This window comes from Dasypus novemcinctus, chromosome 3 (assembly GCF_030445035.2).
Source record: "Dasypus novemcinctus isolate mDasNov1 chromosome 3, mDasNov1.1.hap2, whole genome shotgun sequence".
Taxonomy (NCBI): domain Eukaryota; kingdom Metazoa; phylum Chordata; class Mammalia; order Cingulata; family Dasypodidae; genus Dasypus; species Dasypus novemcinctus.
Window position 1 is genome coordinate 95,792,628 of NC_080675.1, and position 69,173 is coordinate 95,861,800.

General features: G+C 47.5%; 3 protein-coding genes and 1 pseudogene across 18 annotated transcripts; 2 read left to right on the forward strand and 2 right to left on the reverse strand.

Annotated features, from left to right (window-relative positions):
* Window positions 1-8,311: 8,311 nt before the first annotated feature.
* Window positions 8,312-12,222, forward strand: LOC101426018 (high mobility group protein B1 pseudogene; annotated as a pseudogene).
* An 8,891-nt stretch (window positions 12,223-21,113) lies between these two features.
* On the reverse strand, window positions 21,114-23,364 carry TMEM253 (transmembrane protein 253). Of its 3 annotated transcripts, none has more exons than XM_004482314.4 (7): window positions 23,286-23,364; window positions 23,019-23,156; window positions 22,534-22,644; window positions 22,394-22,450; window positions 21,998-22,108; window positions 21,738-21,884; window positions 21,114-21,321 (listed from the first exon to the last, which is right to left on the reverse strand). In XM_004482314.4, exons 2-7 carry the CDS (start codon window positions 23,121-23,123, stop codon window positions 21,241-21,243), a joined length of 612 nt encoding a protein of 203 aa, XP_004482371.2. In that variant the 5' UTR covers window positions 23,124-23,156; window positions 23,286-23,364; the 3' UTR covers window positions 21,114-21,240. The 3 variants fall into 3 exon arrangements, with proteins under 3 accessions (XP_004482371.2, XP_058149798.1, XP_071070177.1); XM_058293815.2 differs by having other exon boundaries at window positions 23,282-23,364; XM_071214076.1 differs by lacking the exon at window positions 23,286-23,364 and having other exon boundaries at window positions 23,019-23,191.
* Window positions 23,365-25,308: 1,944 nt separating this feature from the next.
* ZNF219 (zinc finger protein 219) lies at window positions 25,309-34,331 on the forward strand. Of its 5 annotated transcripts, none has more exons than XM_012521099.4 (5): window positions 25,309-25,410; window positions 30,801-30,892; window positions 31,200-32,619; window positions 32,928-33,059; window positions 33,276-34,331. In XM_012521099.4, the coding sequence occupies exons 2-5, from the start codon at window positions 30,887-30,889 to the stop codon at window positions 33,878-33,880; spliced, it is 2,163 nt and encodes a 720-aa protein (XP_012376553.1). In that variant the 5' UTR covers window positions 25,309-25,410; window positions 30,801-30,886; the 3' UTR covers window positions 33,881-34,331. The 5 variants fall into 5 exon arrangements, with proteins under 5 accessions (XP_012376553.1, XP_058149797.1, XP_012376555.1 ...); XM_058293814.2 differs by lacking the exon at window positions 25,309-25,410 and adding an exon at window positions 25,809-25,905; XM_012521101.4 differs by lacking the exon at window positions 25,309-25,410 and adding an exon at window positions 25,839-25,905 and having other exon boundaries at window positions 33,315-33,916.
* Window positions 34,332-34,845: 514 nt separating this feature from the next.
* Window positions 34,846-53,889, reverse strand: ARHGEF40 (Rho guanine nucleotide exchange factor 40). 10 transcript variants are annotated; one of them, XM_071214068.1, is made up of 24 exons: window positions 53,824-53,889; window positions 50,386-50,583; window positions 48,255-49,500; window positions 47,950-48,117; window positions 47,688-47,808; window positions 47,007-47,103; window positions 46,823-46,903; window positions 46,573-46,689; window positions 45,492-45,587; window positions 45,297-45,412; window positions 44,777-44,903; window positions 43,155-43,277; window positions 42,911-43,054; window positions 41,389-41,999; window positions 41,028-41,262; window positions 40,581-40,667; window positions 39,789-40,004; window positions 38,885-39,055; window positions 37,746-37,923; window positions 36,844-36,948; window positions 36,477-36,620; window positions 35,843-35,973; window positions 35,542-35,588; window positions 34,846-35,381 (listed from the first exon to the last, which is right to left on the reverse strand). In XM_071214068.1, the coding sequence occupies exons 1-23, from the start codon at window positions 53,845-53,847 to the stop codon at window positions 35,547-35,549; spliced, it is 4,578 nt and encodes a 1,525-aa protein (XP_071070169.1). In that variant the 5' UTR covers window positions 53,848-53,889; the 3' UTR covers window positions 34,846-35,381; window positions 35,542-35,546. The 10 variants fall into 10 exon arrangements, with proteins under 10 accessions (XP_071070169.1, XP_058149793.1, XP_004482370.2 ...); XM_058293810.2 differs by lacking the exon at window positions 53,824-53,889 and adding an exon at window positions 53,141-53,286; XM_004482313.5 differs by lacking the exon at window positions 53,824-53,889 and adding an exon at window positions 53,141-53,280 and having other exon boundaries at window positions 50,450-50,583.
* Between the last annotated feature and the right edge of the window lie 15,284 nt (window positions 53,890-69,173).

Genomic DNA, 69,173 nt, shown 5'->3' on the forward strand with positions numbered 1-69,173 from the left:
ATTAAGAAACAAGAAAAGAAAAACAATACACAGTCTGAGACAGATTGTGGGTGTGCTACAGGGTGTTGTGCTGTTATTTTTAATTTATTTTTTACTATTCCTCCTGCCCCTTTCTTCCCTCTCCTTCTGAGACTCCCATAATGTATATATTGGTGCACTTGATAGTGTTCCAGAGTTGTCTTAGGCTATTTTCACTTTTAATTATTCTTTTTTCTTTCTGCTCCTCAGTCTGACTAATATCACAAGTGTTTTGTCTTTGAGTTCACTGATTCTTCCTTCTGTCAGATCCAATCTGCTTTTGTAACTTTCCTGGGAATTTTTCATTTCATTTATTGAGGCCTTAAACTCCAATAGTCCTGTTTGGTTCCTTTTTAAAATCTCTATCTCTTTACTAAGATTTGTATATTGCTTATTTATTGTTCTCCTGATATCCTTTACTGCCTTCTCTGTTTTTTCTTTCATCTCCTTGAACATTTTTAAGATCATTTTTTTTAAAGGCTTTATTTGGTATGTCCACATTCTGATCTCCTTCACTGCTGTTTTCTGGATTTTTATCATTCTTCGGATGGGCCATAATTTCCTATGTCTTTGTTTGCTCTGTACTCTTTTGTTGCACACTGTATATGTAAAAAAAAAAAAAAAAAAGTTTTTAAAATGTTAACTCTGGGATTTATTCCCTGAGCTGTCTGTTTCCTGATTTTGTAACCAGCTGGTGATACGGCTGAGATTTTCTTAAGCTTCAGTCCTCCTATCAGGAAGATCTGCCCAGGGCGAATGCCATGTTCAGAGTTTTCCCTGTCTTTTTAGGCCTGTATCTTGTCCTGGGCCTTTGCTTGTTAGTCGTTTTGGGGTTCCCCTGTGTACAAAGTTTGACTGTCCCCTTTTGTTTTCCAGGACACAGTCCTCCATCTCCCAGGTGTTTGAAGCTGACAGAACTTTGTCCCAGATTGTCTGGTTCTATGGTTTCTTACACTTCTTTCATTGTCTCAAGCTGCTTTTACCTTGAGGGCAAATTCTGGGAGGAGGAGCATGCTGGAGAGGACTTTCCCAAGTCAGTCTTTCTCAGTCAAAATAGGGCCAGGAACCCATGAAGGGCATGCAGGCAGACTCAAAGTGCCCTGGGGTGGGGATCAGGAAGGGTGCCATGAACGTCTCTGACAGCTCCCCAAAGCTGAGGTTTCTTGGCCTGCCTAGAAAATACAGTCCTTTAACTAACTGTCCCCTGCAGCCCTGAGAAAGTGCTGTATCCTTAAGTTTCTACCATCCCTACCCCTGTCCAGGGTGGTTTAAACAATGGCTGCTGCTTTCTTTGTCTGGGCAGGTTGAAGCAACAAGCTGCCTTCAAAGCAAGGCCCCAAGCAATCTGAATTTGCTAATTAAAGGCCATGATTGATCATTGGCTGTGCCACTCCTGGTCTTCAGTTGATGATTTTTATGACCCTTTCTGTCACCAGCAATCAAATCAGGGTCTGGGCCCCATGGCAGTGGCCTGTCACAAAAGTGGGGGATGGGTGCCAATATCCAATGTGCTGAAAGCAATTTACTGTTCTTTACTGTAATTTATCAGCTTCCTTCTCATACTCTTCCCTGGATGCTTTACAGTGTTTTCTTGGCCTCTGGAGTTTCAAAATAGTCGTTTCAGATAGTTCCTGCCTTTTTAAGAATTGTTTTGGTTGACTGAAGTACTGAGCCCTGGAATTCTGTACTCTGCCATCTTCCTACAATCCTCTCATAGTCTTCTATTCTTATTCCTGTCTTTGTTTTGGTCTCAGGTCTACAACTAAGTATGTCTAATGCTTATCATTAGTCATTTTGATGATTTCCATAATCAGGCCTGGATTGGGAAAAAGCTCGTCTGGTTTGGATAAAGCTCATCAGGAAGGGTTCATGAGTAAAATATTCCCCGAAGTTTTTGTTTTTTAGGAGCTGCTGAGGATTGAACCCGAGAACTCGTACATGCAAATCAGGCACTCAACCACTGAGCTACATCTGCTCCTGTCTAAAGTTTTTTTTGAGGAAAAAACAGGAAAACTCTTTTAATACATAGATAACCTTATTCTCTTTAACAGCTTTATTAAGATACAAATCACATACCATACAATTCGCCCATTTAAAGTGTACAATTCAGTGTATTCAGATGTGTCACCACCACCACAGTCACTTTTAGACCATTTCTTCACATTAAAAACAAACCGTGTATCCTTGAACATCATGTCCCTGTCCTCCCATTCCCTCTTGGCCCTGAGCAAACACTAGTCCTTCTGGTGTATAGATTTGGATATTCTGGACTTTTCATATAAATGGAATCGTATAGCACATGGTATTTTATGACTGGCTTCTTTTACTTAGTATAATCATCTTAAGGCTCATTTGTGCTGTGACATGTATCCGCACATCACTCATTTTAATGGCTGAATATTCCATTCTAAGACTATACTACATTTTGCTTATCCATTCCTCATTTGATGGATATTTGGCCTATTTGCACCTTTTAGTGGAATAATGCTGTTATAAACATTTGTGTGAATGTTTGTGTAGATACAGGTTTTCATTTCTCTTGGGTATATACTAGTAGAATTGTTGGGACACATGGTAACTCAGCGTGTAATTATTTGAGGAACTGCTGGATTGTTTTCCAAATTTGGTGCACCATTTTCATACTACCAGCATTATAAGGGTTCTAGTTTCTCCACATCCTTGCCAACACGTGGGGAGTTTTTTATTTGAACTATCCTAACGGGTATATAATGGTGTCTCTTTGTAGTTTTGATTTGCATTTCCCTACTGACTAGTGGTATTGAGCATCTTTTCATGTGATCATTGGCCAGTTCTATATTTTCCATAGAGAACTGTCTATCTAGATCCTTTTTAAAATCAGTATAATTTTATAATGACTTTGAGTTTTTTATATATTTTAGATACAAATTTAAGTGTTGGTAGAATTCAGAGGTTCAACCAATCTGGGCCTAGGCTTTTCTTTATGGGTAGTTTAAAAATTACTAATTCACCAGGAACTGATCCTGGGAACTTCCATGTGCAAAGGAGAGGACTAATTGCTTGAGCCACCTCCACTCCTTGCTTTGTTGGGTCTCTCGTTATTTTATTCCTCCTTGTGTCTCTTATTGCATCATCTTGTTGTATCAGCTTGCCATGCTTGCCCATTGCATCAGCTCGCTGTCTTGCTCATCTTCTTTAGGAGGCACCAGGAATCAAACTGGGACCTCCTGTGTGGTGGGTGGGAGCTCAATCACTTGAGCCACATCTGCTTCCCAATAAAGAACTTTTTAACAGCTAGGAAAAAAACCATTGATTATACACTTTTTTTAATTTTTTTAAAGACTTATTTTATTTATTTCTCTCCCTTTTCCCTGTTATCTGCTCTCTGTGTCCATTCACTGTGTGTTCTTCTGTGTCTGCTTTCACTCTTGTCAGGCGGCACCAGGAATCTGTGTCTCTGTGTCTCTTTTTGTTGCATCATCTTGCTGCATCAGCTCTCTCTCTGTGTGGCGCCACTCCTGAGCAAGCTGTGCTTTTTTTGCACGGGGTGGCTCTCCTTGTGGGGCACATTCCTTGTGCGTGGGGCACCCCTACACAGGGGACACCCCTGTGTGGCACAGCACTCCTTGCATGCGGCAGCACTGAGTGTGGGCCAGCTTGCCACATGGGCCAGGAGGCCCTGGGTATCAAACCCTGGACTTTCTATATGTTAGGCGGACACTCTATCAGTTGAGCCACATCCGCTTCCCTGATTATACACTTTGGATAGATCATATGGCTATGTGGACATATCTCAATAAAACTGCTTAATGAACAAATAAATAATTGTGCAAGAATAGCCAGAAATAGCAGCTATGTACAGCAGGGGAAACAGAGAGATTGAAGGGTGAGGAATTTTCTTGTATGTTTGAATGTCTGTGTTTATTATTATTATTGAAATAATGAAAATGCTTTAATAATGATTGAAGTGATGAATGCATAACTATGTGATTATACCAAATACCACTGATTATACACTTTGGATAAATTGTATACTTTATTAATATGTATGAATAAAATTGAATTGTTTAAAAAACAAAATAGCAAAGAGGAAAAAAATACAAAAAACAACACAATGAGATGTAGCTATATATCCACCAAAATGACTAAATTTAAAAAGGCTATGAATAACAAGGATCTGAAACAACTGGAATTTTCAGATCCTTGTAAAAGTATTTTGAAACAGTTGAGCATTGTCTACTTAAGTTGAAGATAGGTTTATTTTATGATCTAATAACTCTACTTGTGGTATATATCCAACAGCTATGTGTGACCATGAACATCGGTGACATGTAGAAGAATGTTCAGATAAGCCTTATTCATAATAGCCAACACTGGAAAGAGACCAAATGTCTATCTACAATAGAAAGGATAACTATATCATTATATCAATTACAATGGAATATCATGCAATGAAAATGGACAAACTATAGCTACCCACAAAAATAAAGATGAATCTTACCAACTTGTTGTGCCAAAAAAATATCCAAACATAAAAGAATATATATGATTCCAATTATACAAAGTTCAAAAATAGACAAAATTAAATTACTGTGTGTAGGGGGAACAGACTTAGGTGGTAAAGGATGGGAAAAGCAAGGAGAAGATACCATAAAAGTCAGAAGAATGATTACTTTTGGGGTAGAGCAGGAGGCTCTGATTGGTAAAGGAACCAAAGAGAGTTACTGGGATGCTGGAAATGTTCTCTTTTCTTGACTTGGGTGGCTGTTCTGTGCATGGTTGTTCACTAAGGTAAACAATATGTTTTATGCATTTTTTTTCTGTGTTTTACAATGAAAAGAGATTTAAAACACAAGTAAGATATTTCTTCCAAACTAGAGTTTATGGATTGACATTCATACCCAAGAGAAGGAATGTGAAACACTTTATCCGATACAGCACAACTTCTAGGTCTATGTTTGTGCCTAATATCCAGAACTGTTTGAGAGAGTCACCATATACAAAACCATGTTCAAGAACCTATACTAGGGAAACAGACTTTGGCCCAGTGGTTAGGGCGTCCGTCTACCATATGGGAGGTCCGCGGTTCAAACCCCGGGCCTCCTTGACCCGTGTGGAGCTGGCCATGCGCAGCGCTGATGCGCGCAAGGAGTGCCGTGCCACGCAAGGGTGTCCCCCGCGTAGGGGAGCCCCACGCGCAAGGAGTGCGCCCGTGAGGAAAGCTGCCCAGCGTGAAAAGAAAGAGCAGCCTGCCCAGGAATGGCGCCGCCCACACTTCCCGTGCCGCTGACGACGACAGAAGCGGACAAAGAAACAAGACGCAGCAAATAGACACCAAGAACAGACAACCAGGGGAGGGGGGGAAATTAAATAAATAAATAAATCTTTTTTTTTTTTAAAAAAAGAACCTATACTAGAGTAAGAAATGGCTGTGGCTCTCTATATGTCATTGACCTGGAGAAAGACACCTTATTGATAGGTAACATTAATATCAGCCCTACCTAGAATATGAGACAATTATTTTAGTTTTTATTTTTAAAGCATTATGGTTTGTCTTTATTATTAAATTTTTGGATACATCTAACTTTTTCTTTAAAATTTTCCTAAAGTTGGTAACACTGACTTACAGGATAAACCCAAATTCCCTAGTGCTGCCTACTCATCCATCTCATTTTCCAGTACCTTTCTCACAGTTTATGTTCCAGAAATACTGGTCTATTTCTATTTCCCAGTATACAATGTGCTTCCTCAAGCCCTTTTTCTTTGCCTCATACTGTACTTTCTTCCTATAACATTTTCTTTCTATTTGACATCTTTAAAAATTCCTCAAGTTCTCTGCTCAAATGCAGAGAACCTTTCTAAGTTGTCTTTTTGCCAAGGATACTATTCTCCTAATCTGTGTGCATACCTCCATTAAAGCAATTACCTCAATTTACAATATTATAATTATAAGATCATTTCTCCCTCTTTCCACTAGAGGGCAGAGATAGTTTTTTTCATTTTTATTTCTAGCATCTAATAACACGCCTGGCTTATAATAACCACAAACGTATTTGTTGGGTTAAGTAAGATGAATTTCTAAAAATAAAATTTTATTGAAGTGTATCATTCACATATGAACACATATAAACAATAAATGTATAGTAAAAGTTGTGAGCAAACATGCATATCATCATAAAGCGCTCCCATACATCATCCCACCACCACCCTGCATTTTTGTGAAACATTTATTATTACAAACTATGAAAGGGCATTGTCAAAATATCACTACTAACTATAGCCTATATTTTACATTTGGTGTATTCCCCCAACCCACCCAATTATTGACACCCTATATTAATATTATATATTTGTTATCATTCAAGAGAAAATATTCTCGTACTTGCTCTTTTAACCACAGTCCATAATCCACCACTGCATTCCCTGTTATACAGGCCCATGCTTTGTATAATCCACTCAAAGTATATACTCAGTGGCTCTCATTTTTTTTAAAATTAATTTATTTATTTTATTGACTTTGTAATAATATTACATTAAAAATATATATGTGAGGTCCCATTCAACCCCACCCCCCCCACCCCACCTCTCCCCCCCCCCAGCAACACTCATTCCCATCATCATGACACATCCATTGGATTTGGTAAGTACATCTTTGGGCACCTCTGCACCTCATAGTCAATGGTCCTCAGTGGCTCTCATTTTCATCACAGAGTTGTGCTATCATTACCTCGGTCAATTTTAGAATGTTTTCATACTCCAAAAGGAAAAAACCCCATACCCGTTCTACCCCCCTGCTGTTGTTCCTTAGTACTGAAAAAATATCTTCTTACCATTGCTGCAAAATATTACAGTATTACTGTTAAATAGTCTATAAGTTATACTAGTTATAATTTTCCTATGTATCACCATATAATTAAGATGAATCTAATCAACAAAGCATTCTAGATCCCTTCCCAGGGTTGTAATTACAGCACCGATAGGAGTAAATTTGCCTTTTATAAATTGTGCAATTTGTGGGTTAAAAACATTTCTAGGCCATCCCCTCCCTGCAATAACAATGCAGGCTCCAATAACTACAGGAACTTGTGAAGAACTAGAAAACACCAGCGACTGCTAAGATGGCAAATTAGTACAGGTGGCTGGCTACTTCCTCACTGGAGTATGCAATGCTGGAGGAAATATAGAGTAAAAGGGAAGCATGGATTCCAGGAATTAACCACCATCATCACTCCCTCTGTAAAAAACTCCTAGGGAAACTAGAGTCGGCCGTGAACTAGAATTATGAGGAGGGGTAGGAGAAGGTGAGGGGGCATTGGGCAAGCGTTACATTCTGAGTAGAGCCAGAGGGTAAGAATGAGAAAGTAGGTAGAGAAAAGCATCCATTCTGCTTATCTTTTTGGGGGGTTGCTTTGGGACACACAGTCATGGACTGCTCTACAGTACAACTGGTGGCAGCATTCTAGACCACTGGAGATGGTATCCATGAAGTTATGTCAAGCAGTTCCAAAACATGGTTTCTAACAACTGCACAGTACTCCATGGTTTAATCCACTACATTTCACTATCCACTCTACCAACATTGTATACCCAGTTTGCCTCTAATACCATGACAATGTTTCTTCAAATTACTGCTTTTTCTGCTTAAATCAGCTGGTTAGTTTCTGTTGTTTGTAACTATTAACCCTGACCATCAAAGGGGAAAAAACTGGAAGAAAGGAAAGGGTTAGGAGGTAATTGTAATAAATCAGATAAGAGACAACGGTGGCATAATGGTGGCATAAAAGGTTGTTGGAGTCTATCTTGGACATAAAGGGACAGGTCTCATTAAACAATTGCATGAGGAAAGGGAGGAAAATAAAATAATGAAGAATGACTCCTAGGGTTTTGGCCAGTGCAACTTTGTGAATGGTGTGCCATTAATTGAGATGGGAAAGACAGAGTGAAAAGTTTTATTTAGGGTAGGAATTAAATGTTTTGTTTTGATCTTGTTACATTTGAAATCCCTATTACACATTCAAGTGAAGATGATATATGAGCCTGGTGTGGAGCACAGGTCAGATCTAGAGATACAAATTTAGGGATCCTACAAAGATTATTTAAAGTCACAGGTCTGAATGAGATCATTAGTGAAAAAGTGTATCTAAAGAAGAGGGCCTGGAAATGAAGCCTGAGGCAACTAATATTTAGAGATTGGAAGAGAAGGACAATTCTGCAAAGGAGACTAAGAAAACACAGCCAATGAAGTACAAAGAAAACCAGGAGAACATAGACTCTCAAACAGCAGGTAAAAGAACTGTTTCAAAATATATGCGGGATGTCACACATTACTGGGAATTCAAGTAAGGTGAGAATAGAAAGTTTAACAAGATTTGGAGAAATGGAGGTAATTGCTGAACTTGACAAAAGCAGTTTCAGTACAGAGGTGTAGAGAAAAGCCTGGGCAACACTTCCTTTGCTTGGGTGAGGGAAGGTGAAGTTGTTTTTATTTTTTCTTTCTTTTTTTTTTTCATTTTGAAGTTGTTTTTAAATGTATTCTATTTACTCAGTGAAATATAAAGTGTCATAAAATAGCTTCAATTATAGTAATCTGTGAAACAGGGATAAGAGTCTGCTTCCAAGGGTTATTGTACCTGCGTGTAGGCCTCTAATGGTATGCAAGCCATCACTAGGCCTGCCGAACTGAAATTTCTAGGCCTAATGGGACATTAAGAGATGAAATTTGGGAGTAGCTAAATTATATGAGTTGCTTATATGTGTTTCATAACTAGATTATATTTCTATGGCCCAGCAAGAATAGATGAACCTAGAACCCAGGTTTTAAATTGTGATAAGGTCTGATAGAAATCCTTACCCAAGATCCAGAAGGAATAAAAGGTAGTAAGTCTCCTGTTCTCAGTTCTTCCTTCTGAGGCCACTGAACTCTGGGTACAGCTCCATGAGGAACTAGGGAAGGTTTGTGGAGCTGCTTCAGTTTTTCCCTCATTCTCACTCTTCATCGAATTTTGGCCAGTCCTTGTGGTCTGACCTAGCCCAAATGGTTACTTTGGAATTTCTGTTCTCATCTGAGTTGACATCTTTTTTTGGAGAAAATTAATGTTTAAATCAGTGCACTATATCAGTTATGCATTTTATCAGTCCTCACTCTTGGTTCTTGGGATAATTTCCCCAAGCTTAGAAGTCATGTAGAAAAACATCATGTGGGAGTCCTTAGGACGATGCTCCTCATAAGACTCTCCAGCAGACTCAACACTTGCAATTGATCTAGAGCTCAATGCCTTAACTGAATGGTCATTCCTAACAGTCGGTGGAAACCTGCCTGCAGGTAAGCTTCCACCTACTGGTATCTATTCTGCTCTCTGACGTCACACAGATCTTCATATATGGGAATCACTTTCATTTCCCCAAGTTTTCTCTTCAGGGTCAGCCATCACTATACCAATGGCTTTCAAAATGTAGTTAGTGGATCTTTTGCTACAGAATCAACTGAACAGCTTGTAAAAAATGATTCATTCCCTAAAAAAAAGAATCAGCATTTCTTGGGGTAGAGTCTCAGAATTTGCCATTTTAATTAGCTTATCAAGGGACTCCTATGCACCCTGATGTTTTAGAATCAATGTACTAAATTCCATGAGTCTAGGGACAATTTTAGTCTTGTCCACCACTGTGATCCCCCTACCTAGAACATTATCTGGAATGCAGTGATCAGTTAATATACACTGAATGATTATGGAATAAATTCTAGCAATCTATCTTGATTATCTCTTTAGAAATTATGGTCTCTCTACTTTAGGGCAATGGTTCTCAAATGTTTTAGTTTTAGGACTCCAAACAGCTTGCTTACCTTAGAAAGCCATTTATATATCACCTTCTTGTCACCTTTGGAAAATGCCTCTATCTACTCATAAGAGAATGCATGTGAAAAAAAGGAAAAAAAGAAAAAAAATTTTAAAAAAGAAAAAAAAAAATCTTAGTATTGTAATGAAATTGGTTTTGAACTCCTGGCTTCCTGAAAGGACCACATTTTGGGAATTGCAGCCTTAGGGGATGTTTTGACCTAGAAGCAGTATAACATAGTGGCTAAGCCCTTGAATTCTAGAGTAAGGATGTCTGGATATGAATTGGCTCTTTCACTTGCTAGCTGTGTGACATTAGAATGTGCAGCATTATTTAACCTTTCTGTGCCTCATTTTTCTTGCCTGTAAAATGGGGATGATAGCACCTAATTCTTTTTTTTTTAAGATTTACTTACTTATTTCTCTCCATCTCATTTGTGCAGTCTGTCTGCTCTCTGTCTGATCCTGTGTGCTCTCTGTGTCTGCTCTTTAGGAGGCACCAGAACGGAACCCAGGGAGGTAGGTGCCCAACCACTTGAGCTACTTCTGCGCCTGCTTTTTGTGTCTCTCATTGTGTTTCCTTGTTGTGTCTCTTTGTTGCGTCAGCTTGCTGTCTTGCTTGTCTTCTTCAGAAGACACCAGGAACCGAACCCAGGACCTTCCATATTGTAGGCAGGTGTATAGTAAGGACTAAATACGTTTTTAAGGGTATAATGAGAAGTAAATACATTAAGGCAATAAAATGCTTAGAACAGTGCCAAGCACACTGTAAGCATGACAAAGGTGCATGTAAACATTATTACAGATTAAGTTATTTTTATGATGATGATGATAGATGATACTTAATTGCTCAAAACTTCTATTTTCTCAGGTCTCTTCTGAAGGCCTTCTCATGAACACAAGTCACATTTGCAGCCAGCTGTAGTCGTAGATCATAGGTTTTGGAGAACAGTTTTCTAATTCCTTTGCTGAGTTCCATTTCACTCCCTGGCACTGTGTGTTATAATTTATTGCAAAAAGTCCTTCAAGGTCTTTCTTTAGTCTATGCAACTTTAGTCTATACCTCTTTATATAATTTTGTGGTGTCCTTTCATTCACTTTTCTTTGTCTGCCTTTCTCTTTTTGAAAAGTACTTCTCCCCTACAATAATAACCTCTTTGACTCTGTTGGCTAGCTATTCAGAGATCTTTTTCCTTTCTAAACACCTGCTTATGGGTATCTCTGAACATTCTCCTCTACCTCCTCAGCCCCTCTTTGATTTTAATAGTTTGCAGATTCTTTGGTGTTATTTACCTTTAAAACTACACCTTTCAATTTCCCCCCAATTAAAGCTTTCATCTGACCAAAAAAGAAGAATTTTTGGCTCAATATAAGTAAAAATTTTTTTAAAAATTTAAAACTCAAATTATGGAGGTAATATATATCCACGGGAGGAATTTCGAAAATATATATATTTTAAAAGTAAATAAAATTCACCTTTAATTACACTACCCAAACATAACCACTAATAACATTTTGGGACATTTATTTACAGTAATTATTTTTTTCTATGCCTTTCATATATTTGTACAATAAAATTGGGATAGGTCAAATAAACTGTTTTGGTGAAACACTATATGAATATATGATGAACACTTCCCTATTTCATGAAATATTCTACAGCTTGTTTTTGTAAAGGACTCAAGTAATCCAGGATTACTGTAAAAAATTAGAACAGTCCTAAATGACCACCTATGGATAATTGGAATAACTAGATGTTTATCCTACACTTTTTTTCTATGCATATATTTCTATCAAATTCTTGCAGTGCACTGAGCTCCATAAAGACAGTGCCTGAGCAAGTACGAGGCTACTCTGTGCCCCACAGATGAAAAATAACTAGCTGTGGGAAAAAGGAGACCCTATGAAGCTGAGAGGCAAAATATCTTCATATGCATACTTCATGTGGACTTGCAGGGAGGAGCACAAGAAGGAGCACAGGAATGTTTCAGTCAACTTCTCAGAGATTTCCAAGAAGTGCTCAGAGAGGTGAAAGACCATGTCTGCTAAAGAGAAAGGAAGATTTGAAGACATGGCCAAGGTGGATAAAGCCTGTTATGAAATAGAAATCAAAACCTATATCCCTCCTAAAAAGGAAACATGAAAGAAATTCAAGGATCTCAATGCACCCAAGAGGCCTCCTTCAGTCTTCTTCTTGTTTTGTTCTGAGTATCACTCAAAAATCAAAGGCAAACATCCTGGCCTCTCCACTGGCGATGTTGCAAAGATGCTGGGAAAGATGTGGAATAACACTGCGGCAGGTGACAAGCAGCCTTAGGAAAAGGTTACTAAGCTGAAGCAGAGATATGAAAAGGATATTGAGGCATACTATTTAGACTGTCTACACTTTTAAACTTTTAAAATAAATGCTGTGATGAACATTTCAGTAGGTAATTCCTTGCACATGTACAAGATTATTTCTGAAAAAAAAAAATGCCTAGAAGCAGAATAGCTAGGCCAATGGTAGGTAATTCTTAACCTGTAGACATAAGTTCTTAAATTGCCTTCCCTTAAAGTTGTACCAATTTACACTCCTAATAGAAGTATAAGAAAATGACCATTTCCTTGAATATTCAATGATGGGTTTTATACATTTAAAACATGTTAATCTGAATAGCAAAACCTGGCATCTTAATTTTTTAAATTGTTTTTATTTAATTATTATGAAGATAAATTATCTTTCATGGAGTTTTGGTTATTTAAATTTATTCCTTTTTCATAAATTATCTGTTTTATCTTTATTAATACTAACAATCTGTCATCCTTCCTTCCTCAACTTTTCACTTGAAATTTACCTTTATGATTTTTTTGCATAAGAGGTTAAAATTGTTTTTTTAAAGATTTATTTATTTCTCTTCCCTTCCCCACCCCCACCCGTTGTCTGTTCTCTGTGTCTATTTGCTGCGTCTTCTTTGTCTGCTTTTGCTGTCAGCGGCACAAGAATCTGTGTTTCTTTTTGTTGCATTACCTTGCTGCGTCAGTTCTCTGTGTGGGCGGATCGATTCCTGGGCAGGCTGCACTTTGTTTCACACTGGGCGGCTCTCGTAAGGGGCGCACTCCTTGCGCGTGGGGATCCCCTATGCGGGGGATACCCCTGCGTGGCAGGGTGCTCCTTGCACGTATCAGCACTGCACTTGAGGCCAGTTCCACACAGGTCAAGGAGGCCCGGGGTTTGAACCACGGAAGAGGTTAAATTTTTAATGTAAAATCTTTTCCTTTTGAGTCTGTGATACTAGTTTTATGCTTAGAAAGGTCTCATGTGCCTTGAGATTATATAAATAGGTTATCTATACTTTCTTTCATATTTTAATGGTTTTGATTTTTCCATTTAAGTCTTTAATCATCTAGAATTTATTTTGGTATATGACATGACAGGAGTGGAACTTACTTTATTTGTAAACAGTTATCCAGTTGTTCATTGAAAACCAGTCTGCCACTAAATGACCAACATGAAATAGTGCCATCAAAATATATAAAAATCATTGCATATACTTAGGCTCTTTTCTGAACTCTGTTCTGTTTTTATATTCATCCATCTATCTATTCTGGGACCAATAATACACTTTTAATTCTTTTACCTTTAAAATATACACTAATAGTTGACAGAACAAGTTTTGCCTTAGTACTCTCCTTGTTAGAATTTTTTTAAGTTGTTCTTACTGGTTTAGTCTTCCAGATGCACTTTAACTATTAAGACCAAGGTAAAAAGCTTGAAGCAGCAGCTGTTTTGAGAGCTGCCAATAGTAGTATTATGGCATAGACTTTATTTTCTTATAAATTGTAAATCTGTCAGCTTTATCCTCTTTTTTTTTTTTAAAGATTTATTTATTTCTCTCCCCTTCCCCCAGTTGTCTGCTCTCTGTGTCCATTTGCTGTGTGTTCTTCTGTGACCACTTCTATCCTTATCAGCAGCACCAGGAACCTGTGTTTCTTTTTGTTGTGTCACCTTGTTGTGTCAGCTCTCCGTGTGTGCGGCACCATTCTTGGGCAGGCTGCACTTTCCTTTGCACTGGGCGGTTCTCCTTATGGGGTGCATGGGGTTCCCCTACGCAGAGGACACCCCTGTGTGGCAGGGCACTCCTTGCGAGCATCAGCACTGCGCATGGGACAGTTCCACACAGGTCAGGGAGGCCCTAAGGTTTAAATCGCAGACCTCCCATGTGGTAGGCCAATGCCCTATCCATTGGGCCAAGTCCACTTCCCTGGCACAGACTTTAGAACCTAATTCAAGTTCAAGATCATGAATTTGTAGGGGCACCAGTTGCCATACTTTCTCCAGTGGCACCACTATTGTCAACATTTAAGCGGAGACTGGATGACTGTAGGAGGTTATATTGAGCAGAATGTCTTCTAAGGCACCTTCTGACTTACTCCATTCATTTGATAAACATTTCTTGAATGCCTTCTATATGTCATTCACTTGGCTACGTTCTGGGTTTACAAAGATGAAGAAAACAGTTTCTGCTTCAAGGTTGACATACAATGATAATTACAATTAAACGTTCTAAATATAATAACAGAACTACAGATAGAACACTAAGGAAGCATGGAGGACAACAGTCATAGTAGTTGTGGGAGAGGACAGGGAAGTGTCTCAAAGGAAGTGAAGACTGAGCTATAAATCTCATAGGATAAGTAGCAGTTAGCAAGATGAAGGGCTGGCATGGAGCTGGAAATGGGTATGACAGTTTGAGTGAGAAACGTAGATGCCAAAGGCAATATTTTGACTTAGTCATTTTGATAGGACATAAAAATGATGTAAAAACTCTTTTGTGACTACTACTAATGCGCACAACAAACAGCCCTGACCCCTGTCCAGCCCATCACTGAGTCAGTACTGTTTCATTATCATCCTCAGGCTAATCAAAAAGCAAGGAGAGGGAGAGGGTGGAGCTCAAGGATAGGGTAGAGGTATTTATCTTAGATATTAATGAATAATTTAAAAATGGTTTTTATAGAAGGCTGCATCTCAATGTCACCTTCCCTAGATCGCTGTCACCAAAGAGTGAATGTAAAGGACGGGATGTGGGAGATGAAGCTGACAGGGCAGGCAGGGGCCAGATCACAGGGCTCAATATGGTATTTTAAAAGCTTTGGACTGGATCTTGTAGGTGATGCAGAGGATTGACAGGCTTTTTAGCAGGGAAATGACATGGTCACATTCACGTGGCTATATGGAAGGCAGCCCTGAGGACAAGCCTGGAGGCATAGAAACTAGTTAGGAGGCTTGCTATGATCTAGGTGAGAGGCTGTGAGGCCTCAACTAGGGCAGGAATGGTGTTGATGGGGTTAAAGGGACTGATTTTAAAGCAGAAGGAAATCAACAGAATGTGGTGAGGATTTAGCTATAGGAAATGAGGGACAGGCGAGTCTAGCGTCCAATATGTGTGACACTAATTAAGACAGACCATTCAGGCAAATACTCTGGGAGGAATTCAGATTTTGGATGTGCAATGTGGTTCTTGTAGGCCTCTTCAGGCCTCTTTTGAAATACAAACGTTTTGGAGAGATAAGACATTAAATAAACCCGTTCTTATGATACCCCTTTAGAGCACTGGTTCTCAAGGGAGGGGGCACTATTACCCCTCAGGACATTTGGCAATGTGTGGAGACATTTTTGGGTGTCACAACTGGTATGTGGGCAGGTGTTACTGGCATCTAGAAAGTAGAGGCTAAGAGTGCTGCTAAACATTCTACAATGGACAGAACAGCCCTCCACAACAAAGAGTTGTCTGGCCCAAATGTCAATAGTGTGGAAGGTGATAAATTCTGCTCTAGGGACTACCGGAATATTAGTAAACTTTCTTTACAGTTTTGCCTAGGGTACTCATTCAGATGAGAGAGTATGGATGGATCAATAAAAATCACGACCACTCTCGAGAAACCAACAGAGTGTTGGAGGGGAAAATAAATGTAATCTAATCCAGCCTCTCAGTTGATAGCTGAATGCTTGCTCCAACAACCTATCAGTATGCAAGAAAGTGCACTGTACAAAACATCTCTAATATATTCAGAGGTTGAACTTCAAAGCAGTCCAGAAAAGAGTCTAAGTCTTTGCAATTTCAAAGCAGCTCATCTTTGGAAAGGTGTTTAATTTCTTATCTCTTTTGGTCTAAAATGGGCCTCTCTATAACAAGTAAACATTGGACCCACTTCACTTCTTAAATTCATTTTTTTAAAAATCTCTTCATCATAATTATCTTTGAGATTTATAAATCCTGTTTTCCTATCCCATGACTTTGAGTCCTTTTGCCTTACCTAAAGTATAAGGGTAAGTGCATAGCATTTTCTTTATACATGAAGGAAGGAAATAATTACAGAGAGATCAAACAAATTTAATTTATCTTTGAGCTTTGCCTTCGGAAAAAACATTTTAAACGAGAAAACTTTGTGATGGTAAGGGAAAATGGTAAGAATCAACGAAGACAACTCATGAACTCTGGACAGAGAATAGGAAAAATTTCTGATAAGAAAAATAAACCAAAGATTCATGAGAGTGGAAACAAGAATAACACACAACTTAAAATATAAATTAAATACGGTGGGGAAAAAATGTAGGCAATGAAGGTAAAACATAAAACAGAACAGAAACGACTCTCATTAGGTAAACGACATCTGAATTTTGAAGAGAAACAACACACGTACCTCCAAGCATGGCTCTCCCTGGCAACTCCCCAGGCCCCAGGAAATTATACAACGAGGCCCATCCAGGAAATTATACAATGAGGCCCTTCCTCTTGCATTATTGTACAGGGGAAAGCACGTTAAAACAAACACACAAGGCAGCGGCTGCTGCTGCTTTTATTTGTTTTGTTTTGCTATTTTTTGATGAGCGGGTGTAAGGGGTGGGGGGGTGGTTAGAAGTATGAGGAATGGAGTCAGGGGTCTCTCCACCAAAAGAGTGAAAATATGGAAAGTGTACAGGAAGCACTAATAATGAGGTACAGTTCTACGAATTTGCTTTAGAAATTGGAAGTTTTTAACTGCCTGTATAGATATGATAATTATTACAATGGGAAAAAAAATAGCACTAACTAAAATGTTTTCAGCCTTCCCTGCTGCACTGAGTCACTGCCCAGTCACCAGCAGCCCAACTGGGGGCAGATTCCCACATTCCCTGTCCTCTGGAGATGGACCACTGATCACTCTAGTGCACAGACCCAGCGATATTTATAAGCGCAGTGCCCCTCGATCAGCATATCAAATGTCGAACTTGAGGCAGCTCGGTCTGAGCCCTCCATCAAGCGCGTGGACTCAAAACAACACGGAACAGTCCTAGAGAAGAAAACAAAATCCGGAAACTCGATAGAGGGGTCTTCACTTCTCACTGCTCTTAAGAACATCCTAGCCCAAGGCGGTGATCGGTGAACATTCGTCAGGCCAGGCAGGCTAGGTCAGCTCCAAATACCCCCGGGCAGTTCATTTCACAGATTCGTTCATTTCACAGATTTCGGTGGCTCCTGGTTAGGACTGCATAACAAAGAGTTGGGGTGGGGGTGGAGCAGGCGGAGGGATGGGGGGTGCAGAAGAAAGGGAGGGCGGTGGGCCTCGGGCCTCCCCGCCTCACCCAGCTTCCCGTCCCAGGCCTGTTTGCTGCCCTAGGCCCACTCACTACTGGGGAGAGACTGGAAGTGCGCCCTCCGCGAGGAGAGGGGATTCTTTCCCCAGCTAAGCCATGGCCAAATGCCATTGCCTTGGGGGAGGACTTTGTGAGCCCTTGACCCGGGCACACGAGAAGCCACGAGATGGCAGCAGAGAACACAGCCTGTGAGACAAAACTGAACCATTTTAGGTAGACGAGCAAAAAAAAATCCAAACGGAGAATTCTCTTGGGAAGTAACGTTCGTTATCCATAATCATGTACTCAAAGCCAGAATAAACGATTGGATTTCAAAGAAATGAGGGTAAAATAAATCAGTATGCAGAATTTCCAACTACCACAGATTTCTGCTGCATATGGAGCCAGATATCATTAATCGGATATTTCTCTAATGCTTAATACAAGGGACAGGGGTTGAGGCCTTTAGAAACTGACGTCATCAAGAACTTTGTCACAGTCCCTTATTTCTGTAAGGTTCCAATGGGCAGCAATTCAAGTAAAATATGAGTGACCTTCAGAGATGCTGCCAAACTGATAAAAAAAAAAAAGGTCAGATACAGAGGTTGTTGGGTAACAATACAGCAAAGCGGCGTGCTTTCGTGGAGTAGCAAGGGTCTCTGGCAATAATGTGCAGGGAGAAATAATGAGGAACACATTACAAGCCTAAGACAGTCTTCGGCAGAGGATAATACACAGGAAAGGGGCATTAGTTGCACTGGGACTAAATCCCAGATCTTCTGACTTCTCATTCAATGCTCCTTCTATCACATATCCCCACCCACCCCCAACTGTGACAACCAAAAATGTCTCCAGATATTCCCAAATATTTTGTCCCTGTGGGGGCAAAATCACCCTCTTTTGAGAACTCTAATGTCTGCAAAGGCCTACAGGACAATACTGCATATCCAAAACACAAATTCCTCCCCTGTGTTTGTATATTGCAGAAACTGCCAGAGCTGAATTAGCCCTTGGATTTTTAAAAAATTAGTTATCAGAAGATTTCACATTTAAAAAATCAGAATTTCTTTGTATAGAAAAATTGGAGCTGTGACAATGAGGCTTACAGTTCCACAAGGCAATTGGGTGTTGAGAAGGCTATAGCCTCTAAATAAAATATGTGCTCTCTAGTTTTTTAGTCTCCATCACTCCCTATTGCCTCATACTCAATATGCTTCACTCATTTACACCATTCCTTGCTCCTATAGGCAATTTATTTTCATCCCCTCAAGTGCTTTATAGTTTTAAAATACTTTTCCATATGTGCTTTTATTTTAGCCTTGATACTCCAGGAAGATAGGAAGGATAAGTAAGATTATAATCTTCATATGAGCAAAATGTAGTTCAGAGAGATTTGACTTGCCGGAACTTACACAACAAAATCAGAATCTAGATTTCCAGGCTTGCAGTCCTATTCTTTTTTTTTTTTTTTTTGGAAAAGTTTCTATTAAGACCTTTATTTATTAGTCCATGGAAACAAACCAAAGTAGATATGGACCTAACTGCCAGAACAAATGAGTTCTAACTTCTAAACTATTCAAGAATCATTGCAAATAATTAACCTTTTTTCTGTTAATGAATTATTTTTGCTATCCACCTTCTTCTAGTCACATGGAAAGACTGCCTTTTCTACCTTCTTGAAGTTTGGTATGGCTATGTGACTTGCTTTGGCCAATGAACTGTGAGTGGAAGTGACATGAGCCCATGAACAATTCTTCATGCTTACTCCACATTCTGAGGGGGGAACCTTAAGCCTCGTGGTGACATGGTGGGACCTCAGGCAGTGGAACTCTACTGGCGTGGGTACTTGAATAACTAATGAGAAGAGCCCCTGCCAACCTGAACTGGACATGTAGTGTGAGAAATACACCTTTCATGGTTTTAAGCCACTGAGATTTGGCATTGTTAACTATGGCATAACCTCGCCTGACCTGACTATTACAAGGTTCATTTTCATGGTCATTGAGCTTCTCCAAGCACTAGAACATAATTTCGATATACTTCTGATCACATTTTTAAAAGCTGTTGCTCTCATCTGGAAGGCAGTGAAAATGAATTATTTATTTTTCCAGTGTCTTCTGACTTTGAAGAATACTATTTTCTTGGAGGCCTTCACACATCCATTATTCTGGCAATTAAAGGCAGGGGTGGAAGGTGGGGAGGGGATAGATCTTGTTTTCTCCATTCCAGAGCCTGATCCCAGAATTGCTCCCACTCGCTAGAATTCATACCTAACTTGCAAGAGGATAACTATAACCGCTTTCAAGATGTCACAAACAGAAACAAAGTGTATTTGGTGCGGCTGCAATAGCAGGGCAAGGCAGCCAGGCTGCGCTCTGCCTCGCTAGTGCCTGGGCTTGGATAAGCCCCGAGAACCAGCATTCTGTAGGGAAGAAGCCTTCTGAAATGGGTAAAAAATGAGTGAGGAGTACATCCATCCTAGACATTATGTGAATTTGGGGTGAGTTCTCTCAGTACTCCAGCTCTGGTCAATTTCTAATTTCTCTAGCGGCTAGTAAACTGCCTGGTGGTGCTGCCGTTACTTCCAGTTTTCTTGGGTTTTCGCAAGCCCACCCGAAACTGTCATTTTTGCACACTTGCAAAGATTACAAACGGTGCGGAACGAACGCAAGCGAAGTTTCAGCAACTCTACTGTGCCCGGGATCAAAGGTCGGCGGGGCTGCCCAGAGGTCGAGCCTGCGCACTCGCACTCCCGCGCCCACTTCCGCCTGAGAGTAAGGGTGGCGGCGACGCGGGCTCGTTTTTGTGTTGTGCTTAGAGAGGCGGGAAATTCTTATCCGGTCGCCGCGTCCCTCCCTCTGCCTGCCCGGTCCACCTCTTCCCCGCCCAGCGGGCCAGCCTTCCATGGGCGCCCAGGCATCGGGGGAGGGGGACGAAAAAGGCCCTGCGCTTCTGACTCATCATCTCTAGCCTCTTTCTCGCGCGCACTCTAAGTCTCAGGACTTTGGTCCTGGCCATTTCTGCGAGGGGGCGCAGCGACAGCACCGGGGAAACCCCAATAACGCTAAGGGCCAGCCCCTAACACCTGTCCGTCTCGGAAGCTGCCAGCGAGAATGCCACAAAAACAGAGTCAGCTCTCGGCTGCCGCGGCAGAGGTGGCGGCGCCCCCGCGCGGGGTGACCCGCCCGGCCCCTCCTCGTATACCGGGCCAGTGGTCGCGTCCGGGGAAACGCTCGGCTAGGCTCTGACTTCCAGCGGCTCGCCTCACTCAGCAGATGCACAGCGCCCCCAGCGCGGAGGGAAGGCTCTTTATTTCCCAGCAGGTCATGGGGTATGGGGGCATCCTGGGACTTGTAGTCTCCTATAGATTAGGAAGGAACCAGATCGCAAGGACGAATTTAAGTCCAGGAGTAGAATTCAGAGAGTTGGCGTGTACAGAAGCCGGGGGTCGGAGTGGATGGGTTCGTGAGAAGTGCACGGAAGATAGTGAGATGGGGCAGATGTGAAGCTGTGCAGGGAGGTGGTAGGGAAGGAGGGTGAGGATGGAAGAAAAGAAGAGAGAAGAGCTGAGGATGTTTTAAGGAGGGCGGGCAGCTTTACACGGTGGTGAGGTGGGGTAGGACTCTGGCCGAGATTTAACTACCCCTAGCAGGGAAGGAAAGAGAAAAAACGTGCTGTGAGCGAAAATTGAAGGTATTCTGCCCGGCTTCATGTAGGTCTCCCGGTAGTCCATCTAGCTTCTCAGCTCGGCGGGGATGGGGTGATGGAGAACGCACCAAGAAGAGTAGCAACTGTCTACCTTTCCTTGCCAGCTCACTCATTTGGTCCACTTGCTGTGCCAGCCACCATGGGACCATTTTCCAAACCAGGAACCTCCTCCAACTCCGAGAGGCCCTGAAAACCAAACAGAGGTGTGCGGGGAGCACAAACTGTGGGGGTGAGAAGGGAGAAACCTGGGGCAGAAGCAACTTTTCCCCCATGCCCCCTTTTTTCTCACATTCCCATTGTACTTCTGATATTTCGGGAGCTTCCTAAGGTTCTCCCACTCTTCTAACCCAAAACAAGTATATACCAATTCCCTCTTACCCACCATTTGGGGAAATATGTTAAGAGCCAGAAAGCCAGTCAGTTTCTGTCTAGGAACCTTTGATGTCCCTCCTGCTACACTGTTTTCCGTTAAATACTACTAACCAGGATAGCAGGTGAAAATATGAGCTAGTATCCACTCCAGTGTTTGCTTCCCTGTTCATCTGACCCCCACCCCCACCCCCATTCTCCCAACTCCCCACGCTCCCACCCCACATACATACCTCCTGCAGCTCCTGGTAGAGCAGACTCTGGCTCTTGCAACATCCTGGCTTCCTCTGGCTCAACAGGAGTAGGGCACATGCTGAGAGGAGCACTCCCCCTAGGGTGAAGGCCTCAGCACTGAGTTCCAGCACCAGCAAGCCAACCAGCTGCAGGTAGACAGGGCTGAGAATGCTGCACAGCACTCAGCATCTGTTTGCCCCTCTTCCCTCTCCATATCCTTTTGCCACCTTATCCTCCCACCTCCTTCATTCATCCGTACCTGGGAGGGGGCAGTGGGTGCAGACCCCAAGGCTGTCTTTATCACCTCGACCACCACCACGATGAGGCCCAAGATGAGGTTGAAGATGTTGAAGATCATCATTGCCCGTACCTGCCAGTGAGCCAGCTCAGCCCTGTGCAGCTGGAGGACTTACTCCAACCCCAAGCCCTATCTGCAGCCTAGCCAAAACCAAAACTCAGCCCCTGCAGCTCCATCTCCAAACAGGCCATCAGTCCTCTAATTTTCTTGCTCTCTGTCCTCAATGCTTTAAGCCAGCCAGGGGTAGGATAGCTGACAAGATCCGTCAACCTTACAGTGTCACTTCCTGAGTTGAGGGGTGTGTGTGAGGTGTATTTGGGAAGAGGAGGGGAACAGTACTGCATTCTCTCCTCTCACCTTCCAGAGGCGGGGTGCTCTGCGCAGCTCAAGGGTGACAATTCCTGTGAGGAGACCCTGAATGGTAAAAAGGGCAAGTGTTGAGCTCTGATCTTATTAGGGAGGGTTCCCCCCTGGACTTCCCCTGTGGTAGGTCTTACCGAGCCTCCAGGCCCAAGGGGCAATGCTGTTGCCATGTGACAAGCAGAGTTCAGACAGGCAACGGAGACAGCAAAGGGCACCACAGCTATTGCTAGCCATAGCTGGCTCACCTGGGGACCAGTAGGGCAGTTAAGGGGAAATGGTCAGGGATTCCCCTCCCTCCTTACAGCCCCTGCCTCTTCCAGAGATTCCACAACTGGGATGAATGCACAGTGGGGAGGGTAGCCACCAAGGAGTGAAAAAAGGAGCTATCATTTAAATTTTCTGTCTCGTGTCATAGCTTAGTTATTCACCTATATATTTCCCCCCAAATTATGAAGCTGCTTGAAGATTAAGGGTCTTGCATTGTTTATTTCTGTATTTCCTCCTCCCTTCTCCCAGTCAGAGCCTAGCACAGTTTCTGGCACCATGGTAGGTGCTCACTAAGCATGAGTAGGATTGAATTGGGGTACAGGTTGGCATGGGTGGGGCAGCTTGATCTTACCGCCAGCACTAAGAGGTGCCCATTCTGCCTGTGCCTTGCCCAGTGCTGTAGCTTTTCCAGACGAAGGCTGGGTCTCTCCTGCTCTCGCTGACCAGCTCTCTCCATGGCTACCTTGACTGGAGCTGAGTGTTTCCCAGGCTGGGAAAAATACATTAGGGGGCCTGTCTACCAGGAGGCAGAACATGCAGCAACATCTCTTTCAACTCCCACCCCCACCCCTTTTCCAACATACATCGAGTAGAGACTCAGGGCCTTATACCTACCTACCTACTCTGACGCAGCTGCTCTGTAGGGATGGGAACCAGCTGGGTCCTGGGACTCCCAGTGGGGCCTGGTAACTTAGAGCAGACAACACACTTGCCCTGGGAGAGGCAGGCTGTCAGGACTAGGGTGTGGAGGGGCAAAGGTCCCTATCAGGGTCTAAGGATCTAGGGAGTGGCCCTGGGTAGGCACTGGCCTCATGTCATTCCACAAGTCTCCGGCTCTGCCTCCCTCTATTCCCATTTCCTCTCGTCCCCATCTCTTCCCACCCTCGGGTCCCTCTGGCCACTTACGGCCTACCCATGGATGCCATCCCTCTGGTCCTTGATTTCCCCCCATTTCCATCCTTTTCTTTCTTCTTTCTTTGACTTGCTCCTCAGATTACTTGCTGTTCCTTAGGGAGTTCTCACATTACTGTCTGGATTGGCCCCTATCATTACCATTCGCAGCTTTGTCCCCAGACCAGGTAAGGTTTAATTCCCTTGCCTTCCTGCTTCTAACTTTTTGTACAATGTCTCCTCTCTCCTTCCTTTTAGGAAGGATTTACTCTGAATCTGACACTGATTAAGTGGAGGCTGAGCTCTGCTGTATTATAGGGGAAATTTTTAACTTAGTGGTAACCTACAGCTAGAGATGCATAATGTTCCCCAAATGGTCAGTCTTGGGAAGGACCCTATTCAATAATGAATATTTTTGAGAGATAGAAGGTGCCTTGCAGCCAGACAGACCCAGATTCTTAGCACTACTTTTATCCCAGTTGTGTGACTTTGGATAATTATTTTACCTATTTCAACCTCAGTTTGTTCACTGATAAAAAGGGGCCAATAATATGACACACATGAAGGGTTGTTGACTCTGGGTGGGTGCTTAATAACCATTAGTGGTGCTGATGAGGTCATACTGATGTGCCTGATGCCCATATACACAAAGGGCTTATTCAGAAGCTAAGCTGGAAGCATTTATTTCTACAGCATGGAGCAGAACCAGCTGGACCCAAATATGCACTCTATAGATCAAAGATATGAAAGGTCCATCTTGGTGCAGAGTATGAGATATAGAGGCAACCAGACCTATGTTCAAATCCCAGATTTACCTGGGTGACCTTGACAAGTTATTTAATGTTTCCTTGTCTATAAGGGACAGTTAATAATACCCACCTCAAGGGGTTTCCCTTGAGCATTAAAAGAGAAAATGCATATGAACCAGGTCAGCCCAGTGCCTGGCATGTAAGGGCACAAGAAACGTTAGTGGCTATTATCATCATTAGTATTTATTATTGATGGTAGAAGACTGAGCCAGAAGACCCTTGGGAGTTAGTGTCAGGAGGCAGGTTCTGGGAGGCAAATAGCCTTTGTAAGTGACTTCTGCCCTGCTCATTGCTGGGCCAACTCATTGTAGTCCACTCATTTCATTTTCTGGAGAGTGGGAATCAGATTTTAAAGGGATCCATAGAACTGCTCTGTATCTATTCCTCTCTCCTTGACCCCCACGGGCAGGAACGTATTTGATGGCAATGGCTTGACAAACTTGAGACAGGGGGATTGCACTGAGGCTCCCCGGGCTTGCCTGCCAGTGACTGGTGGGGGAAACAGACTCCTTCAGCCTCATTTTCCTTACCTGTAAATGGGGACTTACTATACTTCAGAGGGCTATTGTAAAGATTATATGTTATTAAACACGTGAACGGGTTTTCAGTAAATATTGATTAAATCCGGGTGTGCTGTTTACATATTTGTAACCCCTGTCCAGACTACAAACTCCTCGAGCGAAGGTACCATATCCTCCTCATCTGTACATTTCACACAGTGCTGGGCATAAATACCTACTACTTAGTAAGCACTCAGTAAATATTTGTTGTATTGAAGAGCCGTTAAAGTGACTTAAGGAATGGAAAATAGAACTCAAGAGGAAGGAGCGGGAATTGTTTATCAAGAACAGAAAGGACCGAAGAGTAACTTTAATAATGTTTCTTATACGGCAGACATTAACTATCTCTATAATCGCCCCTCCTCCTCCCCAAAAAGAGAGACAGAAAATGTAAGGGAGAGGCTTTGAGATAAAACCCCAGGAAGAACTTCCCGAGTCTGTGCATGTTGGGGCAGAAAGAGCGGCAGAGCCAACTCCTTCCCTGGTATGTCCGGGTTTCGGGTGGGAGGGGCAGTCCTGCTTGGAGGCTGGGGGAAGGACAAGATGACCTTTCCAAATCTCTTCCAGTCTCCAGTTAGAATCGTCTGTGCGCCCCACCCCCGCTTCTCCCCTCCCTCCCTCCGACAGCGCCCCCCGTCTCCAAACTGCCCGCACCCCGCCCCTGGCGGTTGCCTCTCGCGGCTCCGGGGGTCCCCAGTTGCCCGTCCCCGGAGCTAGAGCCCCGCTCCCGCGCGTTTCCCAGCCCCGCCGCGCCGCCCCCCGCATGCTAATGGCCGGGCCGCCTCCCGCCGCACACAATGCGGGCCAGGGCCGGGGGCGGGGGACCGGGGAGGGGGCGGGGGCCGGGCCGGGGGCGGGGGGGGCCGGGGCCCGGCGCATCTCCCCCGGCCCCACGTAACGCTGACGCCCGCGCCGCCGGCCCGCCGCCGCCGCCGCCGCCGCCGCCGCCGCCCGCTCCGCCGCCGCCCGCCGGGGGCTCGTGAGTAGCCGCTTCCCCCGACTCCCGGCCCCCCCCTCCGCCATCCGGCCCCCGCCCCCGGCCCCCTCCCCCCCACCCGGAGGGGGGGCCACTCCGCGCGCCCGGCTCGGAGCAGGTGCAGGGGGCGGGGGCGGGGGAGGGGCGCCGGCTCGGCCCCGAGCAAACTTCGCCCAGAGCTCCTGGGGGGGCGGGGTGGGGGCGGCAGCCTCAGAAGCCTGGAGAGCTGGGGGGGCCACCCGAGGGAGGTGGGGGCCAGGTGGGGGATCCGGGGGAGCGGACACCAAAGGGGAAGGGCCAGCAGAAGGGGGGGGCGGGCGTCTTTGTAGGGGCCCGGTGGGAGGGCGCGAGGGGCCTTGGGGCGCGGGGTGGCCGAGCAGGGAGCCAGAGTGGATGAGCGCCCCCCGGCTCAAGTAGGGCTGGTGGGGGAGGGGGAAGGGCCCCAAACTCTCCGGGACCGGGGGTGGGGGAGGGGAGAGGATGGGGGGTGCTTCCCTCTCTGCGTCCCAAACAAAGTGTCACAAAGAGCTCGGCCCGCGGCAGCAGCAGAGGCGGCTGCAACTCAGCTTTTGTTCTCCCGGCCAAGGGGAGCTGAGTCCTGGTCTTCTAATACCCCAGCCCTGCCCCCCCCATCATCCTCTGTCTTGTCTTCCTCGGGAGGGGCCTGGGGTGCTGTTGGATGAACCTCTTGTGCTGGACCACAGGTCCTACCCTATTTGCTAGTCTACTTCAGGGAGGGGGATTCTCCCACAGGCGGCCCTTCCTGCACCTCCCCTCTCCCTCACTCTGGGGACCAAGTCACACACAGGTGCTAAGTCTCTGACTTCCTAGGCTCAGCTCTCCTTAAGGGGACTCAGGGCTGGCTACATGCTCCCCTCCCCCAAAGCCAGCTCCTCTAGAACTTTCAGAAGATGGTTCAAGTTGGGACATGCTTCTGGGTTAGGACTCATTGTAGAAGGGTGGCAGCAGGTGAGCAGGTGTGTCCTCCTCTTACCTCCTGCTGTACCTTTGGAATCCGTGATTGAGGTTCCATGCCGCCAACTAGGGATAGTGAGGATGAAGGGAAGGAGGCTTTACCAAGAACTCACTGTAAGGGTGGGCAGGCTGTGGGGTGGGGTGGGTTTGCAAGAGCTATCTGAGCAGTGAGGTTCAGAGAGCCATGGATAGAGGACCATAAAAGTGAATTCCTGGTATGTCTGTGTGATGAAGGTAGTCTTGATTCTTGATCACCTAAGAAGCCCCCTGTCCTCTTAACCCCATCTAGTGCAGTGTTAAATAATAATTTTTCCTAAAGCAGATTGGGAAGTGTAGGATTCTTTACAGTGGGCAAAAACATCAAGAAATAGAGATGACCAGAAACAGAGGCCTAGTCACAACCAGACTCCTGAAGTCTTAATTCTTGCCCTTTAAATGTTGATCCTAAAGATGTTTGATCCACCTGGCTTGAGGGGCAGTCTTCATGGTTTTTCATTTAGCAAATGCTTCTTGTACCAGCCCTGGTTGTTTTTAAGAGAGCATTCTCTTTCCTGATTCAGTAAGATTTGATGGTCCATACCCCCATCCCCACCAGCTCTTCTAATATATATATATAAGAGGTTATTGAACTGGGCTGTTGCTTTGGAAAAATTTCTGATCCCTATCCTTGGCCCTTCCTCTCTATAAGGGCAAGAAAACCCCTGATTCCAGGTGGAGTGGAAAGTAGGTCGGAGCCACTGCCTGGCGAAGCCTCATCGATGGTGTTTAAGGCCTGACTGTTAGAAAAATCTGTGATTATTGCCTACAGGCAAGACACACATGACCTAGGTTTCAAACCAACTCAGAATCCTGGGCCCTGACCGTGCTTTTTCCTATTGAGAAATATGAGACCTGGTTTGGAGGTGATTCAAAAGTTCTTGACTAGGCCTAGGAGATAGGAGTTTTATTGGTTTTAGGCCACCTTTTGGGGAAACTCCTTGCTAGAGAATTCAGTTTCATTTTGGGCCTTCTTGTCTATCACTATATTTCCATCCTGGAAAGTGCTCATAGCAGGTTTTGTATGTTTTATTTTGGTGGGGAGGCTTTGCCCTGTTCCTACTCAGCATTTGATATGAGGCCATTTTCCAATGAGGTATTTTGCTTGCTATCCTACAGCAGTTTCAACAGCCCTAGAATCTTCTCAGAATCAGAGTATGTGCCCATAGGTTAGTCAGCTATGACCGAGCAGTATTCCCAGCCTCATACCGCCCCTCCCCACTCCCGCCATCTGCTTCCTCTGAATATACCAGATTGGCTGTACACCAGGATGTTCCGGGAATCCTCAGGAGAGCAACAGAATGTGATGGACCCAAATACAATTCCTCAGTTACTCATTCCAGGATGCACAAACTGTGACTGTCAGGACACTCCTTTTAGCTAATTAAAATTCTTCTAGTTACATCTATTTTCTATTACATCTATTTTCAGTGACATCCAAAAGGACCAAATAATCCCTCTGGTCTCACTATTTTTTGTGGTCCCCAGATAGGAATAATAACAACAATAATACACGGGACATGGGGTGCAGCGATGCCCGGAGATGTACTCACCAGACGCAATGGATGTGACATGATGATGGGGGAGAGTGTTATTGGGGGGGGAGTGGTGGGGTGGGGGTGGTGGGGGTGAATGGGAACCTCATATTTATTTAATGTAATATCTTTTAAAAAAATGAATAAATTGAGTAGAATTTGGGGAAAAAAATAACAACAATAATGAGTCCTATAGCTTTTCTCAGTGCCTTATCTATGTGCTAAAAAGACAAATATGGCCCCTCTAGCACTTCATAGATCTATCTATGGTACTGAGGTGGCCAAAGTGGCTCCTCTGGTAGCCCACTGCACTCTCCATGGTACTGAAGGGGTGACCATTTGTTCTAACATCTTTCTCTGGGGTCCAAAAGACTCTTGTGAGTCAGAACCACAAAACTTTTGAACTGGAAGGGAATGTCAATATAAACTAGCCTAACCTTGTTTTACAGATGAGTAAACTGAAAGGTTAAGTGACTTACTAAAGGTTTCAGGATATTAATGATCAGACTGGGCCCATTTTAGCCTTGCATCCCTCAGTCCTGTTCTAGTGCATCTTTTATTACATTACTTAGTGACCTATTTAGGTTCTTGGCCCCAAGATAGGGGCTTATTTGGAAGATCCAGAGCATAAGGATGGGTGTCCTAATTTGGAGCCACAGAGATACACATATTAAATAATGGTGGAGGTCGTTTAGTGACCCTTGGACAAGGACACTTTGTTAATTAATCTCCTATTAATAAAACTCCCAGAGCCCAGATCCCACATGTATCCCCGGATACCTGCCTCTTCATGGTCTTAACCACATCCAATAAATGTCAACATTTTTTTAGAAAGCCTTGGACCTCCAGAACCTTCTCTCTTTGCTGATAAGCAGAGCTGACTCCTGGCCCAGTTCTCTTCTATTAAAGATCCTTAATAGAATCAAGGATCTCAAGTAAAGCTTGAGTCCTTTTCTTTCACAGTAACCCATTTCAGTTTCATAATGCCTATTGTGAGGAAGTTCTTTATATCTCAAATATTCTTAGGCAAAAAAAACAACAACCATATATATATATATATATATATATATATATATATATAACAAATAAAAATAAAAAAGCTTAGGCCCACATTTTCCTGGCTTTGATAGATACAATTCTATATGTAAGCAGGAAGGTAGACTGGACAACTTCTGATCATTCTTCCAAGACTATTTCCATGGATCTTAATTCTGAGGTTTCTTCCAAGACCTAATGCTGACCTCTTCTGCAGCGTAGAATCAGGGGCGCCTTCTCCACCTCCCACCCCCACCCCTCTTCCTCTCAGTGCTCTTCTCTTTCCGCAGCACTGGAGCTCTGCACATCCCAGGTCTAGGGAATTTTAGCCTGGAGAATTTTAACCCCTTCCTGCTCAGAGCATGAGCTGAGCCCCTATCTGTGCAGATGGCCCAGCCCCGCCTCCCGTCCCTCACTCCAGCCTCTTGAGCTCAGAGCCAGTGTAATCCTCCTCTTGTGTGAAGGAGCCTCTCCCCTGCAGAGAGGAGGAAAGCCTGCTTCGGAACAGCCCTGGACAAAGGGGCTGAGATGCCCCATCAAATCGCGGGCTACAAGGTTTGAAACAAGGCGATGAATCCTATCCGGTATTTACAGTTTTTAACCCCTTCCCCAGGCCAGCAGCACCCCTTAACTTCCACTCCTCCCTTAAGTCTCTCTTCATCCCTCTCTCTCCCCCTTCATGCCCCTCCCCCTCTGTCTGTCTCCAGACTCTCTGCTGCTGGGAGGTGTTTCTCTCCCATGCATGAATGAGTCTCTGTAATGAATGGAAATGAATGGATCAGGAATCCAGGCAGAGGGAGGGAGAATGAGGGGGAAAGACAGAAAGACAGAGTAAGGGCAGAAGGAAGGACTACGGAGCCTGGAAGGGTATTTGGCTGGCTGGTCGGTTAGGGGTTGAGAGCTTCTGTTCCCACTTGGATAATTGAGGAGCATGGCAAGCCCACCCCTTCTATTCAAAATTCTGTACAACCCAAACTAAACGAGAGAGTCGTATACTATAATGGAATCAAGATTCATGAAAATAGTCCTGGGAGGATGGCCAGGGAGTGGGTGGGTGGTGGTGATAGTTGTTCTGGACCAGGCATTTAGAAAAACATAATATAGAGGAAGAAATCTGGGTTATCAGGGAGCCTTGTGGACTTGGCAAGTCAAGTGGTACAGTTTTTGAGGGCAGCAGCTTTCTCAGGCAGAATATGAGGAGGGAGAAGGGATAGGTTTCAGAAATACAGGGTGCTAAGAATCTGGGGTTGGGTGTGACTAGCCAAGGCTACAAATCAGGATTCATCTTTTCCTCCAAATCTGTCTCTCTTGCTTTAGCACCTCAGCACCTGTTGCCTTCACTAGCAGCTTTTATTCCTCCTCTTCCCTGCACTCCCCAGAACCAAAGAATGTGAAGGGGGTCCATGGAGGTGAGTGAAGCTCTGGCCTCTATTTACAATTACCCACTACTGTATGAGCTCCCCCTTCCCACCCTCCCCTTCCCTACCTCGCTCTGACCTCCCACTATTAGAAGTGATATCCTTGGCCTCAAGGCCTCAACATCTCAATTCTCATTCATACCCTAATTTTCCCTAAGTGAGGGGAAAGGGTACCCAATGTTCCTGGGTCAGGCCCCAACCCACCCTTCCTCAGATGTCTGTGGCCTGCAATGCCCTCCCTTCCCCCACAGCAGTCCCTTCTCCACGCCTTGCTCTACTCCCATCTTTTTCCACACAGGGCTCACGTCCCCGTGCTTCGGGCGGCCACTTAGCGCCATCGACGCCAGCCTTCGAAGGCGAGCTGGATCTGCAGCGCTACTCCAACGGGCCAGGCGTGAGCGCTGGGTCGCCTGGGATGGGAGCGGTGGGCTGGTCTGAGAGTCGCGCAGGCGAACGGCGCTTCCCTTGCCCTGTATGCGGAAAGCGCTTCCGCTTCAACTCCATCCTGGCGCTGCACCTGCGGGCTCACCCGGGCGCCCAGGCTTTCCAGTGCCCTCACTGCGGCCACCGCGCAGCGCAGCGAGCTCTGCTGCGCTCGCACCTGCGCACGCACCAGCCCGAGCGCCCGCGTAGCCCCGCTGCGCGCCTACTGTTGGAGTTGGAGGAGCGCGCGCTGTTGCGCGAGGCCCGGCTGGGGAGAGCCCGGGGCTCAGGGGGCGTGCAGGCCACCCCAGCCACCGAGGGCCTGGCACGGTCCCAGCCTCCTGCGTCGTCGGCCTTCCGTTGCCCCTTTTGCAAAGGCAAGTTTCGCACCGCGGCGGAGCGCGAACGCCACCTGCACATCCTGCATAGGCCTTGGAAGTGCGGCCTGTGCAGTTTCGGCTCTAGCCAGGAGGAAGAGCTGCTACACCACAGCTTGACAGCCCACGGGGCTCCCGAGCGCCCTCTTGCGGCTACCTCCGCTGCGCCCCAGCCTCCGCCTCCATCCCTGCCGGAACCCAAATCGGTATCCGAGCCAGAGCCGGAATCCCAGCCCCAGACAACCTCCGCCCCTGCTCCCGCCCCCACCCCCACCACTCCCGAGGAGCCACCAGCACCTCCAGAGTTCCGCTGTCAAGTGTGCGGCCAGAGCTTTACACAGTCTTGGTTTCTCAAAGGCCACATGCGCAAGCACAAGGCCTCCTTCGATCATGCGTGCCCCGTGTGTGGCCGCTGTTTCAAGGAGCCCTGGTTCCTCAAGAACCACATGAAGGTGCACACCAGCAAGCTGGGCCCACTGCGGGCCCCGGGGCCTGGTTCTGGGCCTGCCCGAGCTCCCCAGCCTCCCGACCTTGGTCTGCTTACCTATGAGCCGCTAGGACCGGCACTCCTCTTGGCCCCGGCGCCCACCCCAGCTGAACGCCGCGAGCCCCCGAGCCTCCTGGGCTACCTGAGCCTGCGAGCTGGCGAGGCCCGGCCCAATGGTGAGGGCGCTGAGCCTGGGGCCGGCCGCAGCTTTGGAGGCTTCCGCCCCCTGCCTTCTGCTCTCCCGGCCCGGGCTCGCCGGCACCGTTCCGAGGAGCCGGACGCGGAAGAGGAGGTGGTGGAGGCTGAGGAGGAGACCTGGGCCCGGAGCAGGGCGCTGGGCCCTCTGGCTTCACTGCATCCGCGTCCAGGCGAGGGGCCAGGCCATTCTGCACCTGCTGCGGGGGCCCAGGCAAGATCAACGGCCACTCAGGGTATGTAGGAGGTTCCCTCCGTGGTTTCCTGCACCCTTAGCCGACTCCCCTCCACCACTCCCCTGCATACTGTTTTTAATCAGTCCCTTTGAATTCTCCTGTCTTCTTCTCCACTCTCCCCAGATTTATCACTTTCCGAGGGCACCAAATCTTAACTCACAGCAAATCCAAGCCCTCATGTTTCCCCAAACCCAGCAGTTTCTTCCTGGGCTGTGATGAAAAGCAGCTCTATCGGGTGCATATGGGGGCACAAGGCCCTGCCAGGGCCAGGGTGAAGGGCCCTCTGACTCGTCACGTGTGTATTGCAGAAGAGAACGGGCTGTTGGTTGGAGGGACCCGGTCTGAAGGGAGCCGGGGGGCCACTGGCAAGGATTGTCCCTTCTGCGGAAAATCTTTCCGCTCGGCGCATCACCTCAAAGTGCATCTACGAGTGCACACAGGTAAGGGGGACAACCGGCGGGGTGGGGAGGGTGCTGTAGGGGAGCGGAATAGGGAGGGCAGGAAGGAAAAATGAGGGCCACGGGGTAACGTTCAGCAGACCTCAAATTGGAGGAGGTGGAAGAATCAGTATTTGTTCCTTGTCCTGAGAATATCGAAATGTGGGTGGGGCTTGCAGTGATCGTGGCCCTCGATCCTATTCCACGCCTTCTCCCCAGGCGAGCGCCCCTACAAATGCCCGCACTGCGACTATGCAGGCACGCAGTCCGGCTCGCTCAAGTACCACCTGCAGCGCCACCACCGCGAGCAGAGGAGCGGGGCAGGCCCCGGACCGCCCCCGGAACCGCCGCCATCTTCCCAGAGAAGTTCGGCCCCGCAGTCCGGGGCCAAGACGGCTCCGCAGCCTGCTACCTGGGTGGAGGGCGCGGCGAGTCCCCGGCCTCCCTCGAGCGGCGCTGCACCCGGCTCCCGTCGGAAGCCAGCCAGCCCTGGGAGGACCCTGCGCAACGGGCGAGGCGGTGAGGCCGAACCCCTGGACCTGTCCCTGCGGGCGGGGCCAGGAGGCGAGGCCGGGCCGGGAGGCGCGCTCCACCGCTGCCTCTTCTGTCCCTTCGCCACTGGAGCCCCCGAGCTCATGGCCTTGCATTTGCAAGTGCACCACAGTCGCCGGGCTCGGGGCCGCAGGCCACCCCAGGCCGACGCATCCCCGCCCTATACCCGAGCCCCATCAAGGGAGACCCCTCCTAGTCCTCCTCAAGAAGGGGAGGAGGGCCCCGGGCTGTCAAGATCGGGAGAGGCAGGACTGGGAGGGCAAGAACGGTAGGGAGCCCTCTTAGGGGCCTTTAGTTTAGTGAGCTTACCCTGCCGGAGCGGGGGGAGCACTAGAGGTAGTTGGGTAGAGCAGCCAGCAGGGGGCAGCGTGGGACCCATATCCCAGCCCCCGGTGGACCAGAGGTGGAGGGGGCGGCGGGCATAGAAGGGTGGAAGGGCGGTACCCACCCAGCCCAGGGGAGAGTCACAGTGCCTTAGAAGTGGCAGGGGTGAGGGTCACAGAATGAGGTCCCAGGGCTGGCAGAGAGGGTTGTGTCCCTGTAGAGGAGCCACTCTGCCAGTCTTTGCTGGTCCATAGGCGTGAGAGTTTATTTTTGTACAAGGGGTGAGGGTGGGGGGCACTGTACCCTTCCAGCCCCAGCAGGGGCCCTGTAGATGTTGCTATTTTTGGTACGATCCCTGTCGCAGTCATGTCCCCAATAAACAGGTGTCTTGAGGCACAGGGTGCTGTGTCTGTCTGCCTATGTCTGGTCCCCCTCCTTAGGCCCTTCTGCCCAGGAAAGTTACCTCGTCAAGGCTCTTGGTTATCATCCAAAGTGCTTGATAAGAATGTAGAATCTTGGGGTTTTTCTCCCCTGGGCTTCAGATTCAGTAGCTCTGGGATGGGGCCAGGGAATGAGAACTCAACCAGTAGCCTAGGGGCTTCGTGTGCTCTGTGGCCTGAGGACCTCCTTTTGAGAACTGCCAGATCCCAGCTTGTCTGGGACCAGCTTAGCCTCAAGAAGTGGGTGGCAGCATGGGAGGAGGAGCTTCAAAGGGTGCCTCTGGGAACCACTGTAGGGGACAGATACTCTCCCAGGCATATGCACAGTCACTTTTGGGCCGGTAATGGATAGAGAGCACCTTGCAGCCTTTGTTTTATTTTCTGAATTCTAGTTAATGGTTGGGTGAGGGAAAGTGCTCAAGTTAATAGTGCCACCCTCCTCCAAGGACTGCTCTAGCTTCAGGGGGGCAAAGTGTGAGTAAATACATTTAATATAACAATAGTATTATAATAACAGTAATTACATATATAAAATCTGCAGTCTCCCGCCCCACCCTCCTATAATGGTTTGCATAGTTCTGTTTCCTATGACATCCCATAATGGGTCACCAGGAACTCCAGATGACCTAGCAGAGATGAGTCTTTTCAGAGAGAGCCAGGGGATGAGAAGATGGGAGAACTCAACTGGCAAGGGAGGGCTATTGTAGGAGCAGTGACCTGGGGGGTATGTAGTAGCTCAAGGAGAGGAAGAACTGGAAGAGGATAATTTCCCCATCTCCAGGGTATGAAGGCAAGCAAGTGTGGCCATTCTGATACCACTAGGCGAAGGCACCAGGCTGGGGAGAGCAAGAGATAGTGGTAGCAAAGTAATGCACTGATCTTTGACCTCCTCTCTGTCCAGGAAGCAGAAGGAGGAAATCAGTGTTCTCCCAGTCCTCCATAATGTCCCACTGCCATCCCAGCCCAAATGTGCTGAGAAGAGGGGCCGCAGCCAAGTTCTGGAGCTTCTCTGCAAGACAGAAGCCAAGGAGAAGGAGATGGGTTGGGAGAGAGGAGAAGCTGGCTCTTAAGCAACTGGGGATGGGAAGTGGGGGTAGGGGTAGGTTAGAAGGAAGGTACATGCAAGAGGGAAGGAGGTTGGATATGGTAGAAAAGAGATACTGACTCACCTAGGTCACAGAGGAGTGGTGGGGTCACTCAGGGCTCGGGCATGACTCTGAGGGGAAAGAAGGTACAGTGATTTCAAAGAAGAAATTACCTTTCCCCTATACTCCCTGAATCTCTCTGCAAGTCTGTCAATTCAGAGTTCCTGAATTTTGTTAATTTAATCCAGGTCCAAGTCCAAACCAGGCCCTTAGCATTCTCCCTTTTCCATTCACTCAGAACTCTGTTCCTTGTTGAATGATAAGGGTCCACCCAGGAAGTAGTCAAATAGATTACCCCATTCCCATCCCTACTGCAGGAACTTACTTGCCGGGATAGCCCTAAGATTCCTCCACTGACCAGGGTGGAAGTGCTGCTTCCAGGGTAGGGGGTTTGCAGGCTGGGGCTGCTTCTTGGTCCTGGGGACACATCTCCAGAAGAATCAAGTGTTTCTGGGGCTGGAGGGGAAGTGAGGATGAGAGCAGGGTATAGAATCCTTCCAGATTACCTTAAGCAACAAAGCTGCTCCTTCAGGGAAGAAAAAGCTCCATAGCAACAGGAAGCTGTGAGTCACCATAGAAATCCAGTTGCAAGAGAACCCCCCTACCAAGAGGCAGGAAATTGTCAGCAGCATCATTAGAGCAACCAGGGAAAAAGCAACAGGAAAATATAAGGAGTGCCATGGTGAGCCAGGAGGGTACAACAGGAAGCTGAGGCAGTTTCCATGGAAACCCAAGGAGTGCTAAAGAGAGGTACAGAGGAAGTGCATCTTAGCAACGGGCTGCTGTAAGCATCACCTTAGCAACCAGATGGAAGGTTCTTTTAGCAATGGGGAAGCTGTACACAGTTGTCATGGCAACTGTGCTACTTGACTAGAAAGAGGAATTGCTCAGCAGCAAGCGGCCTGAACATCACCACCATGATCCAGCTGTTGGGAGCCACCCCTTGAGAGGTGCCTCACCCAGGGAAATTTGCTTGACGTCCAGATCCCAGGCCTCCTCCTCGACGCGGGCAGGCAGGGAGCAGGCTCCCGGTGAGAGGCCAGGGAGGGAGGGGCCGGCATGCTCAAAGGATGACACGGCCACGGAGGCCCGAGTGCGGGCGGCTGCGGAGAGTGGAGGTGAGGGAGGGTGGGGTGCTGGTGTGGGAAAGCCCTCCTGGCTCCCTGGAATGAGCCTCAATCACATCGAGGGCCTCCCTGTCACTCCCACCATTTCTGAGAAGAGTTGCCCACTTATTACCCTTCCTCACTCCATCTCGCCTTCCCATTGTGCCTCATTCTCAAGGCCTTGACTTCTGAGGGTCACCCCCAAAACCCTGGCCCTCACCTCTTCCGGTGAGCAGGGCACTCAGCGTCCGCTCCCCAAGGGCCTTGATGTCCAGGAAGGGTTTATTCCCAATGCCCATGGAGACCATCTGCTGCACTCGGAGCTCTGAGGAACAGAGACCCTGTTACCAACTTCCTTTTGCCTCTCCACTGCTCTAGCCCTAGCACTGTTATTGTTGACTTCTTTTTGCTCCTTCCCAACTCTCTTTCATCACTCTCATTATTCTAGTACCTCTTGTTACTATTCTTGTTGTTGACTATCATGGCATGGATGGTGATTGTGGTCTTTGACTTCTTCCCTAGACATCTGTCTCTCTTCTCCCATCTATATGTTGCCTCTTGCACATTTGATATCCTAGCTGCCCAACTTCTCTTCTAATGCCCACCTTCTTCCCTTGGTTTTGGGTGTTAAGAGCAAACCTCACATTTTGTATATATCTTTATAATTTACAAAGTGTTTGTGTAGCACCTTATTTAATCTTTACTATAACACTAAGATGTAGATAACATTACTATCTCCATTTTTCAGATGAGTGGAGTGAGGTTCAAGAGGGTTAAAAACAAAACAAAAACTAGGAAAAAGCAAATAAACAAAAACTAGTCCAGGCCACACAGCAAGCAAATGGTGCCAATTTTGGAAACCAAGCCCAGGAGCGGTTTCTCTCCTCTCTGTGCCCAGCCATTTTCTCCTGCTTCCTTGAAATTTGCTACCTCTCTCTTCCCTGTTGGTACACCCTAGACCAAATTCTATCTCCGCAACCTCTCTAAAATCAGCTCTTGAGTCTTCTCATAAGTCATTCTTCATCCCGTACCCTCTTTTCCCAAGCAGTCTCCATACTCTGTACATAGCCTCCTGACATAACCCTGACTCTAAGCACACTCTCCCCCGACTCTGCCTGGTACCCTTGTTGTGGGCTGCCTGTCTCCACAGCAGCTGGGCAATAGAACTTGTCCACTTGAGTTTGATCTCTGGTGAGGCTGCCTGCAGAGTGTATGCCTCTCGTGCACGCCGCCGCCGAAACCACAGCTCGAAGCAGAGCCCACTGTCCCCAATGTTCTCTGTCAGCCCCATGTCAGCTGTCTGAGGAAGAACAGAGAGGAGTGGGTGAAGATGGAGTGAGTCCCGGCTTGACTGTACAACATGAGCAAGGACCACACTTAGTCAAAGGCCTGGCATCTGGTAGGTGTTCAGTAAATGTTTACTCAACACCTACCATGTGCCAAGGCTCTACATTTAGTCTTCATAACAACTCTTATTCACAGAAAGGGAAATGAGGCCCAGGGATAGGAAGCAACTTGCCCAAGGACTTAGCATGGCTTATAGAAAGTCAGGATTCAGACCCATTCCATGTAATTCCAAACCTAGACCTTTTCCTCTAAACCATACTCCACCGTGAAGATCTGTAGCTAGTGTAGGGAGACAAAGTTTAGAAACCCTCAGAATCATTTCACATTGTCTGAGCCAGGTCTATAGGTTGCTGGGGACATTTATCAAGGTACCAAGATAGTTTTCCCTGAAGCAAGGCCCTCCTGCCCCTCTTTCTGAGTCCTTTGGTTCAGTCAAGTAAAACTGTATATATGGTGTCCATGTTGCCCATCTCCCAGGGACTGCCCCTAACTCAAAAGGCATGTGTGTTCTTAATGGGAGGGATTCTCTATTCTGGATTCACAGGGAATGCCTCACAGGTCTCCTGCAGGAACAATGAGGAAAACTACTTGGGGGAGACCAATGACAGGGGTTCCCATTACCCCCCCATCACCACCACCCCCTGCCCCGGATACCCTGGCTCACTCAAAGTGGCCACATACTCCTGCTCACAGGCAATCAGCTCAGACACTAGGTGCTGCTGAGCACTATGTTCCCCCTCCCCGCCCCCACCCCGCCCCGCCAAAACCCTAATGTGATGGTAGAAGATAGGCCAAAGCCTATTTCTAGATGACACAGATTCTGGACCTGGGTTGGGGCTGAGTTTCCAGAGCATCCTGAGTTCTCAAGAACACAATTCTGCCCACCTTTCCTCCATCATCCCCAGGCATTGTACCTTAAAGGCCTGCTTGTAAACAAAGGTCTCAGACCCCCCTTCAGTGCCCTTGAGCTTGCTGAAGAGGAGGAGATGTTCAAAGAGAAAGACATGGCGAAGGCACTTCTTTCGTCCACAGATGACGGTGAAGGGGTCCCGATGCAGGAGCTGTCCCTGCTCCTTCAGATCGATCTGGGGAAACAAAAACGAAAGGCTGTTGGCCCCAGGGACCCATTGTGTGTGTGTTCTGTGTGGAGTGAAAATGGGATTTATAGGGCAAGGGACCTAATGCACTGGTTCTCAGGCAGATCAGGAAATCAGGGGAGCCTTCAGCCTAGAATCTAGCTGTGGTCACCACACACAGCATCCGTGGCCTCGCAGCACAGCCCTGCCCCTAAAGAGGGAGGTCGCATTACACAGTAGATTTTATAGCCTCCCACAGGGAAGCCTTTGCGTCTTTGGGACTAAAGCACCATTTTGCCTTAGGAAATTCTCTAAGCAGCAAAGAATTGGAGGGAAAAGAGGTCAATCCCAGAGGAGATAGGATCCCAAGCTGAGTTAAACCTGGTCTGGAGCCCCAGGGCTGGAAAAAGAGACTAAGTAGAGGAGAATCAGGCATGTGTTGAGTGTTGAGGCACAGGAGGAATTGTGGAGGAGACAGGGAAAGATAGGAATTAGGAAAAGAATAGGAGAGCACCAGGCAGATATAGGATCATAGGGCTTTCAAGTTTGGCTTCCTTATTTATAGATGTGGCGACAGAGGGCCAGTGAGGTTCAATAAGTCAACCAAGCCCACCCAACTGGATAGAAACCAGAGTCTGGGGCCCTCTGACCTCGAGTCTAGTTCTCTTGTCACCAGCCCTCACTGCTTCTGAGGCAGCAGGGTGTGGCAGTATGAGTGGGGTGACTGGAGCCACGGCCTCACCTCGCAGCCACGCACTGCCTCAACGGCCAACAGGTCTCTGCCATGGGCCTCTTGTTCCCGGAGCAGCTGCACGGCAGCCCCGAGGGCCTGGCGCTCAGAACTCAGCTCAGGCCCAGCTTCCCTCAGGAGCTCCTCCAGGAGCCGCTCATACCGAGCCAGCTGCTCCAGGGGCTGCTGAAGGGCCCGGGGCAGGTGAGGGCCACCCTCCATGGAACCCTACATTGGAGAAGAAGACAGGAATGAGTGGAGGGGCTGGAGCCAGTAGGTGCCAAGCTCTGGGGAGAAGGTGGATGGGATGCCAAGGCTTTGGGTATAGATGAAGTCCAGGTACTCCCTGAGAAAGAAAACAGAAGGGGTCCCTTCAGGAGATTCAATCATCTTTTAGATCTTAACAGGAAATAGAAGAATAAAAATAATAATGCCTTATACGCTCTGGCTTTTCACTTTTCGAATCACTTCCACATCTTTTGATGTGAGGTCCTTTGATCTTGAGCCTCTTATAAGTTAGATACAGTGAACATTGCCCCCTTTATCAGATGTGGAAGCAGAGGTCCAGAGGAATCAAGAGTCTTGTCCAAAGTTTCTCAGAAGGACTGGATGAGAAAGCAAGCTCACCTGGCTCCTGATCCAGTGCTTGTCCTATTCTTCCCAAATCTGGGATATGATATTGTCAGGTGATGTGCCTGATCATACCCAGGAAAGCTCTTTTTCCCTGAGGGATTTTGAGGTTGGGTGGGGTTGAGGTCTTCCTGGCCCCTCTGCCCTTCCCACAAGGTTGGGAGAAAAGGTTACCTTAGTGGGGGGGTTGAGTGTAGCCAGACCATTCTCCAGTTTGTGTTGGTGCTTCAGGTACTGGGCGTAAAGGCTGAACTGGTCTCCCTGTGCCAAAAGGGAAGAGGTAAGCCATCCCCAGTGAGGGCCCTGTGGACAAGCCTCTCCTTTCTTTCTCCCCATTCCTCTCTCTTATAGCCCAAAGAGGGCTTGGGCCATCAGGCAGCACTCCGTCTGCCCAGAAACTGATGGATTCCTCATGGAGAGAGTAAAGTCCAGGCAGCACTTGAGGATAAGGACACAGAGGCTGAGGAGAGCCAGAGGTGAGGCAGAGAACAGGGCTGGGCCTCAGAATATTGGCCCACACCTCTGGGGGTGGGGGTCTGATACTGAGAAGGAGGGGCAGGTTGATAGCGGTGAAACATGGGAAGGGGGAGGACCTGGAAGGAGGTTTGGAGGATCACTCACATGGCGAAGGAAGCAGGCCCCGATGCGCAGGGGGTGGGTGGCACAGCTCTGAATCTCCCGCAGAAAGTGTGTCCGGTGGAAGCTGCGAAGCTTCTCCCGGGCACTCAGGGCAGTAGCCCAGGTGCCCCGCAGTTCATGGGTCAGCTCAGGCCCAGGGGGTGACACTGGCTCACTCAAAGCGGCCACATACTCCTGCTCACAGGCAATCAGCTCAGACACCAGGCGCTGCTGAGCACTGCAGGCATGACACGGGTGACAAAGGAGGTGTCACCACTCTTCTCCTGACCCCCATCAATGTTCCATTATTTTCCTGCAGGGTATTTGGACCTGCCTCTTGGGCACCACTTGGGCTGGGCCTCACCTGATGCTTCGCTTGCGCTCCATCCGGGGGGTGCCTAGTCCCCACGGCCCGTCTGGTCCCCCGGCTCGGCCCAGCAGCACATGTTCCCGTGGTGAGCATGTCCTGTCGACCACCTCAGTACTGGTGACCTCCAGGCCTCGGATCAGAATGGCCCGCGGGGGCCTGCTCTCTGCTTCTGGGGCCAGCTCAGGGTCCTCCTCCTCATAGTCCTCCCCACAGGGGGCCAAGGAGCAATGGGATGGGGCTGCTCGGGGCCCGGGGCTGCTGGGGAGCAGCAGGGAGCTGAGGCTGGGCGATGGGCTGTGGGGGCCCCGCTGCGCCCCTCCGCTGCTGGCACTGTCTGCCCGTCGTCGCCGGTGGCCCCGCGGACTTGCCTCCTCTCCCAGTTGTTGCTGAATCTTCCTCTCCAACTCTTGGCAGCGGGCGCGGCAGCGGCCCCACTCTCGTAGTGCTGCTGGGCTTCCCAGGTCCAGGGCCAGGGCACGCATCTCCTGGAAGGTGCCGGCGCTGGGCTCCGGGGCTCGCCGCAGGGCCAGGGCTGCCAACGCGGCCTCACGACCTGGCCCAGCTCCTGCCAGCCGGGCAGAACCCTCATCCACCCATTCATGTGCCTATAAGGCCGAAGGGGTTGGGAATGGGAAAACAAAGATGTGAGGTCCTCTGCTATTCCCATCTGCTGTCGTGAGAGCTCTTGTCCTCTTTTGCTGATGGTTTCCCAGTGCCCATCATCCTCCCCATCCTCTCAGAAAACCTCCCTTGCTACCCCAGCATCACTGCTTAAACATGTCACTCTGAGTTGGTACGGTGACAGAGGAGGTGACAGAGGAACCTGAATACCTAGATAAAAGAATAGCTAATATTTATATGGCGTTTCTAAGTGGCAGGCTCTGTACAGAGTGCTTTTTATGTATTGACTCATATTATCCTCACAGCAGCCCTATAAGGTTAGCACCTACTGAGGCACATTCAGGTTTAGTACCTGGTCCCAGGTCATTCAGCAAGTAGGTGGGGCAGAGTGAGGAGACATAGTCCATGCTCATCACAGCTATCTAATCAGCCTCTCCAGGCAGAAGAAAGGCAGTGGTTGGCGGCGGACTTGGCCCAGTGGTTAGGGCATCCGTCTACCACATGGGAGGTCCATGGTTCAAACCCGGGCCTCCTTGACCTGTGTGGAGCTGGCCCATGCACAGTGCTGAAGCGCTCAAGGAGTGCCCTGCCACGCAGGGGTGTCCCTGTGTAGGGGAACCCCACGCGCAAGGAGTGCCCTCTGTAGGGAGAGCCGCCCAGCGCGAGAGAAAGTGCAGCCTGCCCAGGAGTGGCGCTGCACACACGGAGAACTGACACAACAAGATGACACAACAAAAAGAAACACAGATTCCTGTGCTGCTGACAACAATAGAAGCGGACAAAGAAGACGACACAGAGAACAGACAACCGGGGTGGGGGGAAGGGGAGAGAAATAAATAAAAATCTAAAAAAAAAGAAAGGCAGTGGTGGGCATAGAAAGAGGCCCTGCACACACCTGTTGGAAGAAGCGCTGTAACCGCAGGGCCCGATGGAGGCCACTCTCAACCTGCTCCAGTCTCTGTTCAAAGATATCCAGAACCTTCTGGGAGGCAGGGTCCTCCTCCAGGGCCAGGGCCTCCTGTGCCTGGGCCAGGCGCTCCTGGAGAAGGGAGGCTGCATTCAGACTTGCTCCTCATTCCCAATCAGTCTTTTCCTCCCTCTCTGCATGTCTCCTTTTGCTTGTCCCTCCCCCTTCTCACCTGAACCTCAGTGCTGAAAGCCCTGAATCGCAGTTCTGTCTCTTGCAGGGCAGACAGGGAATCTCCAGGAAGAGAGAAGCTTGCCAGTTGCTCCTCCCCCGGGCCAGAAAGCCACTGCAGCACCTGAGGCAGATGGGATGGGAGAGCAAGGGCCATGAGGAGAGAGGAGGCGGCACCGTGGGAAGGAAAGGAAGACTGAGATCCACCTCTAACCTCTCCACTCTGGTCCCTAGACCCATGGCCAAGTCATTTCATCTCATCTGTAAAGTGGGAATGATCACAGTGAGTGCTGATCATTTCCACAAGGGTCAAGTGAGAAAGTGAGGAGGAAATCCTTTACAAAACACCAGATGAGAGGACTGCTGTGCTGGCAGGGAGCAGAGAGAGGCAGGTTAGGATTCCAAGGCAATGTCTGGAGGGTGAAATAGATAAAACTGGTGTGATCTCTCTCTCTCTTTTTCTCTCTCTCTCACCTATTCTGGGATTATAGGAATTCTGATGCTGGTTCTGGGATGTATGGCCAAAAAGGGATGGCAATTTTTTCCCTCTGAAGAAAGGCTGGAGGCTGGGATGGGAGAGCCTGAGGACAGAAGTCTGAGAAGGCTAATAACCAGTGCCAACAATGAACACTTTTATCATTCTCGGCTGAATTCATTTGATCATTCTAACACCCTTATGAATTAAATGTTATTAAGTGCGGGTGAGGACTTGGGAACTCAGAGGAGCTTCGTGACTTGTCTAACCTCTCACACCTAGCAGAGCTAAGCCTCAGGCTGAGTACTTTAGACTCCAACTGCTGTGTACTAACATTTTTTCAAACAGTTTGTTTTGCAAGCAGCAAACAAACTGTAGCAGATTCAATCCTTGGATTCTGGGATAGAGAAAGCCAATATGCAGGAATCCCTGGAAAAAAGTCTTGGCCCCCATACTAGTTGTATGGCATTGGCATTGACCCTGAGACGACCCTTCTGCTGCTCACACATTATGTCCACGAGATGTTTACTCACCATGGTCAGGGCTATGGAGGTACAACCAGATTTCCAAGCTCCTTGATCCCACATGGTCAGGTAGAGAGAAAATCCTTAAGGGACTTAACTCCAGGGGAGGAAAATCAGGGTGCAGAGGAGCTACTGTCATCCCTCCAAAGAGGGCTGTGGTTCCCAAGGCATTTAGGGGCGCCCTCTCCTTCAGCATATAGGGAGGTGGCACATTTTTAACCTCAGGTTTAGGGGATGATATTTTTATGGAGTCAAGACCAGTGGCAGTGTAGCTGAAGAACTGGTATCATTAGGCATTTATTATTTGTTAAGTCAGGGAGGTAGGAACTCCAGAGTCAATCAGCTCTTCCCAAGCATCTCTTGTAATCTCTAAGTATCTTTGATCAAGTATGAACAGTGGGGAGGAGGAGACCTAGCTTCCCTTTGTTGGTGCTGAGATGCTCCCACCCTCTTGCTGAATTTCACACTGACCACGACCAACTTCCAGGGGAAGTTAGGAGAGAGGAAGGAGCATTCCGCCAAACCAGGCTAGGAGAACACCATCAACTGTCAGAGTCGGTGACAAGGGAGTGCTGGCAGCCAGACTTACAACATAGTGAGAATGGTAGGGCTGTCCTGGCTCACCTGCTGGAGCCTGCACAGGCGTTGTCTCTGCTCTTGCTGCTGCACATGCAGGTTGGAGAGGCGCACAAGCTGGTGAATGGCCTCGTCTACCTCCTGATACAGTGTAGCTGGGCCTCGGCCTTCCAGTCTGGGAAATAGAGGTGCAGAAGAAGCATTGCCCTTGTGGAGCATCTGGATTCCATCCTCGCATCCCTCCATTATGGGAGTGCAAGCACGGGAAGTAGCATAACAATATGGGTGAGAGTGTGGGCTGGACTCCGACGACCTGGATTTGAATTCTGACTCTCCCCTTTATTGGCTAACTTTGACCAAGTCATTGAACTTTTATGACCTTCCAAATCCCCATTTGGAATCGTAACTAGAACATAGGGATGTCATGAGGGTGATGAGATAAGTGTAAAGCATGGTATCTTGCTCAGATCCATATCCAGTAAGATTTGACAGCTGAGGTTGATTGACAGCCCTCTGCTGGGTCTTTGCCACCCACTCCCACCGGCCCCTGCACAGCCACGCCCCGTACTTGCTGCTGTGGGTAGAGCGCAGCCTCATCAAGATGGCGCCCCCGTCCCTCTGCAAAGCCGTCAGCCGGGGATCTGCCAGCACCTTCTGCAGGGGCTCAGGCATTCCCACTGCCTCCTGGGGGAAGTTGACAGTTAGGGTTCCACCAGAGTCCCTATCCCAGCCCTACCCCCAACTGCCCCATATCATTTTGTACCTCTCCCTCTGGTTCCACTGCTTTCTCCAGCTCCTCAATGGCCTGCCGTACAGAGCCCAGCACACCTTGGCACAGGCAGCACAGTTTCGCCACCTCCTGAGACAGACAGACAGACAGACACACACACACGGATGGATCTAGAAAGAGTTTAGAATGATGAACCTAAGCCCTAGGGTGGTGGGGCAGTCTCAGCCACTCTTTTATGGAGGCAAAGCTGGTTTCAGTTCCTGACTTTGTGGTTCACTAGTTGTATGACCTTGGCCAGTCCAAGAAACTTCCTTAACCTCAGTTGCCTTAAATGTAAAGCTAGGATAAGACAGAGATTTTGTGAGGTATAAAAAGATGATACCAGATCAGCACCTAGCATGGGCCTAGCGTATTGTACAGCTCATTAAGTGTAAGTCCCTTTTTCATCTGTCTGCACTGCATCTTCACCCTGGAAACCCCTCCTCTTTGCCTATTCAGATCCACTTCCCCTTTGATACATAGCTTAGAGACTGTGTTACAAATCTCTTTCAACACTCAGCTCAGATCATGTATATCCCTCTCTTTTTGAATACTCATAGCACTTAGATTCATAGACTCATGGAAAGTAATGGCTGGAAGGTCCTTTAGAGGTCATATCACCATTGCTATACTTTTCTGGTGAAATCTGGATGTTGGTATAGGAAGCAGATATAGAAAAGGGCACCATCTCAGGAAGTGAGGTAAAGTAACTTGTCCAAGGGGCATGGGTCCAGAAATGGCTTCCCTGAATCTTGGCTCTTTCCAAAACCCCAGTGACACTATTTTGCATTCTTCTCCAGTTGTTTCATGATTTATCTCCCATCAAAAATCATATAGTACTCATGTCCTAAAAATTTATTTAGCATGCTCCTTCCCCATCTCCCCGACAGTCCATAGAATGCACTATGTTTTGCTCATGCTAGGTGGCTCAGTAAACACTTATTGAATTGAATGGAATGGAAACCACTTTTTCTCAACCCCAGGATCATGTCTCAGGTCTGTCCTCTCTCTTAGAATGTCCTCAGCTGAGTAATTTCTGGCTGCCAGTGTCCTAGGTAAAGGAGGTGACTCTTACCTGATGTACCTCTACCCAGCGGCTGGGATTGGCATCCATGTGACCTCCCATGTCCCACTGCAGCTCCTCTGGCTTGGCCACTTTTTTCAGGTCATTCTCTGACAGCACCTCAGCACCCTGTGCACATGTAAAGACAGGGGATTTCTGGCCTGGGCACCAAGGGGTGTTGGGACTGGCCTGGGTCTCCAACCAGACTCTACTCCTCTCTCCACTACACATGGGGGAGTAGGTGGGAGTGAGAGGCTCAAACCTGAAGTCCACAGAGATCAGTCAGAGGGTCATCATGAGTGAGAATCAGCAGCCGCTGAATGAGGGGAGAGTCTCCTGAGTCCTGAGGGCAGAGAAGAATAACCCTAAACTGTGGGCAATTGGGTGGTTCAGAATAGCCACTAGGGAAGACTTAGGGAAAGTGCCTATCTCATGGAAGTGGTTACCTGGAGTTGACTCAGGGCAGGAATAAGCTCTGGGGGCAGTGGGGGCACCTTGCGAAGGTCCAGCAGGACGGACAGCCCCAATATCTGTAAATCAGGCCTGTGGGGACAGGAAAAGCCAAGGAGGCTTCAGTGTGTGTGTATGTGTATGTGTGTGAGAGAGTGTGTATATTCGGGGAGAGTGGACAGGGCAGGACAGAGGCACAGGGTGTGGTGTGAGTATTAATAGTCTTCAGGAGAAGTTAGTTCCTAGTACGTTTGGGAGGTAATGGGCAAAGGGCCAGATTGTGGGATATGTATCCAAGAGGCCATGACCTAGCAATTGGGAGTCTATATTCACATGGCCACTGGTCAGAGGACCGGGATCTGGAAAGGTAGGAACTTTACATTTTGGGAGGGTATGAATGAAATGACTCTACTTAGGATGATACCTCACAGGTACTTGGTGCTCAAATACTTGTTGCATGAGTGGATCAATGTCCCAATCATCTAGATAGAGAGTTAGGATAATGAAAGTCAGGTGTTTTTGAGGATTGTTGAAGATATTATTGGTGGTCAGGGGTCAGTGAGGTCAGGGGTCAATGGCTTGAAAATCCGAGAGTGAACAAGCAGGCGTCCTAGAGGTCAGTGCTCTGAAGAGAGAGGAGGTCAGGGTCCTCATGACCCAGGAGGTGCCTCAGTTACCTGAGCAGTGAGTGGAAGTAATGAAGAGCAGTGCTCAGCATGTCTCGGGAGGGTGGGGGCTCCTCAGGAGGGCACGGTGGGGTAATGGTCAGCAGAGCTCGCCCACTCTGGTCCACCCCTCCTGAGGACACAAAATGGCCAGGCTGTCCTGGCTGGGGGCAGTCCTTGGCTGCCCCCATCCACCCTGCTTCCCACCCAAGCCCACCTCAATTGCTCCTCTCTCCCTGATCCCCTTTCCCTTCACCCACTGATGCCCACTGACCAGTCAGGATGAGGAATCCAGATGCCATCAAGTCCCAAGGTACATCAGGGTCATCAGAGATGGAGACTGGAGGGACCTTTTCTGGGATGCTGTCCCCTCTTGCTTCTTGCACAGTCTCCAGGTGTGGTGTTAGGGAGTCAGATGGGAGCCCCTCTGGGCCTGTGGGTCCTGCACAGACACAGGAAGAGCCATGGGCGTGGAGCGAGGGTGTCCAGCTCTTCTGCCCCCTCCTGCTCCTCCTGCAGCCTTCTCCTTAGGACCAGTGTGCTCTGGCCCTCGCCCCACTGGCCTGAGTGTTCTCTCACCTGCCATATGCCCTAGGCTTGATGCCTCCTGCTCTGTCTCTTGAGCCTTCTCTTCTGTAGGCCAACAGGCCTGTGGGGGCTGAGGTTCTTCTTCCTCTCTTGGTTTCAGGTCCTCTTTTGGCTCAGACTCTGACTTCCCTGAGCCTTCATGCTTCTCCTTAACCAGGCTACATTCTAGCAGCTCGTGTTCATTTGGTGAAGGCAGACTGGCAAGGGCTTCCTGCTGCCCGGTCTCTTCCTTGTCCCGGGGACTCAGTGGGGTACCATCCCCTCCTTGGCTGAGAGCTACTCTGCCTGCAGCTCGCTTCTTTCTCCTGTTTCCTTTGCCTGTTCTCCGAGGGGTGCCAGGTGGTCCCTCAACTCCCTGGCCTGATCCTCCCCCAACCTCCACTGGCCTCAGTGGACAAGATTCAGAAGCCTCCCCCAGGGCCGCTGCTGGGGGCTCACACATATCCAGGACTGCTGCCTCTGGGAGAGCCTCAGCTCCCAGGGGAGACCCGTGGGTGGCTCCGGCACTGCTCCCCTCCCCGGACGGGCGTGCCCCATCCTGGTCCTGAGGTCCCAGGCCCTTCTGGTGCATCCATGCCCGGTGCCTCCGGTGCCTGCCCTTCCCTCCAACACCCTTCCGGGTGGGTACCGTCCGGGTCCTGGAGAGACCAGAGGAGCCCTCAGCATCTGTGGGGCTCCCCCTCACAGGCAGTGTCACCTCCAGCAGCTCCACATACTCGCCCTCAGGTCCTTCAGCAGGGGCATTGTGCCCATCCCCGGGACTCCGGGTACCTAAGGTCTCCTCTGGGAGGGGAGGGCTGGGGAGCCCTGAAGGTCCAGAGGGCAATTCTGGGGGCAGCGTGCTTGGCTGGTGTCCAACCATGAGGCCCCCTTTGTGCACAAATCGTGGGCAGATGAGTTCAGCCCAGGGTAGCCGCTGAATCCCAGAGGGTGCGGACAGTAGGCAGGTACTGAGGTGGCCTGTTGGCCGGTCCTTGTTGATGCCTTGTAGCCACTCAGGTGTAAACAGGTAGGCACAGGCCTCATTGGGCACAGGCAGCTCTTGCACCCGCCCACCCCCTGGGGCCAGGCACTTCAGTGCCAGGCGGGGTGCTTGGGCCGCTGAGGGCACTACTTGCAGGTAGAAGTCTCCCGGGCGCAGCAGCTGCCAGGGCAGGGCTGCCAGCTGTATCACCACCTGCTCGTGCAGGCAGAGAGGCCAGCCCTCATGGAAGAAGAGGAAACCGCTGTACTGGGCCTGAGGGGAGAGGAGAGAAGCTGTGCTCAAGACTTTGCTGATGAGACCAGCAGGAATGGGCAGTTAGAATAGGACTGCTGTAGGTGGGGTTGGCCTTGGGACCCGTGGGTTATAATCCCAGGGGAGCAGGAGGGAATATCTTGGGGTGTTCATGCAACAGAAAAGAAGGGATTTGGGACTGGTCAGCTTCTGGTGGTGGCACTCTCTAGGAGGTTAGTCATGGGTGGGAGGGCAAGAACTGAGTCATTACAGACATGGTCATTGATGCCATCCACTTGGGTCTTTGTATCTATAGAAGTGAAGGATCTCTCTTGAGTCATGTCTGGGGGAGTTAGTATCTGAAGCAACTGAGATGAAGGGGGAAAATGTTTGGAATTGGGTCTGGAGGGTCAGAATCTTTGTGAACCAGTGTTTCTTAGGAATCAATTTTTGGGGAAGATAAGTGTCTCTGAGTGTATGTGTGTTCGTATTTGAGTTAGTAACAGAGATCAGTGCTTCTGAGGGTCAAGGTTTGAGGGACATCAGTGAATGAGGCTTAATTACCTCTGGCATAACCAGTATTAGGGGAGGCTGCACTTCAGAGTGGGGAGGAAATTAGTCAGCCTGGCTAGTGTCTAGAGCAGGGGTTCTTAACAAGGGTCCATAAGCTCAAACTGAAATTAAAAACAAACAAACAAAAACAACAACAATATTCTTGTGGGGATGTGTTGGTGCAGGTGTGACATATTTATCAAATAATACACAGTATAGTGTGGAGTTAATAAGGAGTCTGTGGTTTTCACATGACTGGCAAAGGGGTCCATGACAAAAACGGTTAAGAACCCCTGCTCTGACTTGAGGCAGTTGTTCTCAGGGGAGGTAGACTAGGGATGTGTAGCCACTCACACAGGCTTCCTGCTGGACTTTGGCAAGTAGGTGCTTGGCTGGCACCAGGAAGTCCAGCGTGTACCTCAATGCATCCTCCCGATAAGTCCTCTCCACCACCTGGAACACCTGGCCCAAAAGAGTGGGGGCTGTTGCCTCGAAAGGCGGGTACAGGGCGGCGAGTGTGCTCTGCACACAGTCCTCCACTGGCTCAGGCTCCTAGGAGAGAGAGAACAAGGGTATAGACCATCCGAGCCTGGCTCCTGTGGGATGTACTGGCGTGGGAGTGGCTGTGTTCCCAAGTGGCCCCACCGAACAATGCACAGAACAGGCAGTAGGGAAATGCTGACCAAATGAGATGTGACGGGAGCTGTGGGGCTAGGTCAGTCGTGGGGCACAGGCCTAGCCGTGCACTCTACACCCACGTTCTGGAGTCTCCACTTTTGGTGATCCCAGGAGAATGTGTTGTGAACGCTTCTGAGCAGAACCATTCTTGGTTCTTGTGAATCGGGGTGATTGCATAGGCCTTCCTGGGAAGGGTCATCAGGGGACTAAGGTGATGGCTGAGAACTCTGGAGCCTGGGGGACCTTCACACAGCCAACCTGTAGCTTCTCCCAGGGCTCGCTACCTACCATGAACATTCATATCCTAGAGATAGTAGGTGAGTGGGGAGCAGGAGGACGGAAGGGCTGTCTGTGACTATTGTGGGTCTTTCCAGCACTCTTCTCCCAGAATGGCTCCAAAGCAATCATCCATTCTTTGGAGCATGTGGGATGGGTTACAAAGAACTGGGTGGGGATGCAGAAAGAGGAAAAAGTCACAAAACATGTGGGAAAGGAAGTAGGAGGCGGTGATGGTATGCATTAGAACTGAAATCTTTTCTGATTCCAATAGGACCTCTCTCTGCCAACCTCAGCCTGGAGCCAGCCTCTCACCAAGCTCAGCCCTGCTTCATCCAGACCCCTCTCCCAAACTGAACTGAGAGGAGGAACACTTTCCCCATCCTACCCCAAACTGCCACTCCTCCGGCCATAGCCATTCCTTTGCAAATTTATTTCTCTTTCAAGATGGCCTTTGAAGTTCTTTTACCAGACCTTTGCTGTAAATAGGGAAGGGGATGCTCAGGGCTATGTTTACCTAGTTCTCTATCCTCCCCCTGAGGCCCTGCCTGTACCCTGAAGACAAACTGGCAGATGTTCCTCTGAGTCCCTGGCTAGCCAGAGTTGTCGGCCTATCCCCACAGTCTGAGAAGCTGGAGCAGCCACTCCAGAGAAGGACATTCTGTGCGTCAGCACAGCGACCCGGCCAAGGTGTGTGGGCGAGTAGACAGACCCCCAGTGTTCCGGGGACCCGGCGGGTGCTGTGAGCGTGGGTGGGTGGAGATGGGCGGGGGTGAGGCCGAGTGGGCCATAGGCCCCAAGGCCGGCAGGGGGGAGTTAGAGCTTGAGCAGCCAGGCAGCTGCAACCCATTAGAGGCGGTGAGCTCATGGCTGAGCGGAGAGTCTCAGCCACAGGAAGCTGCAGCGGCGGGAGGGGAGGAGAGGTCTGGGGCGGGAGGCGGTGGGCGGGAGTACAGAGAGGGGGACCTTCTGTCGGCCAGACCAAAGAAGAGACCAGAGAGACGAGTCAGCTCTCCCTGGCCCGGAGCCTCCTTCTTGGTCCAGCCTCCTTGCCAGAGGTGCCCTTCCCTCTGTAAAGAGAATGGCCCTGGTAGAGCTTCCCCCCTCCTCCAGTCCCTACGATGAGAGCCCCCTGGCAGGGCCTCTCCCCCATCTCCATTCTCTGCAGTAAGCGTCCCCTTGGCCAAGCCGCGCCCCTGCCACTTGCAGTGGGAACCCTCCCTGGCAGTGCCCACTCCTCCCTGCAATGGTTTTTCAGACAGAACTCCTGGAGTGAAAGTTCCCAGGAAAGTATCCACTCCAGTTGATGAGTCCTCCTGCTTCCTGTGCCCTGAGCTGCTGCCTTCAAGGTTCCCTAGCCCCTGAGGGATCTCCCGCCCGTGCTCCCTGCCCTCCACAGCGGGTGTACGCTGAGGCAGCGGTTCTGTTCCCCGCTGCGTGAGCTCCGGACACTTTACCCCCCTCCCCCCCACTTCACTCCCCAGATCTCTAGTTTGCTCTGGAAAGCTTCACGCCCCCTGGCACCGAGAGTCCTCCTCCCCACTCGGTCCAATACCCTAAGGCAGCCCCTCTTTCTCACGGCAATTTCCCCCTTTGGCCATGCCTCTGGCTCAGGCCCAGCCCCAGCTGTGGCCGGTCCCCCAGGGCCGGATGGGTGGGCCCGCCTCACCGGGCTGGGGACAGGGATGGAAAATGGTGGTTCCAGGCAGGTCAGTTCTCATGACCCGAGGCCGAGCCCCTTCCAGGGCCGCTGCAGGAGCAGCCCGCAGGGATCTCGAGCGGGTGAGGAGCTGGGACCAGGAGGCGGAGGGGGATGGGGATAGAAGATCACGTAAAGGAAGGCACAGGTCGAGACCGGGATGGGGGGATGGGGAGGTGTCGATTAGGGAGAGACCAAAGGCAGGACGGGGAAAGGGGCGGAGTAGAGGAGCAAGAAAGAAAGGGTGAGGGCAGTACCCGGCAGGGACAGAGCCAGACAGTGAGCAGATGGACAGACCAAAAAAAGAGAAGGGGGATGGGAGGAAGGAGAGTCCCAGAAGTGCTCAGCAGTCCAAAGGCGGGCGCAGGAGGCTCTGGGTCGGGGACCGGGGGCTGGGAGCTTGGAGACGGCTGAGTGAAGACCGAGAGGACTTCGGGGCTGCGACGCGGGACTCACCATGGCTCTGCACCGGGCCGCGTCCGGCGCGCGGGCGGGCGGGCGGGGCCGAGCTCGCCGCCGCCTCTCTCCCGCCGCTCGCGTCTCGCCGGGTCTGGCTGGGGGACAGCTCCCGCCGCGGTGGCGGCTCGGCCCACTCCGGCGCCCAGGCCGCGGGGCCCCGCCAGGGAGGGTCGAGACGGCCGCCCCGCCCCGCCCCGCCCCCCGGCGCCCGCCCCCCGCCTCTGCGCGAGACCCCAGGCCGGGACTCCTCCCGCACCAAGCCTTTTCACAGCTCTCGACTCCCGACTCCCGGGACACCACCGATCAATCCACCCAGGACTCCCGTTCACCCACCACCCTTGCCTCGTTCACTCCGCCTTCCAGTGGGGAGCCCCGACCCTGACCGTAGGAGGCCCGCCCCGCCGAGGGTGCCTCTCTCTTTGCTGCACACCCGGCTCCCGGTGGGATCAGCTCAGCCTCCGCCTGGGACACTGCAGAGTCTGGCCCGTGCGTGAATTCCCTGGGGTTTCCTGCCTGGAAACCTCCGGTCTCTAACCGCCTGGGACCCTCTTCTCCCTTCATGCAGACGCTCCACCCCATCGGTTGCTAGACTTTAGCAGCATCTGGGGCTCAAGAAAGGATCCTCGGTAGAGAGAAGGGCAGAGAAAACAGGGGATTTCCCTACCGCCCCATGGACTTACCCTCCCGCCTCCTTCCCCTCTCATCTCCGCTGGCCTCAAGCCTCTGGGCTTCGACAATGGACTCCTGTTTGCAACCCGGAGAGGGCGGGTGCGTGGGGAAATCAGGGAGCTGTGAAGACTAGGGGTGGGGGTGGACCCTGGTAGAAGGGGGAACAGGATCAGGATCCTCGTGTAGGGGCATGCACTTCAGCAGACTTTTTCTGAGTTCTCAGCTCGTTGCCCCTTCCATTTCGATTTCCCCTCTCTCCCTCTTCTCTAGTGGAGAGAAGGCACCAGGTCCCCAGTCAGCATCAGTGATTTGATACTGAACACTAGACCCGTGGTTCCTTGAGGGATGGCGGTGGTGAGTCTTCCAGGTCCCCTAGGACTCATGGCGTGGGGACGGGTGTCAGACGTAGTAGACAAAGGGCTAGGCTAGTTAAAGTTCTAGTCCTATCCTTTCTGCCTCACAAGCCCGGGCATCCTCCACCATGTCCACATGGGAAATGGAAGTCCGGCGGGGCTCTCCTGCCCCAAGAGGGGTAGGGGGGCATGGGCACAGCAGGGAGATGCCATGCCCCTCCTTTGTGCAAGCACAGGGAAGCCCTGCAGCGACCTCGGCCTTTCCAAAGGGCTTCACCTTTTGAGGAAAAGATTGGGAAACCAAATAGTCCCCAGAGAGGGACCTGACGGCATTTGCCACTGCGGCTGGGAGATGAGTTTAGAAAATGTCCTGCCAGTGAATCCAGTTCTTATGAGGGCCAGAGGCCAAAGCCGAGCCTCGGGGCAGTCGCTGGAATAGCTGGAGGGGAGGTGGGCGTCACCAAGGTGACTGGCTTTTCTCTCTCATCTCAGAAGGCAAAACGCCATCCTTTCTAGACTCCTCTGAGACTGAAAGAGGAGGAGAGAGAAAATGCTCATCCCTCTTGGAGGGAAGAAGAGCCCTCTGATCCATAGTGTCACATTAGAACCTAGAACAGCAAAATCCAGTGGCCTTATACCCTGCAGAGGTGGGGGCAGCGGGAGGAGGGACAGGGGAACTAGGGTTCTTTTCCAACAACTGGAACTCAGACTCCCCGGCTCCCTTATAATTAGTGCCTGGAAGTTGGGAGAGTGAGCCTTTGCTACCCCCTGGTGTCCACTTCGCAAGTGCTGCCCAGCAGCTAGTTACAGATGCCAGTACTCAGGAAATTTCTTAAAGAAGATTTTGTGGAAGTTATTCACTTATCTCAAACCCTGCTCATCTATTCTCAGTGTGGAGAGTGTCTGAACCTTCTCTTACATGTCTTACATTTCCTCTACTGAAGCAAGCTGTAAATAGTGGAATATAATTGAGCTGGAGTGGGGATCCATGAACTCCTAGAAAAGGAGTTGATAATTTTAAAAAAATTATTCAAGTATATCACTCATACATATACATAAACAATAAGTGTACAGTAATAGCTGTGAACTTATAAAGCAAACATATATATAATATCATACAGGACTCTCATACCTCACCCTACCACCAATACCTTGCAGTGTTGTTAAACATTTTTAACTAATGATTAAAGAGCATTGTCAAAATATTACTACTAACCAAAGTATTTTTCCTCCAACCCACCTATTATTATTATTGTTATATCATTTATATATGAACATACATAAATAATAAGTGTATAGTAAAAGTTGTGAACTTACAAAGCAAACATGCATAGCATTATACAGGGGTCCCATACATTGACCCTCTACCAACACCTTGCATTGTCGTGAGAAGTTTGTCACAAATTATGAAAGAATATTTTCAAAATCTTATTACTAATTATAGTCCTTATCTTACATTTGGTGTATTTCTCCCCCAACCCACCTTATTATTATTTTTAAATATATATTTTATGACAGAAGTCATAAACTTATAAAACAATCATGCACATGTGCAGAATTCCCAACAGCACCCCTCTATTAGCACATCACAGTGTGGTGGAACATATGTTACAGGTAAGATATTATCATCTGATTGTTACCATGTCCATAGTGTACATTTGGCTCACATTTTCCATACTGCCCCATTATCAATGCAGTACATCTATGGCATAGATGCAAGAATATTATATTATTACTGATAACTACGGTCCATAGGTCACTCCAGTTGTATTTTTCCTATGCTTCTCCACGTTCCCACCACCCTGCAATAGTGATGCACAGTTGCTCTAGGTCACAAAGGACACTCTTGCATCTGTACCATCAACTACAATTCTCATCCAACTCTTGGCTTACTGTGCTATTCAGTTCCTAGATTATTCTCTAGCATTCTGTCATTTGGCATTTACAACCCTAGACTACCATTTTCAGCCACATGCCCATTTATAAACTAGCTGTTACTCACTATTTGTTACCATCCACTCTATACATTTCCACACTTTTACAGTAAAGCTAATTAAAACTTCTACATACATTAAACATCAGTAGTCCATCTCAGCCCTTCTATCTCCTTTAAGAATCCACCATCTGCCACCAGGTCTTGAAGATATTTTCCTATAATTTCCTCTAGAAGCTTTATGGTTCTTGTTTTTATTTTTAGGTTTTTGATCCATTTTGAGTTAATTTCTGGATAAGGTGTGAGTTGGGGGTCCTCTTTTCTTCCTTTGGCTATGCATATCCATGTCTTTCAGCACCATTTGTTGAATGGACTGTTCTGCCTGAGCTGTGTGGTTTTGACGATCTAATAAAAAATACTTGACCATTTACGTGAAGGTTTGTTTCTGAACCATCAGTTTGGTTCCATTGGTCTATGTGTCTGTCTTTATGCCAGTACCATGCTGTTTTTACTGCTATAGCTAGGTAATATGATTTAAAGTCTGGAGTTAAGGGTTCGCTTTTTCCTTTTAACATGTTTCTGGCTATTCAGGACCCCTTCCTCTTCCAAATAAACTTGATAATCCTGTTTTCAATTTTAAAAAATGCTGGTGGAATTTTTATTGGAATTACATTGAATCTGTATATCAGTTTGAGTAGAATTGACCTCTTAATGATATTTATATTCCAATTCATGAGCATGGGACATTCTTCCAGTTATCCAGGCCTTTCTTGAGTTCTTTTGAGTTGCAGTTTTCTAATACCAGTGCTTTACATCATCAGTTAAGTTTATTCCTATTTGAGTTTTATCTGTCATATTTTATTTTCACCACTCTTTTGACACTTTTAGTTACTTTTATTCATGTAATCTTCATTTCTAGACTCTCTTCCAGGCCTCTCTCTCCTGTATTTTCTTTTCAGGCTCTAGCACACCATTTAGTATTTCCCGAAAATCTGGTCTCTTAGTTAGAAATTCTCTCAGTTTCTGCTTATCTGTGAATATTCTAAACTCACTCTCATTTTTGAAAGACAGTTTTGCCAGATATAAGATCTCGGCTGGAAGTTTTTCTCTTGTAGTATCTTAAATATATGAGGCTTCTTGACTCCACGGTTTCTGATGAGAAATCAGCATTTAATCTTATTGGGTATCCTTTATATGTTACGCATTGTTTTTCTCTTGCTTCTTTCAGAATTTTCTCTTTGTCTTTGGCATTTGACATTCTGATTAGTATGTGTCTATGTGTCTCGGAGTTGGTCTATTCAGATTTTTTTTGGATGCGAGTATGTTGTGCTTCTTGGACATGGCTATCTATGTCTTTCAATAGGGTTAGGAAATTTTCTACCATTATTTCTTCTGCCCCCTTTCCCCTCTTTTCTCCTTCTGGGACACCCATGATATGCTTGTTGCACGTCTTTTGCTGTCATTTAGTTCCCTGAGAACTTGTTCAATTTTTTTCATTCTTTTCTTCATCTGTTTTTTGTATGTTCACTTTCAGAGGCCATTTCTTCAAGCTCTCCTATCCTTTCTTCTGCTTTCTCAAATCTGCTATTATATATGAGTCCATTGTTTTTTGAATTTCATTTATTGTGCCTTTCATTCCCATAAGATCTGCTATTTTTCTATGTATGCTTTCAAATTCTTCTTTGTGTTCATCCAATATCTTCTATTTATTTATTTATTTATTTATTTATTTATTTATTTATTTCTCTCCCCTTCCCCCCCATTGTCTGCTCTCTGTGTCTGTTCGCTGTGTGTTCTGTGTCTGCTTGCATTGTCAGGTGGCACCGGGAAACTGTGTCTCTCCCTTCTTGCGTCATCTTGTTGCATCAGCTTTCTGTGTGTGTGATGCCACTCCTGGGCAGGCTGCGCTTTTTTCACGTGGGGTGGCTCTTCTTGTGGGGCACACACCATGCGCATGGGACAGCCCTATGTGGGGGCACCCCTGCGTGACAGAGAACTCCTTGCACGCAGCAGCACTGAGCATGGGCCAGCTTACCCTATGGGTCAGGAGGCCCTTGGTATCGAATTCTGGACCCTCCATATGGTAGATGGATGCTCTATCATTTGAGCCATGTCCACTTCCCCCAATATTTACTTAATATCCTAACTTCTTCAGCCATCTCATTGAATTTATTAGGGAGATTTGTTTGAACATCTCTGATTAGTTGTCTCAACTCCTTTTTGTCATCTGGAGGCTTGTCTTGTTCCTTAACTGGGCCATATTTTCCTGTTTCTTGGTGTGGATTGTAATTTTTTGTTGGTGTCTTTGCATCTGGCTTGCTAGAGTGTTTATTCTGGGTGCAGATTTTTTCTTTAGTTTAGGGCTTCCTGCCATTTCTCCCTTGCTGGTTGTGCAGTAGGAGCCAAGGCTGTAATTGGTGCTATAAGTTGTGGAGTTTCAAGCTGCCTATTTTCCCAGTGACCGATGAAGCTTCTCCCAACTTTCTCCTTTGTCAGGGTTAGGCACAGAGTCACAGCTGTGTGGAACAATCCAAGTTGTGCAGGCCTAGACTGTAGTTGTCCAGAGAGTTTCATGCCCCTTTCTCCCCTGCCTGGTGCAGGGATGGAGCTGCAGGTGTGGGCAGCAATCTGTGCAGTGCAGCTCCAAGATGACCACATTTGCCCTGGTAGACTACTGATTATTCAGTCTGTGCCAGCCAGAGGTACCTGCAATTACCTGTATAGGCTGGTGCAGGGCCTGCCAGCCTCCTCCCTGCCAGTAGTGGGGCTGAAGCCCAGACTAGGGCTGCAGGCTGGTCTGGTGAAAGAAACCAGTCCCTACCATCACTGTGATTTTCAGTCAGCCTGGCTTCCCCTTAGGCTGGGGCCAGAGTCAAAATGGTAGCCACTGGCCTCTTTCTGACTTGGACAGATTCACACCCTAGCTGTACCTTAGCCACCCAAGTCTACTAATCAGTAGCCAAAATCAGTGGCCAACCATGCCTTCCTCCCCTGTTTTTCGGAAATGGAGCTTCCAGTTCCAGCCACAGAATAGCTCCTGGGGTGGCTTGCACTGCCAGAGTAGGATACTCACTGCCCTCATGGTTGGTCGGTAATTTCCCAGAGAGGCTGGCGCAGGTCCCCCAGCTTCTTCCCTGCCAGAGGTGGAATTGGGGCTTAGGTTAGAGCTGCAATCTGATCTGGATGGAAAGAAGCTTGTCCCTCTCACCACTGTGATTTTCAGTCTGCCCTGCCTCCCCTCATGCCAGGTGCAGAGTTAAGATGGCAGCTACCAGCCTCTTTCTGACTTGGACAGGTTTTAACTGTAGCTGTTCTTAGGATTATATTTTAGCTCACTGAATTCACTCATCAGTAGCTGAAGTTGGTGCCCAAGCATCTCTTCCTTCCCATTTTTGGGAAGTGGAGCTTTCAATTCCAGCTGCGGAATAGCTCCTGAGGCAGCTTGTGCCTCTAATGGAGGATAGGCTCTGGCCTCCGTGGCATGGAGCACTCTACTTATGAATCTTCTCTGCAGATGGGCGGTCTCCTCCTTCCATTTCTTCGAGGATGTTGCAGGACACTCTTCTGGTCTCCTGGAGCCCCCAAACAGGTGCTTCAGCTAGCTCCATATATCTCTGGGTGTTTACTAACTGCCTTGTAGCAGGAGCTGATTCTTGGAGCTCCTTGCTAGTTGTCCCCATGGGAAAAAGGGACTCTGAGAGTTTTTGAGTTGGCAGGGGAGGGAGTTTGAATATAGGACCTGGGATCCTGTTGCCCCTTCTTTCTTGAAATTTTCATCCATGCTAAATTAGGATTTGTTTTATTAAATGAGATGATTGTGCTTATAGTGCTTAAATATCACTTTCTCCAAGGATGCAGGTGCTTACCCAGAAGTATGTATGTGTATGTGTGAGTGTGAGTGTGTGTATGCATACATAAGAGTGTGTTCATGTCTGTTTGCATAGTGGGGTGTGTTCGGGGATAAGGTTATATCAGGTGAATTAGAGACTGGAAATAGGTCAGGGCTTAGAAGTCCTTTCCCTGCATTCATAAACAGTTCTCACCATGTTTCACCAATTTCAGATTCTTTGAGGGTTATCAAACTCCCATTTGGCGGATGAAACTCAGGCTTATTGAAGTTATGGGAGTTGCTCTAAGCTACACTGTAAGTGGTGAAGCCAGGATTTGAACCCAGGCAGTCTGCCTCCAGAGCCTTCCCTCTCAACTACTTTAAGTTCATCTAAGCTGTCAAAGTCCATGAAATATGTGCTTTGAATATTGCATTACTTTTTCACAATGTTAACTCTGTTTTTGTAATAGCTGATGTTGAAAGTATCTAAAAGTGATTAAAAAAACCATATTCTCTAGACTTGCTCTAGAGTAAATAATAGTTAAAATAACCCCTAACAAATTTCCCATTTTTACAAAAGATTTAAGTATTTATCTCGCCTTCCCCTTCTCCTTCCCCCTCCCCGCTGCCCTGCTGTTTTTGCTGTTTGTGTTGTCTTCTCTTCTCAATTTCTCTCCTCTAGGATTCACTGGGATTCAACCCTGGAGACCTCTGATGGGGAGAGTGGTTCCCTGTCAATTGTGCCGCCTCAGTTCCTGGTCTCTGCTGTGCTTTACCTTGACTCTCCCCTTGTCTCTCTTTTTTTGCATCATCATCTTGCTGTGTGACTCACTTGTGTGGGCACTGGCTCACCATGTGGGCAGTTGTGCAGGCACTGGCTTGCCGCACAGGCATGCTTTCTCTTCTTCTTTTTCATCAGGAAGCCCCGGGGGATTGAACCCAGGTCCTCCCATATGGTAGGCAGAAGCTCTATTACTTGAGCCACATCTGCACCCCATATAGTTTTTAATGGGGCAAATAATATGAGGGAAAACTAAAGAAATATCTGTGCCTACAATATTTATGACCTGGCTTATGTGCACCAAGAGATGAAATTGCCGTTCTGCTTGGGGTTGGAGTTTAGGCTACTCTCTTTTGGTCCACCTGGAGACTGTGACAGGCTCTGCTTCAGTCCCATGCTTCAAGGTAAGGGAGAATTAATGAAGGGGAATTTTAGGGACAGGAACAGCTTTTAGAGAACATGTTCTTGTTAGCTGTGCCTTCTAAGGAAACTGGGAGACCAAACCTTGGCTATTTTATGATAAGAAATATGTGTAATGTATATATGTCAATCCTATTTTTTTTGTTTAATTTTCACTTTGTTTTTATTTTATTTTATTGGCAATACTCCTGAAAATTTTGCAACTTGTCTTGGTCACATGCCCAACATCTCCCCTGAGCTAGTGTAATAGTTTCTATGCTGGTCTCCATGCTCCGCTCTTACCTTCTGATAAGCCATTCTCTGCACCATAGCCAAATCAGATCACGTCAACTTTTCTAATGACTTCCCGTTTGCATCATGACTCCTTTCCTGACTCTCTCCCCAGATTCATCTCTTACCTCCCTTTGATGTGGTAAGCCACTAGAGACCCTCCAGTACAGTGGCCTTCTTTCAGTTCTTCAAACATGCCTTGCTTATTCTTAATTTGGCCCTTTTGTTTTCTTTTCTTTCTGCCTGGTGCATTCTTTTCAGTTCAAGTGACTCATATCCTTCAGGTCTCAACTCAAGTGCTGCATTCTCAAAGGTCTGCCTTGACCACCTGGTCTAATATTGTCTCCCAGCCATGGTCCCTCCCAATAAGGTAATTCTGTTTTATGTTTCTCACAGCATTTATTTCTATTTGGTTAGGTATTTGTTTGTTTATTGCCTCTGTCTCTTATTAGTACCTCCACCACCAAACAGCTTGGGGTTGGCTGTATAGTTTTCCTTTCTTCCTGGATTCAGTTCTCACAAATTATTCTTTGTCCTTTGGAGGATATTTGCAAAATGAAGATACACAGAACAGAATTAAAAGCAAATGTGGTAAAGCCTTCTAGATCAGATGTATGTTCCCTAGACTAGAAGAGTCTGGAATAAGTATCATTTGGAGTAGGAAGTCTGAGAAGGCTCCACATTCACTGATGGACTTTGCTGATGTGCAAACCAAGATATTCTTTTTATAGTTGTGATCCACTTGAAAATACAGGTTTGTGTTCTGTTCTTTTCATATGGTATTATCCATATACATTCCCACACACTGATACAGTTTTTGGATAATTTGTCTTCAGATAACGTGTTAACTTGATGCTTCAGCATCAAATATTTGCCCCATTATTCATTTAGCTACTCAAATTTGAGTAATTTATATTAATATTATTTCTGTGTTACACAAATAAAAGTATAAATAGATTTGCATGAATATATTTCTCCCATCTTTTATTTTTAGTATATTTTACAAGTGTCATTATAGGGTCAAAGAGTAAGACTCATTTTATAGCTCTTGTTATTGTCGGATGAGGACAATATTTGGAGGGTAGAGGTCATGAAACTTTCTTTTTTTTTTTAAAAAGATTTATTTTTATTTATTTCTCTCCCCTTCCCCCATTGTCTGTTCTCTGCATCCACTCGCTGCATGTTTCTCTGCATCCGCTTGCATCATCCGTTGGCGCTGGGAAACTGAATCTATTTTTCGTTGCGTCATCTTGCTGCGCCAGCTCTCTGTGTGTGCAGTGCCATTCCTGGGCAGACAGTGCTTTTTTCATGCGGGGCGGCTCTCCTTATGGGGTGCACTCTTTGTGCATGGGACACCCGTACATGGGGGCGCCCCTGTGTGGCAGGGTATTCCTTGCACACGTCAGCACTGTGGGGCAGCTCATCACGCAGGTCAGGAGGCCCCGGGGATCAAACCCTGGACCCTCCATACGGTAGACGGATGCCCCATCAGTTGGGCCACGTCCGCTTCTGATGAAACTCTCTTAAAATATTTAAAAGTTTAATTGTGAAGAGGAACTGGTCTTATTCTGAATAGCTCCAGATAGTAGGACTTGCGTGAGTGAATTCCTGCAGTTACTGAGAATTAGATTAGTTTCTAAGTAAAAGAGCTTTCAATATTTGGAGCTACCTGAAAATGGCAAGCTGTCTCCATAGGTAGTAAATTCTCTCTTAGGAGATTTTTAAGCATAAAGAGAGACTTTTAAAAGAAATTGTTTTATAAACTTACCAGATTTGTGATCTGTATATTTTTCTAGTTCCATTCCCTTGCTCCCAAAATAAATTTTGTTCAACAAACAGTTATTAAGACCTAACGAAGGTCAGGTATATCTAACAGCAGCCCCACGCCCTCAGGGATGGATCGCCAGCAGAACTTCCTAGGGTAGGAAGTATAACAGCATGCAGGCCACCCATCTACCCCAGTCTTTAGAACTGTGAAACAGGTGGGTAATAGTTTATATCCAGCTTCTTGACATCCTCTTTTCTAAGCTTACCGTCTACATCCTAGGCTCTGTCCATATTCCACCCACCTTCGTCTAGCAGACTTGTAAGTCTTCATTTATTCCTAAGAACCTGATTACAAAATGTTCTCTTTCTATACCGTGCCATGCCTCCAAATGCTCCCAGGCCACATCCAGTACCTAAGGCACTGATTCCAATTACTTGTTACGTTATTTTGTTTTAATTCTTTCAAAGGATATTTGCACTCCAAATGAGGATTTTGGAACCCCAAAGAATCTGATCTGTAATTGGTGGAATAAAGCATTCCTACTGTTACAAACATAACCTCACCCCAAACACATGTGTGTTTACAACATACACACACATGTGTGTGTGCTTCTAGGTGAGCAGCCTGAACTTAAATGAGGATGCTGAGTTTTTCTCTTTCTTGGAGTGCCTTTTGCTGATTTTCTCTGCCACCACTACAATGGTGACAGGGAAGCCCAGCTCCCTTTTCTCGTTCTTCTAGAATGCAATGGGAAACCTGAGTCAAGTCACCAGTGTGACCCACCTGGTGGAGGTTTAGTGTGGAGGGAGGCTTGCGCACTGAGGCGAGATAGAGCTGGTGCTTCCACTGCCAGCTGTATGCCCCTGAGCCAGAGCCATGGCTACTGAATCATAAGTGGCCCCCTTCCTTCCAAAAGGCTCAATAAAATCAACAAACATGGGAACAGAAACTACAGTCATCAAGGCTAACTTTGCATAGAAAATGCACTGGTCTTGAAGTGTCATGTGAGTTTTTAAAATGTCCTTTAGGGTGCCTTTCATGCCCAGAAAGGAATATTCAGAAGATCACTTTTGGGTTTGTTTTTTTTTTTTTTGGTTGTTTTAATTTATGTTTTCTATCTTGAAGTTGCAAATCAGAAGCGCAGTTCTTCCTTAAGCTTTTATGCTTAACTTACAAACTCATTAATTTTAGTAATCACTTTAAAAGGAGTAGTTGATCAATATTTGAACCCACTTATACATTTCATTGATGAAACTCTCTTAAACATTAGAAAACACATTTTATAAATTTAATGTATTTCATATCCTTTAAAAGTAATCTGGTCATATAACATAGAAAACATAACATAGAATCTAACATAGAAAACATCTCTGAGTACCTAAAAAACTGTTACAAATCTAATATTTTATAAACATGGTGATACAAATCCTAAGTTCTCTGAAATGTTCAAAACTAATTTTAAAAGAAAGTCCTACTTGAAATCAGATGTCTAAACCATTTTAAATTAGAATTCCAATTCCAATCTGTTACTGTAGCAGTCCAAATCCTCTTAAACTACAAATACCTAAAATACCAAATATGTACAAATTCCTTAATACAAACATATTTAATACTATGTATTTGATTCTCTTAAATATTTCTGTCCTTAATTCTAAATTATCTGGATATTAAAACATACTTACCTATGAGGAAGCAAATATGCCATCCCCAATGGCTGGGGAGCCCCTTCCCCTGATTTCTTGGGAGCATGTTCTCAGTGGCTCAAAGAGCATAACTAGCAGAGATTTCATCCCTAGGCTTCCAGGACAGATCTTCTAAGGCCTCCAGCACCCTGCTGAGCCCTGTTTTGTGGGTGCTATGTCATTACTCTTCAAATGGCCAGTGCCACAGCCCATGGCCCCTAGATTCAAGTTACACTTGATCTAATTCTTCAGCCTACACAAGGAAGTCTGAAACGCCTACCCAGGTTGCTATACCACTTGTTTGGATACAGCTAATCTATTTAATGATTCATTCTATTGTGAATTCTTTTCACAATCAGATGAGCTTCCGGACCACTCAACTCTTACAGATATTGAATGGTGAAATTTCTCTGGGCTGACTCTGGTTACAGAGAGATGTGGCAGGAAGATAAACTTTAAACAGAGAGTGAACCTTAGGCCAGGATTAATGAAACTTTGCATTTTCTTAGGGAATCCTCAAAGCTTTTAAAAACTCATGTTGACACTTCAAGAGCAGTGCATTTTCTGTGCAAAGTTAACAGGAGGGAAAAAATGTTAGGGAATTCGTTTGATTCATTATCCTCTTCTGTCATTGTTTGATAGTCTTCCATACGTATCATTGAATCTTGACTCCTAAACTGGATCGTAAATCCTTGATTGCAACAACTTCAGTGTGCTTTTCTACCTCCAAATCAGTCTCTTTCAAGGCTATACTGCGTGTTGGACACATATTAGGAACCCAATCATATTTGGAAAAAGAAAAGAAAAGGAAAGTCAAGAACTTTTGTGCCCTTTTGAGGCCTAAGGTTCCAGAGCTCAACCTGCTCTTTCATCACCTCTCTCTACATGTAAGTTGGGACCATCAGGCAATTTTCAAGAGGACGGACAAGGCTCATGGTGCTGCCTGCCCTCCTACCTGCAGGGAAAAGAAGGATTTCAGGGGCCTCTGTACAGGAGCTCTAAACCTCTGCGCTTTCCCCTGGGATGGTATCTTGGATAGATGGGGAATTACTGGGGAAACAAAACAAAATAAATCAAAGAAACAAACACAAAAGAATGAGTTGGCATGGATGTCTTCTGGATTAGGATCTTGAATGATTTGATATGACATTTCCACTAAACAAAACTGAGAGAGGATGCAGGAGGAGGAGGAAGTTTGGAAGCTGAGAAGATCATGAGCTCAGTTCTGATCATGTTTAGGTTGAAATGTGGGATAATGAGAAGGCTAGTAACAGTAGCTAGATAGATACATGTGCCTGGAACCTGGGAGATCTGTGCTGAAGATATGCTTTTTTAAAAAAAGATGTATTATTTATTCCTCTCCCTTCCCTCCCCCCCAGCTGTCTGCTCTCTGTGTCCATTCGCTGTGTGTTCTGTGTCTGCTTTTATTCTTGTCAGCAGCACTGGAAAACTGTCTCTTTTTTGTTGCATTATCTTGCTGTGTCAGCTCTCCATATGTGCGGCGCCACTCCTGGGCAGGCTGCGCTCTTTTCGCACGGGCAGCTCTCCTTACAGGGTTCACTCCTTGCACAGGGCTCCGCTATGTGGGGGACACTCCTGCGTGGCATGGCACTCCTTGCGCTCATCAGCACTGCTCACGGGCCAACTCACCACACGGGTCAGGAGGCCCGGGGTTTGAACCGTGGACCTCCCATGTGTAGGTGGACGCTCTATCAGTTGAGCCCAATCTTCTTCCCAAGATATGCTTTTGAGGGTAAGTCAGGAGCAGTTGGAACCATGAATGTGTATTAAGTCATTCAAGGAGAGTGTAGTATGAGATGAAAAAAAAAAGCCACGAATAGGACCCTGAGAAACACTATAATTTAAGGTGCAGAGAGAGGAAGTGGAGCCTGCCTAGGACACTGGGGGAAACGAATGGGGAGGAAGAATGGTAATTTTCCTCTCACTACAGTACGTCATCCCTGGCAAGTGTGGTGATGGAGGGGGCCACCAGGATGCAGTTGGGGAAACGCAGTTGGGGAGGGACAGTGTGAATGTGGTAGGCTGCTGTGAGCTCTGCCTGGGATCTCTGGTTCTAGAAAGCAGGGAAGGAGGTGGGGGTCAGAATTTATGGATTCTAGGTTTCCTTTGCCACTCTATGTTTTGCCAAACATCCTTTCCTTATTCTGAGCCACAGTATGTGTAAGAAAATCTCTCTAAATGTGTGAAAGGAGGTGTGAGCAAGAGGCAGATGTGGAAGAGGGAGGGAGAGGCAAGTGACTTACTGGTGGGCATGTATGTGTTGTGTTTATATGTTAATATTGTGTTTGTGTGTGTGTATGTTTTTCTCTGAGTTATCTGTGTTGTGTTGTGCTTGAGGAGGCTTAGTATTCCCAGAGAATTGTTACTGACGTTGGGTACCCTGGCCTAAGCTTTGAGAATTCCCTAGGAAAAAGTCTGCTGTTTTCAATAGCCTCAACAGTCAGTTACCCATGATGCTTTTACCTCTTGAATAATACCAATGCTACTCAAAGTATGGTCTATGGACTTTTGTGCCCGTAGTGTGCAATCTTTCGTGCAAACTTTTGCTGTTCCATATCAAAATAAGTAGAGAAATTGAGAGAAAATAATGAAAAACTTTCTTGAGAAATTGACAAAATGCTTTCATATTCATTGAATCTACTAATAAGAAAATTGTGGATTATATTTTCTTTGTGTTTTTTTATTTCATTTTTCTAGTAATTCATTTTATTGCATTTTATGAAAGTATGGGTCTGTGGCAAACTGAATATAAACATGATCCTTCCCGAAGTTAATTAGAGAAGCACTGCTTAAGACCAGATCAAGATTCTTGGCAGGTCCTGATTCTGAATTTCTCAAGATAGGGAAATTCATTTCAGAGAACTAAGGCTCTTGCTCTGGGTCACATCATTGAGGCAGCAAGTCAGGTGTTGGGCTCCAACAAGGGGGCCAGGACCCAAATCTTGCTGGCATCCCTTCCTCCACTTGAAGTAAAATTAGACCACTAGGCAGTTCTCCCAGGGATGGACAGTAGAATCAAGCTTGTGCTTCCAAAACTGTGCCTGCTTAGGATGCTTTTCTCCATCTTACCTGCAGGACAGGTAAGGCTGATGCCTCACAGAGTTAAGAAGGGATTTTAGGGATCTTTGTACAGAAGCTCCAAACCCGCATACTTTACCATGATAGTACCAGTCAAGAACAGCAAAGTCTTTTATCTCTGTAAAATCAGCCACATGCCCTTGCCGAGCACAGATTCCCCCTGCCCTTCCTCCTTACATAATCTCCCTTACCTGGGATCCCTCTGAAATGTCCAGTCACTTTTTTTATAGGTACCAGGGCCTGGGAATTGAACCTGGGACCTCATATGTGGGAAGCCGGCACTCAGCTATTAAACCATATCGGCTTCCCTGAGTTGGTTTTATCATTTGTTTTGCTTGTTGTTTGTTTTTGGTTTTTCAGGAGGCTCCGGGAACTGAACCAGAGAGCTTCCATGTGGGAGGCAGGCACTCAACTACTTGAGTCACATCCGCTCCCTCCAATCACTTTTTTTTTTTTAAGATTTATTTTTATTTATTTCTCTCCCCTTCTCCACCATTGTCTGCTCTCTCTGTCCATTCGCTGTGTGATCTTCTGCATCCGCTTGCATTATCAGGCAGCACTGGGAAACTGCATCTCTTTTTTTTGTTGCGTCATCTTGCTTTGCCAGCTCTCTGTGTGTGCGGTGCAACTCCTGGGTGAGCTGTGCTTTTTTCACGTGGGGTGGCTCTCCTTGAGGGTGCACACCTTGCACATGGGGCACCCCATGCGGGGGCACCTCTGCGTGGCAGGGCTCACCACATGGGTCAGGAGGCCCTGGGGATCAAACCCTGGACCCTCCCATATGGTAGATGGATGCTCTATCAGTTGAGCCACGTCTGCTTCCCCCTCCAATCACCTTTGAAGACCCCTTTTTTTTAAGTGGGTCTTCAAAATTCTATAAGCCACAGGTCACCTCATAATTTATTATCCCCCCTCGCTGAGATTCTGAGTGCTTGCCCCCAGAAGGGCCACAGAGAGAGGTGCTAGACACTCAGAATGCAAAGGAAGGAGCAGTGAATGCTAAAGAGAATGGCCCCTCTTCTCTCATCTTTGGAACATCCATAACACCCTGTAAAGAATTAAGGGTAGGTGAAGTTGGGTGTGTGGGAGGGAAATTGTGTTTGCAAAGACAATAAGGATCAGTGAAGAATTTTAGGAGGAAATGCAGCGTCAGACTCGGTAGTCTGCAGAGCTTTGGGCGGGAGGGGGAGGTGCCTTAGGCACCACTATCCAAGTGCACAGGAACC

What these genes read in the sequence shown, in the direction of transcription:
- TMEM253 (XM_071214076.1), bottom strand. Translation starts at nt 23,171, where the DNA reads ATGTATTTTTCCCAGCCTGGGAAACACTCAGCTCCAGTCAAGGTAGCC. An exon ending in GGCACCTCTTAGTGCTGGCG is followed by an intron (nt 22,645 to 23,018) that starts GTAAGATCAAGC and finishes ACTGGTCCCCAG; the next exon opens with GTGAGCCAGCTATGGCTAGC. An exon ending in GAGCACCCCGCCTCTGGAAG is followed by an intron (nt 22,109 to 22,393) that starts GTGAGAGGAGAG and finishes GCTCACTGGCAG; the next exon opens with GTACGGGCAATGATGATCTT.
- ZNF219 (XM_012521099.4), top strand. An exon ending in AAGATCAACGGCCACTCAGG is followed by an intron (nt 32,620 to 32,927) that starts GTATGTAGGAGG and finishes TGTGTATTGCAG; the next exon opens with AAGAGAACGGGCTGTTGGTT. An exon ending in GCATCTACGAGTGCACACAG is followed by an intron (nt 33,060 to 33,275) that starts GTAAGGGGGACA and finishes CCTTCTCCCCAG; the next exon opens with GCGAGCGCCCCTACAAATGC.
- ARHGEF40 (XM_071214068.1), bottom strand. Translation starts at nt 53,847, where the DNA reads ATGAGAGGGGAAGGAGGCGGGAGG. An exon ending in AAGCCTAGGGCATATGGCAG is followed by an intron (nt 48,118 to 48,254) that starts GTGAGAGAACAC and finishes GTGTCTGTGCAG; the next exon opens with GACCCACAGGCCCAGAGGGG. An exon ending in TTTACAAGCAGGCCTTTAAG is followed by an intron (nt 37,924 to 38,884) that starts GTACAATGCCTG and finishes GTTCTTCCTCAG; the next exon opens with ACAGCTGACATGGGGCTGAC.